We start from the raw sequence: 72,089 nt of genomic DNA, 5'->3' as shown, positions 1-72,089 counted from the left end.
TGGCTACAGGCTGCTGTTGCTGGCTCTGTACCAAAGAGTTATTCCATCGTCATCCGAACCATGAACACTTCTGGACAAAGACCTCTCCTGTTCATCTCCAAATATTAACCTGTTCTTTCTGTTTCTATTTCATTTTTTTTATTCAAGAACTGCCATTCTTGAGTAGAGAAACCAATTCAAAGAAAGGGCTTTCACGAGGTGGTGTCCACGGTGCCATCTAGATCATCTATATATATATTTCGTATCATATATCATATATCAGTTTCATATACTCCTGCACTTAGGCTAGGAGGGCAGCTTGCTCGAGTGGTTTGTTTACCCCCGTTCACCTAAAGCCTGCCTGCCTGCCTGCCTGCCTGCCTGCCTGCCTGCCTGCCTGCCTGCCTGCCTGCCTGCCTGCCTGCCTGCCTGCCTGCCTGCCTGCCTGCCTGCCTGCCTGCCTGCCTGCCTGCCTGCCTGCTTGCGTTCCTTCCTTCCTGCCTGCCTGCCTGCCTGCCTGCCTGCTTTCCTTCCTTCCTTCCTTCCTTCCTTCCTTCCTTCCTTCCTTCCTTCCTTCCTTCCTTCCTTCCTTCCTTCCTTCCTTCCTTCCTTCCTTCCTTCCTTCCTTCCTTCCTTCCTTCCTTCCTTCCTTCCTTCCTTCCTTCCTTCCTTCCTTCCTTCCTTCCTTCCTTCCTTCCTTCCTTCCTTCCTTCCTTCCTTCCTTCCTTCCTTTTCAGAAAACCAGTCTAAAAGAAGCATTTTTTCAAGAAGCACTGCACAGCTTGCGTCTCGCCTTTACCGCTCTAAGAGCGAGAATCAAAACTACCTGCGAATTATACGGGCTTCTTTGCATAGAGCCCGCCAGCACGCCACAACCGTGTGCCCTGGAAAACTGCGCGCGCTGGCCATAATGTAATGGTGCCGCGTCTGGCGACGGATAGCGGACACGCTTTTGTGATGGATGAGCTTCCGCGCCACCGCGCACAAAGGGTGATTCGGACTGCGTGGCCACCCCACCCACATCGAACGCGCCTTCTGTGTGCGTGAGTCTGCACGCGTGAGCATTCGGCAGGACTCCGTTATTATCGGCTTCTGCCGTGACCGCCCTCGACGTATTCTCGCGCGCAACCGCGTCTTGTTGGAAGGCGTCGGCCACAGTAGCGGTACATAGCGACACGGTGTGTGAAGCGTGCGACGTCGTGTCGCCACTCCCTTATTCAAATGAATACGCCGAACTTATCGCGGTTGTCGCTCGGCTGGTTGGCTCATCGATTCATTTCCAACGAAACTGAAGCGTTGAAAGTGTCAGTCGCAGGTCGCACAACAGCAGCAAGTTCTCAGACGACGGAAAAAATAAAAAAAGTTACGTTCAGATGTGATTAAATGCTGATATTAGAAGAGTTGCTGGGCGCTGCACATAAGTTAGACGAGGGTTGATGCCCTCGTTGACGTCAAGTGTGGTTGACGCGGCAACAATTATTTACAATTTTTTTCTTTCATTCTAGCTCTTGCGGTCTTCAGCGGCAAAAGCAGGGCATCTTTTTGAGGCTGCTATAAAAAGGCCCGCTGTCTTACTCGCTTCATTGAAAGCCTACCAACACTTGCATTTAAATATAAGAGAGAGAGAAAGAGAGGGAGAGAAAGAGAAGGATGGAAAGGCAGGGACCTAGTAGGCTACCCTACACGAGGGGAGGGGAACACGATGAAAAAAAAGGGAACAAAGAGCGGCACTTAAATCCGTTTTTCACTTGTCCATCGACCACTATGGCAAGGGGACAGAGGGCGCACACTTACAACTTAAAGCTTACAGTGGGAAACTCAACCCCGAGTCCTTTGAGAACTTCAGAAGCGCCTTCACACTTTCTTTTGTGATGAAGGTTTAGACCAAGGACCCAGAATCTCTTTTTCTGTAAGAGGACGAGAGTCTAAGCGGCGGGGTGTGAAGGCTAGGAAGGCACGCTCTCGCTCAGAAAAAGCTGGGCAGTCACAGAGTAGGCGCACGATCGTTTCATCGCATCCGCACTGCTCACACGCTGGAGAGTCTGCCATTGCGATGAGATGGGGATAGGGCCCTGTGGACGCCACAGGCGGCACAACAGCGTAGTATCACAGCGGTGGAGGCCGAATGGTATTTGAAGTTGAAGTAAGGGTCGAAGTGATGCGAGCGGAGTGTCCAGCCTCCAGGGGTAGACCATGACTGTACAGTCACATTTCGGGCGTGAAATTGAAGGTGCCTTGTTGTGTGAGCTCTTTTTAGATGTATGCGGACAATGTTGGTTGCATCGTGAGCCGATCAAGCAACATTCTCAGCCAAGGCTTTGCAAACAATGCCACGATGGCTTGGTACTCACTGGAAAATGATTTCGTGACCCTCTTCTATTGCCTGGTGGTGCAGATGCCGTACCTTTACTGCAAGATGCTCATGGTCGCTATGGCTCAAGGACGCGAGGCACCTCCTGCACGACGAGGTGACAGCAATAGGAACACCACACCCCACATCCAATGAGAACGGTTCTAAGATTTACAGTTAGGCCAAGCACAACTATAATACATGGCCTCACCTGGCGAATTCTCGATACAGCGTACTATCAAGGCCAAATGGAAGATCTAGCTGGCCAGAGCGCGACCAGAGAAGTTTACGATCATAATATAAAAAGTCGACAGCAAGACCTGAAGCGCTTATTATCAGATGAAGGTGCTCTAACCAGTTATCCTTGTAATAAGACCCCACTAACAAAACGCCTTAAAAGCAAACAAAACATATGTTGCGGCTACCTCAGAAGTACGAGAGGGGAGGGGTGCTAGTAGAGACTGTTTGCAAGTGATAAAAGAAATTTAGAACTATAATAACTTAATGAATGAATGAATGAATGAATGAATGAATGAATGAATGAATGAATGAGCATACTTATTGCACAAAACTAGCCTGCGAGTCGAGACGTGGTTATTTGGTTAGAGAGTATTACGAATGTTGGTGCGAAGTGATCGGCCTCTTCCACATGTCAGAATGCAGACTTTGAGTGCAAACTCCAGGGGATGATGATGTCTGCCACTGCCTATCTGATGAAGTGAGTAGATTCGTTTTAAGGTCAGATGCTGGGGGCTTGTATTTAGCCCTCTCCATGGAAAAAGGTGGATAGAGCTGTGCCAAGCGGGCAACGTTTGGCGAGTTTGCACCTTGAACAGACCGCGGGCGGTGTCAGAAAAAAAAAGGCACAACTAAAGAAGTAAATATCCTGCACCTTTCTCTATTTCTCTTATAGATCAAAGTTGCGCGCTGATTCTTCGTCGACGTAGTCATCTTTGGAGAGGGAATTGAATTCTTGAAGAATGAGTGCCCTGCTGCAGCGACGAAACTTCCCGGAGGAGCATGAAGATTCAGGGTGTAGAATACTGTTATCGTGTATATTGCCAGCCGAATGTGTATGTCCGAAATAATTCAGCTATATATAAAGCAATGAGTTCGTCGTGCCCGAGTACTTGTGGGATCACATGAAGTGCAGGGCAAGGAGTTGCTTAGTCAAAAGTGACAAGGACATCGTTAACGCGCCCTCAACTGCCCTCGTTAATGTTCCCTCAATGATTTAGCCGCTAATGCTAATGTCAACATACGACTTTTTGCAGACGATTGCATCATTTACAAGGAAATCAACACAGTTGATGACCATCAAACCCTTAACAATGCGCTTAAATATATAACGAAATGGTGCACAGACTGGCAGATGACCCTTAACGCTACTAACTCAGCTTGTATAACAATAACAAGGAAGAAGCATAAATCAAAATTTCCATACACCATAAATAACATACCACTCACTACAGTCACGGAACATAAATATCTCGGTCTACTAATAACTGATGACCTCCGGTGGAACGCCCACGTGGACATGATTACATCAACAGCTCTAAAACGACTCTTTTTTATTAGACGGCGTCTGCGACTAGCCCCTGTCCAAACTAAACTATTAGCGTACAACACTTTGGTTAGATCTGTCTTAAAATATGGTAACGTTGTTTGGTTGCCTCATACTAATCAAAATATTGCCAAACTCGAAGCAGTTCAAAGAAAAACTGTCAGATTTATATTTAACAAATACCAAACAACTGACTCACCAACAGAAATAATGAAACGTGAGGGGATACAAATACTCCAAGTACGTAGTAAACTCGCGCGACACAAGATGATGTATCAACTAATTCACCAGCAATTAAAACTTGACGTTACTAAATATATTTCCTTTTCTAAAGCAAGATCGACGTGTCACAAACATTCTAATACAATTAACGAGTACCCTTTCCATACTGACTGCTTCAAATACTCATTTTTTTCCGTTTGCCACTCGTGAATGGAACAGTCTAAACCCTTCAATAACTAGCAGCTCATCTTAGGAAAGTTCAGCGCTGCTATCGAGAGCTCGGTACTTAATTAGCAAATATTTTTGTGTGTGTGTTTTCTGTGTTGCTAATATTGCTTCCTTTTCTGTGTGCCTTTCTAATGTTGACTTTGTTCAGGTATACACAGACTACCAGTATTGTTTCTGGAACTATTGTGATGTAACTTCTGTCATGACGCCTATTGTGAGATTAATTTGCCTTGTTTCGACATGGTTATGATACAGTTCGTTGTATTGTTATTCTGCGTTGTTGTATTTTTGGTTGTATTTCCATAGTGAATTCCAGTGCCTTTGCTTTACCCTTACTATTAGTTGTCTATTTTACGATCTTCACCAAAATGATGTATTGTTTTAACTGTTATTACTAACCCTATATTGCCCTCCTGCAACAATCCCAAATGGAATTAGCAGTATGTATAATTAAAATAAACTCCAAATAGCAATAAAACAACAAAATGTTTACGTATTAAAAACATTATTTCATTGAAAAGTTTAAACATACCTTTAAACGGTTTAAACATTTACCTTCATATGGCTTACACAGAACGCGTAATTTTTGATGCAGCTGTAGCTGAGAAACCAGAGTAACTATGCCTTATATATATATATATATATATATATATATATATATATATATATATATATATATATATATATATATATATATATATATATATATTTATATATATATATATATATATATATATATATATATATATATATATATATATATATATATATATATATATATATATGGCATATATATATGGCATATATGGTTACGGCGCTCGGCTGCTGGCCCGAAAGATGCGGGTTCGATCCCGGTCGCGGCGGTCGAATTTGAATGGAGGCGAAATTCTAGAGGCCCGTGTACTGTGCGATGTCAGTGCACGTTAAAGAACCCATGGTGGTCGAAATTTCCGCAGTCTTTCACTACGGCGTCTCTCATAGCAGCCACCCGAACCAAGCAGCATATGGGATGCCTTTTTTATAATTTGTAGTAAAAACGACAACCTGTATGCTTCTATATTGTAACGAATAGTACACCAAAAGCACTCGGGGACCAAGGAGCTACACAGCCGGTAGAGCGAGCACGAGCAGGAAGAAGATTTTCTTCGTCCTCTGCTTCTATCGCCTGAGTTCCCTTCGTCCTCCTATTCTATCACCTGTGTCATTGCTCCCTCCCCTACAGCATCGCCCCAATGCGGCCATCGTGCGCTAGAGTGACGAGCAGAAAGCGAGCGTGCTAGGGTGAGGCACGAGGATCACAACATAGAACAGGGCACAGCGGTCAGCCTCAAGTTCAATCGGGTGGTCGGTCGTGGTACGGCTTCATACGAACGACGTGCACAACGTCGGTAAGCTTGCGTCTGTGGGATGAGCTGGCTTGGGTGGCGGGTTGAACTTCGTAGGTGACGTCGCTAATGCGGTGGAGGACACGGTATGGGCCGAAGTATCGACGGAGTAATTTTTCAGACAGCCCGCGGTGACGAACGGGCGTCCAAATCCACACATAGTCGCCTGGCTCGTAGGCAACGAAGCGCCGTCCCTGGTTGTAGCGGCCAGCGTCTAGTTGCTGTTGACGGTGAATGCGCTGCCTTGCCAGTTGCCGCGCTTCTTCCGCACGCTGCACAAAAGTGGCGATGTCGAGGTCAGGGTCACTCTCGCAGTGGGGGTCAACAGGCAGCATAGCATCCAGCGTAGTAGTAACTCGACGGCCGAAGACAAGCTGAAAGGGAGTGAGCCGCGTTGTCTCCTGCAGTGCCGTATTGTAAGCGAATGTAGCGTATGGCAGAATTTGGTCCCAGGTTTTATGCTCTATATCCACGTACATGGAAAGCATGTCGGCCAGAGTTCTGTTGAGCCGTTCCACCAAGCCATTGGTCTGCGGGTGGTACGCCGTCGCACGTCTATGGCTGGTGTGCGTCAGTTTCAGCACAGCCTGGGTTAGGCGGGCTGCGAAAGCTGCCCCACGGTCAGTAATAATGACCGCAGGGGTGCCATGACGCAGGACGATGCTGTGGACAAAAACCTCGGCTACTTCGGCAGCAGTTCCGCTCTCAAGCGACGTGGTCTCAGCATAACGTGTCAAGTAGTCCGTCGCAACAGCGATCCACCGTTTTCCAGTGGATGACTTCGGGAAGGGGCCAAGGAGATCCATTCCAACTTGTTGAAAAGGGATCTTCGGTGGCGCTATTGGCTGAAGAAATCCGGCTGGTTTCATGGGTGGAGACTTCCGGCGTTGGCAGTCGCGGCAGGTTCGCACGTAGGTCTGCACTGATGGAAGTAATTTGGGCCAATAGTACTTCTCCCGCATCCTTGACAGCGTGCGACTGACTACCAAGTGGCCGGCGGACGGCTCGTCGTGACAAGCGCTCAAGATGTCAGGTCGTAACTGGGTGGGCACCACGAGTAAAAATGTTTCGGTGGACTTTCCAAAGTTGCGCTTGTAGAAAACGCCATTTCGCATGGTGAAGGATTGCAGGCCACGACGAAAAACACGCGGAACCCGACCACTGTGACCTTCCAGGTGCTCGATGAGTGGCGCTAGCTCCGGGTGCGTTCGTTGAAGCTGAGCCACATGGGATGGGCTAAGAGCACAAATGAAAGGAAGATCTTCGGTGATTTCTTGCGGAGCGTGGTCCACGGGCGCGCGTGATAAGCAATCCGCATCTTGGTGCTGCCGGCCCGACTTGTAAACGACAGTCACGTCGTACTCTTGCAAACGGAGGCTCCACCTAGCCAACCGGCCGGACGGATCTTTAAGGCTTGCCAGTCAGCATAACGAGTGATGGTCGCTGACAACACGGAAGGGTCGTCCGTACAGGTATGGACGAAACTTGCTGATGGCCCAGATCACCGCAAGGCATTCTTTCTCTGTCGTCGAATAGTTCGCCTCCGATCGCGAAAGTGTTCGGCTCGCGTAAGCGATAACGCGTTCCACGCCGTCCTGCCACTGGATAAGTACCGCCCCAAGGCCAACATTGCTGGCATCGGTGTGTATGTCGGTGGCGGCGTCTTCATCGAAATGGGCGAGTATCGGGGGGCTGTGTAGACGGTTGCGGAGCTCCTGAAAAGCTTCTTCTTGGTCGCTTCCCCACAGAAAGGGTATTTCGTCTCTAGTCAGTGCTGTCAACAGGTCAGCTATTCTGGAGAAATCGGGCACAAAGCGTCGGTAGTAAGAACAGAGGCCCAGAAAACGTCGAAGTGCCTTCTTGTCGGTTGGGCGCGGAAAACTGGAGACGGCAGCAGTCTTGTCGGGGTCCGGGAGAACGCCTTGTGCGCTGACAACATGGCCAAGGAAGCGAAGTTCCTTGAAACCAAAATGACATTTCTCGGGCTTGATCGTTAGTTGCGCGCATTTCAGGGCTCGAAGCACGATGCGCAGCCGGTCCAAGTGTTGATCGAAGGTAGGCGAGAAAATGACGACGTCGTCCAAGTACACCAAGCAAGACTGCCACTTCAGACGGGATAAAACGGTGTCCATCATACGCTGGAACGTGGCCGGCGCCGAGCAAAGACCAAACGGGAGCACCTTGAACTCGTATAAACCGTCTGGAGTCACGAAAGCCGTCTTCTCTCGGTCTCTCTGGTCCACCTCTATCTGCCAGTATCCGCTTTTGAGATCTAATGAGGAGAACCTGGCGTCACGTAATCGGTCGAGGGCATCGTTAATCCTGGGAAGCGGATAAACGTCCTTTTTGGTCACGTTGTTTAGTTTCCGGTAATCAACACAGAATCTCAAGGTGCCGTCTTTCTTTTTGACGAGGACCACGGGCGACGCCCATGGGCTTGTTGACGGCTGAATAACATCGTCTGCAAGCATTTCATCGACTTGCGTTTTAATGGCTTCGCGTTCCTTAGGAGAAACACGGTATGGGCGCTGGCATACAGGCGGCGTGGCCTCGTCTGTGATGATGCGATGCTTGGCGACAGGTGTACGACCGACCCTGGAGCTGGTGGCGAAGCAATCTGCAAAATCTGCTGGAAGAGCAGACAGAAGATTCTTCTGCTCAGGTGCCAAGTCCGGGTTGATTTTCACGGTCTGCAGGGCGTGGCATGGTGCGGCCTCGTCTTGAGGGCTGACCCCGACGGCGCATAAATCAGGCAACACAGTAACTTCGTGAAGTAAGGCAACAGCCGTGTCCCGGGCGAGGTGCTGAACCTCGTTGGCGCAGTTCGTGAGTAGGACACTAGTGCAACCGTTATGCAACTGGACGAGGCCTCGAGCGACGGCTATTCCCTTCGCGAGCAGCAGCGGGAGGTGGCTATCCGCGATACCCTCGTAATCGTGGAACAAGTCATGTCTCACGAGAACCAGGACGCTAGACCGTGGTGGCACCATCACGTCATCGTCGACTATACGCAGAGCGTTGATTCCCGGATCTCTGTCGGTATGCGCCACGGCCTGTTTCGTCGAGAACGTGATCCGGGCTTCGTTCAGATCAATGACAGCGCCGTTCGTCTGCAGAAAGTCGAGGCCCAGGATCAAGTCCCTCGAACACTCGGACAGTACCACGAATTCACAGACGTACAGAAAACCACGGATGCCGACCCTTACAGTACACTTGCCAGCATGGGTAATCAGGTGACTCCCAGCAGTACGAATGCTCGGCCCAGACCATCGCGTCAAAACTTTCTTTAATTCTTGGGCGAGGGCACGGCTCATTACGGAGTAATCGGCACCGGTGTCGAGCAAGGCCGAGACGTCGACTCCACCAATTGTTACGTACAAATCGGAGGTAGCGTGTCGGATGCTGTCGCTACCTGCCCCCAGCGAAATGGCGTATCGGCGTGATGGTGGCGGAGGATCTTCACATTTCCCTACAGCAGCGGCCTTGCCTCCGGAGGCCGCCGGCATTAGTTTTCCCGGCGTGGGCTGGGCGAACGGCGTCTGGAATAGCTTTGCGCTCCGCGGGGACTTGGAGAACGGTAGCGCATTGAGGACGGTGATCGAGACCCGCGGCGACCGGATGTGACGAGATTCTGCCGCTCCAATAGGTGAGAGGCTATCTCAAGTGGCCTTTCGCCATTGCGAGGGCAGGGGTCGTCCGGGGCGAAACCCCGCAGGCCCACGCGGCGGTACGGGCACGCCCTATAGAGGTGACCCGCCTCGCCACAATGATAACAGAGGGGCCGACGGTCTGGGGCCCGCCACACTTGACTCTTACGCGTCCGCTCGTAGGCTGGCAGAGCGGGGACACGAGGGGGACCCGGTGGCCGCACTGATGGAGCCGCGGCATTGATGGTGTAGCCCGACGTCGGAGCTTGACGGAGTACAGACGCGTACGTGGGTCTTGCGTCAAGCTGGAGGGGTACCTCAGATGCTTGTTGTTGGGCTGCGAGGCGCACCTCGTCGCGGACGACGTCAGTCAGCGACGCGAAGGATGGCATGTTAGAAGGCGTCCGAAGGGCTTGGAGTTCCTCCCGGACGACGGAACAGATGAGTTCACGTAAGTCGTCCGGGGCGCTTCCGAGATGCATAGAACAGGTGTCTGGCCCGAAGGCGTTGACGTCACGATTGTATTGGCGGGCTCGTTGCTGTAGAGTCTTCTCCATGGTGGCCGCTTCGCTGAGAAACTCGGCCACAGTGCGCGGTGGGCTGCGCACGAGTCCCGCGAATAGCTCCTGCTTGACACCACGCATTAAATGGCGAAGCTTCTTGTCTTCCGACATAGAGGGGTCCGCGCGCTTGAAAAGGCGGGTCATGTCCTCAAAGAACATGCGGACACTCTCGTTCGGGCGCTGGTTGCGCGAGTGTAGCGCAGCTTCAGCTCGCTCCCGGCGGTCGGCGTTTGGAAAAGTGGCGAGCAGGTTGCGGCAGAAGGCCTCCCAGGATGGAAACGAAGCCTCATGGTTTTCAAACCATGTCCGCGCCGACTCTTCGAGAGCGAAATACACGTTGTGGAGCTTCCGCTCATCGCTCCACCCGTTGTAACGGGCGACACGCTCGAATGTCTCTCGAGCCAGTCCTCGGCGTCCTCGAACACGTCGCCATGAAAAGACGGGGGTGTTCGTGGCTGCTGGCACAGGATGTGAGCTGGGAGCCTACTCTCAGTTGACATGGCAGCTGGCTCCTCCGACGTCCGAGGCTGTGTCGTCCTGGTGGCTGCCGGAAGGGGTCCGAACTCTGGGGACTCTCCTCGCAGGCGGCGGCCGCGGCGCTGGTGGACCGGGGTGAGATCCGTGATCACAGGTGGGCTGCGCGGGTCTGGAAGCGTACCCAGCACCTCCACCAGATTTGTAACGAATAGTACACCAAAAGCACTCGGGGACCAAGGAGCTACACAGCCGGTAGAGCGAGCACGAGCAGGAAGAAGATTTTCTTCGTCCTCTGCTTCTATCGCCTGAGTTCCCTTCGTCCTCCTCTTCTATCACCTGTGTCTATATATATATATATATATATATATATATATATATATATATATATATATATATATATATATATATATATATATATATATATATGTATACAGCTTTGTCCGTAACGTTTCGAGACTGATTTATTTTCTTCTATAGAAATGAGTCCCCAAAACAAACGTTGCGTATGTGTAGCGTCATCTTTCGGGCTAACCTGAGCTATTTATATTAATTGCTGTGGCAGCCGATAGATGGCACTCATCATCATGCAGGATTTTTAACGTGGAAATTGTCAAAGAAAATATCTATGATAATTGTAAGGGAAGCTTTTTGTTGTTTGAGGCCAGGACGGGAGTTTTGTGGACTAAGGCGTAGAGTCAGGTACCACGAGATAGACACGTTGTGCGTTGCGTGCGGAGAGGAGGAGGAAACGCCTGACGATACTTTTCTGTAAAAAGCTTCACCCCACAGTGGAAAGCTGCGCGACTAATTTATCCAAGGCATTGGGTTTAAGGACTGTGAAGGGAAAATAGATTTTAAGCGCGTAGAAGTAACCAAGTGAAGGTTAGCTGATTGGTGGCTAAAATCAAGAGAAGAGTAAAAATTCATAAGTCATGGCTAGGTGGCTGGAGCCACCGCCCGATTTAAAGGGTACAGCCTTATCCATCCATCCATCCATCCATCCATCCATCCATCCATCCATCCATCCATCCACCCATCCATCCATCCATCCATCCATCCATCCATCCATCCATCCATCCATCCGTCCATCCGTCCATCCATCCATCCATCCATCCATCCATCCATCCATCCATCCATCCATCCATCCATCCATCCATCCATCCATCCATCCATCTATCCATCCATCCGTCCGTCCGTCCGTCCGTCCGTCCGTCCGTCCGTCCGTCCATCCATCCATCCATCCATCCATCCATCCATCCATCCATCCATCCATCCATCCATCCATCAGCCTGACTACACCCACTGCAGGGCAAAAACCTCTCCCATGTCTCTCCAATTAACCCTGTCATTGCCACTTGCGTCCACCCTATGCCTACAACTTGTTAATCTCATATCCGCCCACCTAACCTTCTGCCGCCTCCTGCTACGCTTGCCTTATCATGGAATCCCCTCCGTTACCCAGTTTCTCACTAAATCAAATTTTCTCATCGATATTTCACATCATGCCTCCCAAACATTGGAAGGATTTGCTTAGAATTTCTCTGTCATACCGAACTTGCTCTAGCTTTTATGCGCCAAACCTCTCGCTTAATCTCACAGATGAATTTGTCCTTGGATCTGTATAGTGCCACCGAATGAGTAGCGATTGGTGCAGTGCGTTGGAGGTTCTACTCAGTACGGAAAAGTATATTCTCCAATTGCTTTACGCCCACACTTGGGAAGTACTTGAATATTGAATTCTATATATTATTGGCGTTATCTTCAGAGCAAGAACGCTAACAAATCCCAAAATGATTTTCGTAAAGGGCTGTCCACATATGTGGAGCTTGTAACTAATCTCCACACTGCAGTCTTAGCGCTTGAATAATTGTCGCACGATTTTTTATTTCCAGATGGGAGCAATGCGCTGACCCGGTTCCTTAAAGTAAATTCTTTAAGGAACAAAATTTTCGTCTTCCGCTATTTGCAAAATACTTGGTGACCATAATTTTTTACTTCTCAAATTCTTGCAAAACTGTTGATATGGGTATTTGCTCTTCACAATAATGATGATAAAGGTGAGCAAAAACAGCTTGGCCAAAGCGCACGATTCTTAAAAGCGCTTTTACCCACTTGCAGCACTTAAATGAAGGCGAAAGACAAAAGGCACACGAGCACTATTAGTTGTCAGACCATGTTATTAACTACAGATGGTCGAAACTGATCTACAGTCGTCTACCACACGAAGATTCGGGACATGTAAAGTAGCAAATATCTTGGAACGGTTCGCATACTGTCCCATCTGGAGATGATTAAACAATATGAGGCAATAGGTTGGTCAAAAATATATGCCAGAATATGCGGCCAAACATGAAAAACAACGGTATTTTACCGTGTGACCCTAAAACGACATAAAAGTTACTTTCTTATTTCACTTGCGCCACACTATTGGTAAAGTAAGGAGCTGCGGGCGTGCAGGCGTTACTAGCGGTAAATGTATATCTTAGTTCTTCCTTGTTATTCCAAATATCGCGTCATCATTATCTGCGCACATGCGTATCGTAGCTTAGATTTTTTGCTGAACTCACAGCAATTTCTCCTGAAGCAAAACCGCTTGTCCAGAATGCCAATATTTAGCATAAATTGGAGCATGAAACTATTGTACGATACATTTTCTTTCAAAAGGCAAAGAAACGCAATGAAATTCTCTAAATACGTAAAGTCTGTTTTGGTATATTTACGGCGTGTATTGGACTCTACTGGCCAGCTCCGCTGCTACAGAGCAGCGCCGGATAATCACCGACGCCGTGCAGCGGATAGCCCTCCAAAGGCTGTCCTTCGCTCTTTAAGGGCATCCCCCTAAGGGCTGCCTCGTGCCATATAAGGGTGGAGGGGGGGCGAGTTTGCCTGTTTTGCATTGCTTGGCAATGAATGCTTTCAGCACCAGTGATTTACTCTACTGAATTATCGGCGGCAGTTGCATTCAGAACACGCAGAATAATTACGAGATGAACTGTTTATGTTTATGATACATATGCGCTGCTACCCGGCAAAAACACGGCTTCCTGTTTACGATTCCGGCCTCGATTAATTAGAGCGGCGGCCAGTCGCTTCAAGAGAATGAGCAGAGCATGTCCGTTTTCGACTTAACTGAGTACAGATTACTCCCGGCTCTGTTTACCCGCTGCTAATCGCTTGGCTGCACTTGGCGACGGGCTCCCTGTTTTGATCAGTGTTTTGCCCCGCAGCCCCGCTTGTTGTCATCTCTCTCTGACGTTGCTCCTCAGGCGCCTTCCTTCTCCGGCAGCACAGCCTCAAGACATGCCTCCTCGCAAGGAAAGCCGTCGAACTGACACGCGGTGTGACAAAAAGAAAAGTCGCCGGAAGAGAAAGAAAGAAGAAAAATAAAAGAGACGAAGGAAGAAACCGCAAGGGGAACCGAAAACACTATGACGCGTGTAGCTTGAGATTCGCTCGCTTCCATCACTCTCTTTTCCTCCCCCTCGCAAGCTGTTCGCTTCTCTTTGCCAGAGGGAGGAGCGCGAGGGGAACGGCGCCGCCACGCGAAGGCACACACGCGGTCGGAGGGTCGCTGCCGGTCGCGTGGGTCGCATGGCAACGAAGCCGCGTCGCGGTCGCCTCTCGCACCGACGGCGTGTGCGAGAGGCACGCCCGTTCATTGCGCGATGGGAGATCGTTCTGGACAGTCGCCGCGCGTGCTAACTTCCTCCCGCCTCTCCAGTACTTGAGCACGGGGTCTGCAGCGCGACTAATCTCTTAGTGGTCATCGCACTTCGGGAAAGCGAGCTGTTTATAAACCACTGCGACCGCGCAAGTCTCCCCAAGATGGTGAAGAAGGCTTCTGGATCTCGAAGCTGAACATCACTCCATCACGCCGAAGCCACCGACCCAAGTCGCAAGTCACAGCTCCCGGTTGCTCATTTTCTGCAAGCTAAGGATGTTCACTCTTATATTGTGGAGCAAGGCAAGGTCCAGGTGCGGCGACAGTCTGTATAAGAATGATTGAAAACCCCAAAAGGAAGACTGGGAGACGGCACTCAGAATCGCCTTAGTATTTAGGTTGTATGGAAATGCGTGCCAGTACCCGTAGAATAATTACATCGGAGGTGTTCGCCGCTGTCCGGTAGGCGGCAGTGATGGACCTCAAAAGACGCTCAAGAGTGCCGTGAAGACAGGAGCCCGGGAATTGCAGATGAGCGGGACCTTTTGAACTCTGAGGGAATGGAAGTTCAATGATCAGCCTGAAAAGGGCTCGCCCGCGGTCACTGTTGCTGTCCTCAACTTCCTCAGTTGCAGCCCTCAGTTGCAAATTCGTCGTGTCGACAGGGTTTTCAAGTGTGGTCATGCAATAACAACGTATTTAAACTTGCTGATGTGAAAGGTCTCTATTATGATTGCACGCTTTCCAAACTCTAGCATTTCGGGCAGTCATATATAGCGTGCGATGCGTCGATGTCTACTGAATGCAGTATGTAGAGCGACCACTGAAAGCGAAATCCACATATAAAGTTCATCCAGCAGAAAGAAATACGGACAAAAAAACCGTTTCTCACAAAGCACTCGAGAAGAGCTGGCGTCTGCGCATCTTTCTATTGTGCTTGTTAAGGCACAAAAGCGAGCAACGGAAAACCGCGATGGCAGGCATTAATGTTTAGACAGCCTTCCACTGGCTAGAAGTCGAGCATCTTACAGAAGCCAAGCAACATCATCCCATCGCAGGGCAGGGGCTTCGCAGCCAGCCGATGGGACCATCCTCCGTTTAGCGGCGGTTTACTGCGTCTGCATCTTGTCTCCGTTTCTTTTTGCCCGGAGGTATAGGGGACGAACAGAGAGCGGTCCTTCGTTGACGACAGCGCCGGAAAAGGAACAGGAAAGCGAGTGATTAGTCAGCCGCGCCGTCGTCGTTGCTAAGCCGGCGATGTCCACGGCTCAGAACCTCCGGGACGCAGAACTACTCACGACGTTTGTCGGCCTCTTGTCTCTGATCCAGCTGCAGCTGCTGCCTGAGACCCCCGTCACAAAAGGTGAGTGCACCGGGTGGCAGGAGGTGTGTCGTAAATCAATGGGGAGTTTGTGCATTCGCTGGTCGTTGTGCATAATGAACGGTTAGAGGTTAAAGGTAGGTTTTTTGTAGTGGAATACTGGTTTGAAGAATCCTAAATTCACTTTTAGGATGTACAGCCTTTGGCAAAAGTATACAGTCTAAGTCGTCTGCTTCTGAGCCCTGCAGCGTGGCTCCTCTTGCATACTCAGGAACACTAATCTCGCGTAGGCGGGAGTAACTTAAGTCCTCGATCCTCCCAAGGTTAGGACTGTCTAATGTGCTTAAGAGCCCAGCTACATGGCTTGTATTTTGTATTTGTGTATTTTTAATAAAGACTGTACATATTATAAGGCAGACATAGAGCTTCTTGTTCAGCAGATATTGTATAAGCTTGAACGACATCTCCTTGCCAGCTCTAGAAAAGATTGTAGGTACCTGAGCTAAATGAATAGGAATGGCGGGGAGTACATTTAGCAGGTAGTTTCGTGAAATGAATCACAGCATACGAATACCTCTCAATACACGTACCTTGCAAGTACGCATTTACAGGCCAGTAGCATGGAGCCTAACGGAAACACTTTACACTACAATTCGAACCCCATAGCCAACTATGTAAAGGACAATGATAGGATTTACTTCAGGACACAGTAACAGAGAAGAGTGGGCCAAGGAAACAATGGGAGCAGCAATATGTTAGGTGAAAGCAAAAACAATAAATATACATTTAATGCAGACAAAAGACAATCAATCTCCCTTGGTCTCATGAAATTGATCCGAAGAGAAAGCAAGCGTGGCAGTAAACAGCAGAGTTGAGAGAGATGATGAGATTAAGAAGTGTGCTGGGGTGAGGGGCCACAGCTGACGCTGAGGTTAACTGCAGACCAACTAGAAAGACCTTGCAGATGAACTAGGAAGGCTTAGGTTCCGACTCCAGACGCAGATGCTGTGATGGTGAACAGTACGAAACTGTATAAGTTGCTCAGGACTATTTGAAACAGTTGCGACATCAGACGAAGCATAAGGTAGCTATTGTTTTTATCAAGGGAATGTTTTTTTTTGGCCCTCTTTTTACAGAAGATAAAGCCATAAATAGACGCAGACTGCAGCCTATGTTGAAATCTATGCGATGCAGAAGGCATGAGGTTAGTTAAGATTGAAAAACAAAGCAGGACAGATATATTTAAAACAAGCGCACCTTAAGAGGAATAACTACTAAACGAAATACGTTGTACGTGATCAAGGTCTGAGTTGCCATTAGCCAGCATTATCGTGCTGGTTACAATGACATTAGCATTTTACAAAAGATGATAAGACGCAATGGCATTGTCCTACTGCCTGCCGCTAGTCATGCTGGCTATAAATTGAGCAATTATGCAATTGGACAGGGGCAAAACATGTTAGCGTGGTCAGCCAGCTTTAATGTTGCTCGTCACTGAGTAAAAAGTGAAAAATATTATTTACGTGAACGCCTTCGTGAGCTGCTATATACTATGCGCATTGTGGGAAACACTTCAACGCTACCCTAAGCACTCTTAGAAACGCACAACTTGTTTTTGCCCCATTTGGTATTAAACAAAAATGCTTGCGTAGAGGCACTTCAGTCGAGGCACTGGATGTTTTGTTGCGTTTATTCATTCTTTCAGGACCCCAGCTTGCATATGGCAGCATAGAAGAAGTTGTTTGAAAGCGAACAGAAGTAGGTTCTGTTGTATTTTAGCCATTTAATGCCCTCTTGCATCTACATCACAGTAGCGGCTTTCCTGCTCTTGGTTTCCGCAACTACAGAAAGAATGAAGCAGAGAAAGCACACTTTTGCGGACAAGTAACTCTCCGAGATTTTCGGGAAAATCTCCGAGATTTTTCCTATGCAGTTTTCGGTTAAAAAAACGAAAATGGAACAAACCATAATGGACGCAGTAAGCGACAGTGGTTCCTGCAAGCTGTTTAGTAGTGCTGGTTTTATGTTGAATTATGTAGAAATTTCAGTGATTGCGATAAAAGTCAAAGTCCTGCGTAAAATATCGAGTGCAAAGGAGATAATGGATATGCGAACGGGGTAACCCAAACTCGAGCACCAGAAGAATTCTACAATAAAATAAGAAGTTGAGTGCTCAGTTATCACTGCGAATGTAGGATGGCGTCTTCGTGAAAATGATAACTATACCCTTCTCGTGTGCTCGTCGTTAGTTAATATTCAAAAGCCTTGATCCCGTTAATATATTTCTGCTTGCATTTCGTTCATTCTGGGAAATCAGTGAATTATTGTGGCTTCTACAGCTCCACTATAATACTAATGTAGTAATTATACCTCGGCCAGGATACTTTAAACAATGTTCTGTTTGAAATAATAACAGCTTCTACCGCTTCTGTATTAAGCCATAATTATCTCTTACTTAAGGGCAGCAGTAACTCCTTTCAACAGAAAATGATATTCAGTTCGAGGAAGTCATTTCAAAGAGGTGGAAGTCTATATTGCGTATAGGAGAGTCACTCTCAAAACTGGTCGCGCCATGCTGCTAGTCAGATATAGGCGATGCAATTGGTATGGTGTGCAAAAGTTGCGTGTTGAGCAATTACTTGCAGTCGCTACTGGAAGGTCTGGTTTGGTTCACGGCAGTTTAACATCCCAAAACGACTCAGGCTATGAGGCACGCCGTAGTGAACGTCTTCAGAAATTTCGACCACCTGGGGTTGTTTAACGTGCACTGACATCGCACAGCATACGGGCCTCTACAATTTCGCCTCCATAGAAATTCGACCGCTGCGGCCGGGATCGAACCCTAGCCTTTCGGGTCAGAAGCCTAGAAATTAAAACGATTAACGATATACCTGGTTTTCGTACAGAAATATCGGCTCGTTTAGTTACCAATTTACAGCAGCTTGCTACGCTTTCACTGAGGAGCTACAACCTTGCTATGTAGCGTTTGCTATTGCGGTCTGACTTACGTTCAACCAGTGTCGACCACTGGCAGCCGTCAGAGTTGAACCCTCATAGTGTAGCTCACTGAGGAAGCGACTGGAAGCCACCCTGCCTTCTCATCGAGCGTTTCCTTGACCCGGTTGCCCGTCGTCGAGCGCCGCTGTCGCCTCCAGTTTCTGTTCTTGTTGCGTAGTTTGCGTTGGCGCATCAGCCGCCGTCTGCTATAATTTGACGCATCCGTCTGGCATCCACTTTGTCGGCCACTGCTGTTCGCACGGGGTCGCGTCTTCGTTTTGCGACCGTTGGCATGAGCGCCAGCTACTCAGCACAAAGTGGCAGTGGCCTGTTTTAGTACTAGTCTACATTATAGACTGCCCGTTGAGCTTCAACGAACTGCTTGATGAGTAAGGCGCCCCACTTTCAACGGACGTGACAACCACGAAGGGATCTTAAACAGCATCTTGCGTAGGAGTCATCTGGTTATTTTACTGAAAAATTGTCAGATTATATCATGCAAGTCTATTTTACCAAAAAGGCCGCATTTAAAAAAAAAGTAGAAATTATCATTGCAAACCCAGCAATTCTGGACAGAAGCATTTTTAAGCCTGAAACCGTTCGTGAACGCATTTTTAAATAACTTATGATTTCACTATAACAATCAATATATCCGCAGATCCTCACGATGGCAGTGTTGTATTTTTTTTTCTATTCACGTTTTTGAAGCGTTCCCCATTGGTTTTTCTAAGGCAATCTGAACTGTTCGATGCGATCGATGGAGACACTTTAAACGGAATATTTTGCTACATATAGGAATAATGTACCATTAATTTCGATATATCTATAACAGTGTCTTCCAAGTTTGCAATTTTAAAAATGTTCGCCCGGGAAAGCTGGACTTGAATAAATATGAGCGCACTCATACAACTTCTAAGCATCGACGCTTTTATTGCTTATTTCGCATACTTGCCGTAAACGGATAATTTGGGTTCACTGTACACTCCAAGAAAGTACGCGAAGTATTTTCGTTTAGGAACCGGAGAAGGCTGCTACTCTTATCGTTGTAGATCAGCCACTTGCAGAAACCCTCCTCCCTTGTCGCCGTTGGTTCCACTTGCTGTCGACATTTTCGGCTACTTCGCGAAGCCGGAATAAGTTTCATGTGCAAGCTGTTTATTTGGTTACATGGCCAGGTTACATGTGGTTGTGCTATTGTTTGAATTCTACGAAGAGTCTGTAGAAACAGCAGAATAGTGTCATTATTTCGCAGATTTATAGCGTATAATTTTGTTATCCCGTATGCCAGCAAGAATTGAAAAAGCAGACAATTATGACGAGTGCATCAATACCAGAATTTCGCATATTTGATGCACGGTTTTACGGGAAGAAACTTTGTTTATTGCGGCATGGTTAGTCTTATTGATTATGGTGCTCGACTGCTCACCCGAAAGACGCGGGCTCAATTTCGGCCACCGCGATCGAGTTTCGATGGAGGCGAAATGCTAGAGGCCCGTGTGCTGTGCGATGTCAGTGCACGTTAAAAAACCCAAGGTGGTCGAAATTTCCGGAGCCCTTCACTACGGCGTCCCTCATAGCCGGAGTCGCTTTGAGACCTTAAACCCTCATAAACCATAATTTCTCTATAGGGAACGAATAAAGACAAGCAGGCGTGAGGAAGCGGCAGACAGTTTTGAAAAACAAGTCTTTAAAAGCACACAGCTTTACATGACAGGGTGAAAAAAAAAATTGCAGGAATGGAGCGCGCTGTGTATGGTTGTGGAATAAGAACAGAGTGCGCAGACGTCGCTCTGTAGACACTACGAAGCGAAAACTGTTAAGCGCTTATATTTTGGTGTAGACATCAAAGCACCAGAATTGGCCATGACTCCGTTATTACAAACCATAATCCAGGACAACAAAAAAAGAAAAGAAAAGAAAACGCGCAACAGAACAGCCGCTAACAATTTCCAAGCCGAAAGTTCAAGCGCAGCAATGAGGCACTAAACCGTACCAGAGTAGTTTTGTTTAAGGGTATGTTATAATGCACACCGAGCGTCGCTGGTATCAAGAGCGTGAACCATATGCTTGTGTACGGGCAGATCTCAGTGCCGCTTCCAACGAATAATTTATGATTGAAATTTATACCTAGTCTTGTTATTTGTAACGGACAGGGGCGCACTGTTGTGAAACTTCTATGCTGGTCTTATTTATTATATCAAACTTAAACGCTCCGGTGCTTTAGTGTATGTAATCATGCAAAAATTATAAATCCGGGTCAGCGCCTGACAGCGAAAGGCTCGGGCGCGAAGTAGAGCGTCTCACATATGCATCCAGGCTAGACCCGAACTGCCGTGACGTGGGATCATGTGCGCACGGCTCAGCGCTTTCATCATTCTAACGCTACAGCGCTATAGCGGGCGTTCAGAAGAAAAGCCGTGCGCGTTGTCGCACAAAGCTACGATTGGTCGAGCTGTGTAATGGTTTAGTTTAATTAATGGGGTTTAACGTCCCGAAGCGACTCAGGCTATGAGGGACGCCGTAGTGAAAGGCTCCAGAAATTTCACCACCTGGGGCTCTTTAACGTGCACTGACATCGCACAGTACACGGGCCTCTAGAATTTCGCCTCCGTCGAAATTCGACCGCCGCGGCCGGGGTCGAACCCGCGTCTTTCCGAGCTGTGTAATTAAAGTTATTAAAAGTTATTTTAAGTTTCCATACCATTACTAAAACGTCGTTATGACAAGTAAGAGTGTAATGTAAATTAATTACGTTGAAAAGAAAATTGTGATAATTAGAATCAAACCCATGCACTCAGTATGCGAGTGGGACATGCTATCGCTAAGCCATTGAGGTACTTCCGTTCCACTTGGTTAAAGGAAGACCTTGTGTATCTCCTGGTGTATCGCGTGGCATAATTATCCTGCTGATGTATGCTAATGAGTGCGTGCAGTTATAAAGGCGTACTAATTAAGAAAGTAGCAAATATTCATTAACGCTGTCGCGTCATACCCTTAAGATGGAGCTTAACAGTACCCTTAATTTTTTTTTCTTCGTCCGACAGCGCTATTAGGCGCCGGCCAAGGAAGGCGCTACAATCGTAAGAGAGCTTATGAAGCTGTGTGCTTCACCTTCTGTCTAAAAAAAAGGACCGTGAGGGCTTTGCGACGTGTATGCCAAAGCATGCAATTATTTATTTTGAATAGCTCCAATCTGCGATGAGATTTTCCTAAACCACTGCAGCACATTGGGGATCTTCTGCTTGCTGCAGACTATTCATCGGTAAGTGCAAGAGGTTTTGTATCCTCTTGGTCATTGGGTGTGCTGATAGATATTTCGTTCAGGAATTAACCTTGACACCATAATGATCTTGTAATACGTAGCGTGGTATTTTTTTTCCTTTGAATGGCAGGATCTCTACGAGTCAATAGTGCACGAGGACGCGTACATCACCTGCATGATGTTGACAAAAGCAGATGCGGTATATCCTAAGCATCCAAAACGGGGACCCATCAGTCAAGTTTTATGGTAGCTGTGTCAGTTGCTTCCTTTCTGCACAGGCTTGCCACGGTAATTACCTTATATTTATACTCGAACGAAACTCAAGAATGCAGCGGCGAATCTCGCTTAAAGGAGGCCCCTCCCGCCAATGACGGGGACCGTTTCACGCCGTCGTGGTGAATGGCCTGGCGTGTAATGGGAAGCAGCTAGCTATGCCTCCGTGAATAGGAAATAACAGGGACGTCATGACAACAGTCGATGCCATTCGCTGTAGGGTCTTCTTTGCCGTTGCCTTCTTGAGTATTCGACTATAGTAGTAAAACATGTGGACGTGCTCATCCACAATACTCGCATTCCGCCTTGTCAAGGTATTGGTGCAGCTAAGGCCAACCACGGGTACAAAGAAAGAAATACTGCAAGACTTTTTTTCCTCCGTCCGTGCGAGGGAGCTCTAAGAACCGCTGCATCAGCGTACTGCTTTTCATGAGACCACCACTTCAACGTTCCGCATGGATCAAATCAGCCCGGAGTCTTCTCGAGGCCGCCTGCTCCATTTCCTTGCTGGCTACGCTTATGGCCGAAGAAAGGCTCAGGAACAAACTCTTTGGAACAGAGGACTCGAAGTGGTTTCCTTGGCAGATATTAAACTGACTACATCTACTACAGATGCTACCACCCTAGAAAAAGTGCCGGCAGCATACGCCAGCGTGCAATAAACACCGGGAAATCAGCGTCGTACAGCAGCCCCTGCAAATCTACTTTTCACCATCATGGGCGTTCAACAGAAGTATACCACAGTTCTGTGGAAGCGAAATGAAGAATAAACAAGAAAAATGAGGCATATAAATAATGCTTTATTAATGCTCTCAAATTGATAATAAGTAGCATTACATTGAATAACGGGTTTAGAATTTCCTTAGTTATGTTCGGGTGCTTTGCCCTGCGGCCACTTTGTCGCCTTGGAGAACTGAAGTCATGAGACAACCACGTTCCAACAAAACGAAGCATCAAACTATAGGGCGAGAACCGGTCGGAGGTTGCGTGAAGTGGGCTCCACGTGCGTGGTTGACGTGTTGGGCGTCGTCATCTACGTGCTAAAGTTTTTTACAGTTAACACGACCACAGATAGCAGACTGAGAGCAATGCAAGCGCGGAATCGCGCTCTATGAAGCGGGAAAAAAATAGCGTACATAGTTGTAGCGTTAATGGTATCAGAATTCCCTCAGATTTGTTACCTGGAATGTAGAGTGGGTGAGGGAAAATATGCGGGTTAATGACGCCCTAGTCGAAATCAAGCGGAAGAAATCGGCTTGGGAAGGGCATATAATGCGAAGGCAAGATAACCGCTGGTCCTTAACGGTAACGGAGAGGATTCCAAGAGAAGGGAAGCGTAGCAGGGCCCGGCAAAAAATTAGGCGGGCGTTTGAGATTAAGAAGTTTGCAGGCAAAGGGTGGATGCAGCTGGCAAAGGACAGGGTTAATTGAGGAGACATGGGAGAGGCCTTTGCCCTGCAGTGGGTGTAGTTAGGCTGATGATGATGATGATGATGATGATGTGTAGCTTCTCAGACACTTAATGATAGACTGTACAGAACTGTCGGCACTTTTTGTTTGTAAGTACTTTGAAAGAAAGACGTGGGTTTGACCCCGGCCGCCGCTTTCGCATTTCGATGGAGGCGAGATGCTAGTGGCCCCTGTACTGTGTGCTGTCAGTGTACGTTAAAGAATTCCAGGTGGTCGAAATTACTAGAACCCTCCACTGCGGCATCCCTCATAGCCAGGAGTCTGTTTAGGACGTTAAACCCCCTAAACCAAACCAAACCAAACCAAGCCACACCTTTTTGTTCAGGGAATTCCACGCTCCACTCACTTACGCGGCCAACTGGCACCGTGACGTCACGAGTTGATTACTTCTATGTTTATATCGCGGCCTTTTCGCGTCCGCCCCATTGAATGCACCCCGAGCCACCCCTCATGCGGCAGTTTGCATTGCCAGGCGACAAAAACGCGGACTTCGTTCCTTTGTGACTATTGTATCGGGCAAAACTGCGTTCAGTCACGCGCGACCGTTTCCGGGAGGAATTCGGCGTGTCGCCCATTCGCTCCAACCTGCCGGCACCCATCCGCAATGTACCCTGCTGCACCACATCGGAATGACCCAAGCGCATGTGCCTGTGCCCCTCTAGCTATTCATCGACAGCGTCCATGCGGACTGGCATGGCATACGTGTCCCGAAAGTCTACGCAGCCTGCAGGTGACGACGAACACGGCAGCGGCCGACGGCCACACAGGGGCACCGGCTGTTTCCGCTGAGTCTCAAGAACCGGTCGCGCAGAATGACGACCACGCTTGTTCTTATTCTGCCCAGCGACTCGACGGTCAAGGGGGGTGGATAGGTAGTGATCGGTGCAGCCGCAAACCCAACTAGCGTGACTAACTGCCGTCGTTAGAAGCGAGCGACGTTACGTCGAAGGGCTGCTTATTGGTAGGTAGGGGGAACAACACCAAGTCTCTGCGGACGTCGACGTTATATGTGGCGGTTTTATACAGGCGCTTTCTTAAACAAAGGTCTTAATGTCCTGAAAATGCCATGCAATTTATGTTGTTATTGAGCGGTTTTGTTGTTTCTGTTTGCCAACTTTAAGGGGGCGCGGGGCTGGTCAAGATGCATAACACGCAGCTCTTTGATGCTATCCTCACCGCATGCCGTTTGTAGCTCTGATGTACAATTGGGGAGAAATAAACTGAAACAGAACTGGCGCGTTCCACAGTCCTCCAGAGGAAACGACGTCGCTGATAGCATCGGCGTAGTACACCGTAACGATAAATTCTCTCGCTCACCCGCTTACATATGATAATTGTATGTACGCAGAGTAGAGTAGTCGAACGCCCGTTCTTAAGTCTTGCTTTGTGTTCAAGCGAGGAGAGTGGCACGGAACTCATTATCAAGAATTCAGGAGAGGTCTTGGCCAGCGCCCCTTAGCCTTGTGGCCTATGGCGCTTGATTGGAAAAAGTCGCAAAAAAAAGCAACAAGAACAAGTATCAAATTTGAACTTTACATGAGCTTAACGTTTAAGGTGGTCTTCTATACACATCAAGGGCAGCTTCGTCGCGACACCTCGTCGAAAACATGTTCCAAAATCCTTCAGAATATAAACGCTCTAGTATATGGAAAAGGGCCAATGTTTACGAGATATAGGAATAAAAACACAATTTTTGATGAATCTTCGGTATCAATACTTTTTCTCATGCGGCTGAAAACAGAACTTTGCTACAGCGTTAGTTTACCCGGTGCAGTGGCTCAGTGGTCAGGGCGCTCGGCTACTGATCCGGAGTTACCGGGTACGAACCCGACCGCGGCAGCTGCGTTTTTATGGAGGAAAAACGCTAAGGCGCCCGTGTGCTGTGCGATATCAGTGCACGTTAAAGATCCCCAGGTGGTCGAAATTATTCCGGAGCCCTCCACTACGACAGGCACCTCTGTCTTCCTTTCTTCTTTCACTCCCTCCTTTACCCATTTCCTTACGGCGCGGTTCAGGTGTCCGCCGATATGTGAGACAGACACTGCGCCATTTCCTTTCCTTAAAAACCAATTTTCATTTTTTCACAGCGTTCCACTGTTCACGGTCCTGTGTATCCTTGCGTTCCAGGTTTATATGGCAATGAGTCCACGCGAACCCTCTTATCCGCATCGTACCTGAGTGGCCTACCAATCTGTACCGCACGGATCTTAGCCGGCGCGAAATGTGTGTGTTCATTCAAAATGCAGCGGTTAGTGTGCTGTCATGCGCTATCTGGTGGCAAAACATGTGAACTAATCCGCTGCTTCAAAATTCCGGTAACGTTTGCGCCTACCAGTGATAGCTTTCGTAGGTTACGAAGCTGAGGCGGGGAAAAGCAGTGTACGCGAATCATTTTCAATTCGCCTCTCGTAAGGGCTATAATTTAGGCGAGTGATTCCAAGCGTGTTTAAAAGCTAGTTGCAAATAGGAACGAGTACATGAAGCTGCATGAAGGACAGGGCACATATTCAAGTCCCGCCCGCAGCAAGCGTCACCCGGTGACGACGTAGGAGGTCGGGTTTGCCATGTACGTAAGCTCGCTCTTCCTCTGTTGCCGCTGGGGTAGTGCCGCAAGCTTTCGAAGTGCACCGATGAACTCGGCTTAGTATGCCGTCCGATTCGGCCACACAAAGGATGGCGCAGTACACTATACGTAACCAGCGTAACTACTGGCAACCACAGAGGGTATCAGTGTCGCGTTGAAATATCATTGTGAAACAGGGCTCTCCTTGACCGGGCCAACTGACTACGTGAGAGTAGTGTCGAAACAGTTCTTTCGCAGCTTGGACAGTGAGAGAACACAGCGCACGTTCAACCTTCTGACTCGCTTTGTGGACTCTCAGAAGCCCCGTTTAAAACATCTAAAGCGCTGTATTTGGTCCGGCAATGTGGTGTGAGAGTTTGCAGCTTCATGAAGAGGAAATAGGTTCAGTCACTGAAGATTAGTTGATAGAAATCGCATAGGTAATTTTTGCACCAACGTTACCGGGGTTAATAGTCGCCACGCTATTGAGCGACTCCACAATGATGCACTGACGCACACCGAATAACCGCGGGTGGATGCTTTAGAGGCAATCAGCGGTGATTTATGTCCGCGTGCCATATCGTAGCTGACAATATTCTTCTAGTTATTGTGAAATGTCGGCACCCTCTCCCCTGTTTTTTTTTTTTTTGCCGTAGGTCTAGAGGCGCGCGTAATCTTGGTACCAGGCTGTACGGCTAACGTTGGAATGTATGGGACGTCGCTGGCTTTGAAAGAAGGCCCAAAACTGCTCCGCTGTGCAGTGCTACCTCTGCTTTTGGTTCTTTTCCTAGGCAGACATTCTGGCGTGGTAGTTCTAGTTAGCCGGGAGAGGCGGGCTAGTTGGTGACTATTAGTAGAATGCATCTTGAAACCGCGCAAAAAAGACAAGGGACGAGTACGAGAAGGAACCCGGCTCGTGTGTCAGCAAAACCTCGGTAAACCTGTCTGATAAAGAGTATTCATATCTAGATTGCTTGATGTCCCGTACACGCCTGCGCACAAGTGTTACGTGATGATCGTTTGTCATGTTACCACGTGATTACGATTATTGTATAAATGTGACGCACAGTTGTAATAAACCAGTTGAAGTTCCGAGCTCTGTCCTGTTGGTTTCTTCTTCGCCCTTTGTCTTTTTTGCGCGGTTTCAAGATGCATTCAGACAAGACACAAGGTTTCAGCGAGGAAATTGTGAAGCGTGACGTTCGCTCATATAATGAGTTACCGTACCAGGGCATTTAATTAGGCCCCTCGAATGAGAGCCAATGAAAAAACGCCAGGAATTTGAAGCATGGGCAGTTGTTCTGAAGATCCCGCGCCTAGTCGTGCTCACTTCGATTCCATTCTAAGGCGCGCACAAATGGTAATAGCGGCTAGAAAAGCAGCGATTTGTTGCCACAATCCTGCATCTTTGAGACTCCCGCCGAAAGAATGGAAATAGCTTCTAAGTGAAAGTGATCCTTTTCTCGTGGTCATATAAATTTTCTTGCGGCGTTCTGTGTTGTCAAATATTTGTCAAAAACAAGCGTTGAAAAATGTTTTGCCCAAGGGTATTCCATTCTTGATGAAGCGATGAAATGGAATCACGCTTTATTAGATGTAAATTTGGATACGCGCTCTCTCATGCCAGGAACGGAACATTTATTAACGTAGCTCCAACAGCGGAGACACACTTCGGAAGGCGCCTTGGTCGCTCTATATCATCACAGAAGAATCAAAGAACCTGTTGAAACTAGTGGCGTACTTTATTGTTGCGGTATTTGAATAACGCGAAGGCCGCGCCCTTGCGACGTTACGTCGGTTCAGTGAATATACAGAAGTTCGATGACGTGAGTTCTAGCTTTTGCGGACAAGCGCGTCACGCATACGCCACGAAGGGTTTTTTTTAGCATGGTATTTATTACAATCCTTTATATGCAGGAAAGAGCTATATATATTATTTACTTAACTAGCCAATAGCCAAGCAAGTTAAACGGGCCCCGAAACATAATCAGTGCATTGCTTTCCCTTTTGGTTGCATAGAATCAGTTATAGTGATGCTATTGGCAACCAGGTAAAACATCCTATATCATGTGTTTGTGTAGGTCTTGCAGACACTATAGCCCTTGTTGCCAAAGTGAATTCTAGATCTGAGAAAATTATTGAAAGCAGTATGCCCTGCACTAAAAGACTTCTCAGAATTCATCTGTGTGCCTCATCGTGCACTAGAGAACTGCCATCACTGAAACGTAGTTTCGATTCTTCGAAACTATAGGAACTTATCTATAGACTTTGATTCGAGTTACCTGAAGCATCAGGCCGTCAATCAACCCCTCAATATGGTAGAGAGAAGAGGTCTGCTTCTGCTTTGTTAAGCGACTGCTAACAATTCCTTTAATCAGTTTTGATCTGTTGGCTTTCGAATAATGGAATGTTTAAAAAAAGAATGGCAGAGACGTTTTGCCTAAATTTCATAAACGTGCGAAAGCAGATTTGTATGAACAATAACGACGATCATAAAGACTTTAGAGAGAATGTGATGAAGACGACGATGTGCAATGCATAGCTAGTTGTGCCATATTACTTGAGGAGAAGAAGAAGAAGCTAGAGTGTGTGCTGCAGTTTAACACGAGGCGTATTTTCTTCGACGATAGCCTAGTGCTTTCGTGCCGTATCCAGTAAAGCTGATCTGTTAGCGTCGCCGCGGGTTTCAATCCCAGTCGCGAATATTTTATTTACTTTCATTTGCTTCTTTACCTGAGCACAAACCAAAAAAAAAGTCAAGATCGTCGCACACTCGCACATATCCCAAGATCTTGCTCGGAGTTTACACATCGGAATAGGCCTTTCGTAGTGATTTAAATTGCAGCGCATCTATTTGTGTCATGACGTCATTCCGTACTTCTATTTATTTTGCTCATAGATGGGGTTGGCAATGTTTACATTTCATTTATTACTTACTTTTCTGCTCCCCTTCTGCTTCCCTGTCTATTTGCACACGCGTCCAACAATCCCTGTAGCTCCGGGCCACGCAAAGAGAGGTGGCAGTGTGCACGCTGCGTGCGGCTTTGTCCGGTAATAAAAGGAACAGAACGCCGGCGGCCGTGACACGATCGAGGACACAGAAAAAGCGTGGCACAATAGAAGACGACAAGGAAGAAATAAATAGAAAAAAGAGAGGTGTAGGAAAACCAAACTCAATTCGCGCGATTGCACCGTGCTGCGTTGGCGGAATACGAAATGCGCCCCGGTGGGTTGTCTGACTGCGCGCCCTGCAGATTGAGCGCCTAATAGATTTCGGGGGACAATGAATAGCCACGCCTGAAAACAAAGCAAATAGACGAAATCAGGCAAGATGTATGGAATAATCAGCAGCGCTTTGGCTGTTGACTCGTATTTGTATTGACCTATTCACGCAGTGGCGGTTATGAAAGATAGCTCTTCTCAAAGAATTTTTTTGCGCTTAAAGAACGCTGTGCTTCAAAGCGAACAAGTTCACTACAGTAAAATTAGTGGGCACGTTCAGAGGAATGAATGGGAGTGAAATGGATCCCAACGTTAATTAGAAAGTCTAGAAGCATTAAAAAGAAAGAGTCCCGCCAAGAACCAGCAGTATTTTTTAATAATTTGACAGCATGAAATCAGCAAATTGATTGCTTGAGTAATTTATATTTTTCAATTGAAACAGAAAAAAAATCACCGTGAAAACTTACAGTGACACCGACAATTTCTTTCATTTCTGTTCAATAAATCTTTTGGTCACAACGTGTAAGCTGATCAACTGGCTACAATATTCCTCTTGTGATTGTCGCACTGGTAGTCGCGTAGTGGTGTGACGTTGCAAAACACACAATGCATCCACATGAAGAGGTAACAGTGTTTTCCTGATAGTTACCCAGACCTGGCTGAAATAGTTTTTAATTGCATGAAAGATTATTGCTTGCTAAAAATAACGTCGCTGGTGGTCGTAAATATCTTTCCCGGGGCAGGGACATGACGTAGGTTTTTTAAAGCGGAGCTGTTTGTGGCACACTTCACGAGTGAGCGGTGTCGTTGGCGTAACGTTACGTGACCGCAGACCGATCACGTGGCTCCTAAAATGCTTCTGATTCGTTCTCAGAATCATGAAGTCACCGCTGTATAACTATTTCGATGCTTGTGCAAGGTTCTCAGAAACATAACAACATCACTCACGTGATCACTCAAGGCGCCCCTGATGAACTGCTAGAATTCGTTACTTCTTCACGATGGGCATATAAGACGGCTTTGGCACTTTTCCTCATGCTACTCGCTGGTGACATCAGCGTCGATATCTAAGAGAAAAAGAACTTTGGCGCTGACGCCGCAGTGAACATAGACTTTTAACAATGGTGACGTTGGCAAATGTATTCACTGCCTCGAACGTGAATGAATTTCACAAACAGCTTGGCTGTAATAATGCACTACCGAGTATCGCAATTGTGCTGTGAGTTTGGGAGACAGAAAGTGAAGGGTCTTTTTTTTGTTCGTTTCAATCACCGCATGGGCAAGAGCGTCACATCGTCGCCGCGGCGTCATGCATCCAAAATGCTGTGTTTATTCTCTCCGACAGCAGAAATTTTCATCACTGCCGGCGCCTTAATGTTCGAGATGAGCCTTGAAGCACTAATTCATGTCACTCTAAATGCTTCATTCGCGCGCTCAATACCATTCATTGCTTAAGCCTTTCGAAGAACGACAGACAAGGCAATTTTTCAATAGCTTTTTTCCGCCGTCTAAAAGAGGCGTGCACATTTTCCCATTCTCACTCCTTCTCTTACCTTGGTCTTTGTTGAAAGAAAGTAGACCAATCGTTGCTACACACCTAACTCTTTCTTTATAGGAAGCCCACACCGAGGTCCTAGATACGAGGGCCTGCTTGGACCGCAGGACCAGATGCTGAGATTTCGCACCCCCCACCCCCCCTCGAGAAACATCGAGCGTAGCTAAAAAGATTTAAAAAGTTTAGGCCAGTAGAGTGTGTAATGGGAAGCAAAATGATAGGGCAACCAATAGTGACAGAAGAAGAGCAATCAGGATTGAAGAGAAAGCTCGACTTAATACCATTCCAGAAAAAACGAAGTTTTAAAAACGGCGGAGATCTATGAGATGGGCTGGAGGACGAAGAGGTAGCGGCGTCCTAACGTAATGTGGGATGGTGTTCGCTGAGAAAGGGTGTCCGTAGCTGATGCTACTGAATGGTATTAGAGAGGCTTACGTGCTGCATTTCACGTGATGCAGCTGACGATGACGATCATGACGATGAGGAGAGCGCAGTCTTTGACTTCCGCCTTGCTCCCCTCCCAGGAACACATAGTGTAATTTCTGAGTCGTTCCCTCTGGCGAGAACCCCTCACATACCCATGGCGGTAAAGGCTCACAACAATGGCGCGCTTTTACTGGGTTTTTAGAACAGTCCTCTTTCCCTCCAAAACGTTCCTGGTCTCGGTTTTCGTCTGTTGATAAAGTCTCCATCCCCATGAAGTACAGTCTGGAAGAAGTACCCTCCATTATGTTCCCGGCAGTCAACCCACCGGCCAAAAATTCATCTCCCCCTCCCACCACAGAAGCACCCACCGAACAGAATCCTACGCAGCAATGGAACGAAAAACTGACGGCGAAATCACATTAAAAGACCCAAAGAGGGCGCAGTCAATCTTAAAGCGAAATATGCAACCATTATTTCTAGCAAAGTTTTTTCGCACTGCATTTTATGATCGCCCGCTAGTTTCTTTTCCTTGTTTGCAGCTCTCCAGCAGAGTTAGAAGTGGAGAAAGCACACGTTAATGCATCGGAGGAAATTAAACAGACCGGTCAAAGTGGCTTTAGAAATACTGTTGAAAAGAACCCCCGTCATGCTATATGCATTCCACGAACTAAATTGTATTGCTTTCTAATACGAAAAAGAGCAACGGGAATGTTTTCAGATACATTTCTCCGACACGGTGTGGTTATCGTGCAGAAAACTAGTACCGCTCTTCCCGGCTGGCCCTTGTCAAGGGCAGGCAGTGGTGAGACCTTCACGGACATGTGTAACGTTCTTGGACAAAAGTTTTGAGAGAGAGCGAGAGAGAGAGGAGAGGAAGAGAGAGAGAGGGAGAGAGAGAGGGGTTGTTTATTGACGGGAAAGGCAGCGAGGTACTGGCACAGAAATATTGATGGCATTGGTCCATTCTTCCGATATGTAGCAAAATCATTGTTTTATAGTGTTTCCATCGTTAGCATCGAGCAGTTAAGACTCCCATTGAAAACTAATGGGAGCAGTTCTGGCGATAGCAAAAGCGTTAATAGTAAAAAATTTCAAGCCCCCAGATGAGAGATCTATATAGATTGTTATACTAGCGAAATCTTGCAATATATGAAACAACTGCGCTCATATCCTATCACACGTTCAATAAAGTTTTTGTCTAGAATTGTCGGGTATGGGAGATATGGACGCCATATGCTGTAACAAATATCCCCCGTATGACGTCAGCGATCAGCGTGCACGGTGTGCTTGCTGATTTTCAGTGGCTCTTCCCTCAGGTCGGCGTGCAGTGTCACGTGATACGTGGTCAGGCCGCTGGCTCACGCAGTATTACGTGACAGGGTGGTCGTAAGGCCGCTTGCACTCGCACACGATTGCCGCAAAAAAAAAAGAAACTGCAATGGGAAGTCCGGCCCCATGGTCAAGATTATACGATGGTATCCATAGCGTTTTTCGTACGTACATTTCAGCATCCACACATAGTGAAAAAAATTACGCGTCAGACAGATGCTTTCAAATCCTCCTCCTTTCGTTATTCTTGGTTGAATGGAGTTCAATGCCCGCATGAACTCCTTTGTTGTCGGATAAAGAATTCGGGTAGCCTGACCACTGAGCATAAATACAGGGAAAGCGCCGCATTTTCCGCATTGTACTTCGCTGACGCTGTCTGTATAGAAACAGAAATTTTCCGTGTGGCGATGTCTGTACCAGCGGACTATATATGAAATATTTTTTCAAGATCTTTTGTCAGAGCCGAATAAAGCCTTGCGTTGCTATGAAAGTAAAAAAAAAACGGGTCTCGAGTGCCCCTCCCTGCGACATTTTGCCGAGCTAACCACATAACGAAATGAGCTCCAATACGCGTCACCTTTGTATTGAAATCAAATTCTGTTGGTGGTACTTAACAGTGGCTGCTTTTTAGTGTTTGGTTACGTGAGCATACGTGCGTAACCTGGATGAATGCCATCAGGAGTGGCGAAGTAACGCCATAAGGACGTCTTATTCTGTCTTGAAGAATGGTTGGGATGGCTGCGAGAAGACGAAGGTCCTTATCAGCAGCATTCAAGCTTAATGTGGTCGAGCGTGCCATAACACTAAATACGGACCAAGCAGCGGAAAAACAATTTGAAATCGATGAAAAAAGTGCGCGAATGGGAGCTGCTCGCTTGAAACATCTGAAGGAAATATGCGCTGCTTCTCTGTAAAATGTGCGAGTAATCCAAAAAACTCAATTTCAGCTGTAATTTCTCTCTGCGCACAAAACACCAGACGCGGACTATGTAAGCAAAAATGTTTTATTTTAAGGCGAAATTTTCCCGTGCGGATTAACACAGGGTGGGACTATAGTCAAGGAAAATGCGGTGCATAAGGGAAGAACGGGCAACTTAACAAGACCTTCTAGTGTGCATATGGCATAATTGCTGTGAGGTGTGCGAAATAAGGAGCGAAAAGAATCGCTAGCTCTCGAGCCGACTCCGATTATGCCCTCAACATAACGTCCCAGATATATCGTTCGTACTCTTTACGTTATTACGTTGGACCACCGGCCATGGCTATTGGCACCTCGCCACGTGTTCAGAAACAGGGTCGAGGTTAGGGCACGAGAAAAACAACTCGCTATAGGAAAGGCATCGCTGCCCACTATAGCACTCTACAGTCTATATAAGGGTTAAGGACCCGGCGACCAAAACGGACGTCAGGCCCTCCGGGTTATTATGCCGAGGGGCTTGCGATAATGGGATTGGAGCAGCCTGCAGTCCTTATTGCTGTTAGATGGTGGTAATGGTAGACAGGGTCGTTTTTGAAAGACGATCAGGCCGCATGACATTATGCTGAAGCGGCAGATTTGCGACCGGGGTGATTCGAGTCTGTTTGCTCGGAGGTTAGCGATTTTCGGAAGCGCACACACTCTGCCTTGCTTCAAGTGTTGGCAAGGCCGATTCGTCGGTCGCACTACGACGTACGTTACCAGAAGGAGCGCACAGAGAATGAAAATTACGCTTTGGCTGTTGCTGAGTGCCCAGTGGTGCCGACGCAATGATGCTTTTGCGTATCGCTGTTAGCTAATCAGCACTGCCCAATTTAGATATTCTGAGAACTAAGCTTATCATCTGCCTTTCTCGGCATGACGTGAATTTATTCGCTATTAGTAATTCATTGCAGTGGCGGATACAGCAACCACCGACTGTTGCAGATGTGAGGAAGCCATCACGCATATTATCTCTATCTGCGCTTCAGGCTCCCACGGCTGTCCCCGCGGACGAGTTTGAGCCGCCGGGGCATCGGCCGTTGGCTCAAATTGGGATACTTGAAGGATGCCCTTAACGTTCGATGACGCTACTGTTACTGTGTCAAGAGGCCTCTTGAAAGCCTAGCGTCTCTTATGGACTGCTCAGGCCGAGCCACATTGCCCACGGTGAGCTGAGCCCGATGATGATAACACCTGGCGACGTCCGCGAGGTTTACTCGCTAGACCGAACTAATGCACTGCTATAGATGGTTTCCGAGGCCTACTGTTCGCCGGTGTAGTAGTAGTAGAACTTGGGTTTAACACAATTTTTAAGAAAGGCGTTCGGGATGCAAGTATCGGGTAAAATAGTGTTTCACCAGGAAACACAGAGCTCTAATATAAACGACCATTCTAAGTGTTACTCCGCGCTACAGGCGGTCAAATAAATTTGTATCGCTCCGAGAGCCGCCTGAATATAGGCGTAGTTGTAGTTGTCAGGCTTGGTCAAGTGTTCAAGTGTGCGGAGTCGCCGGGCGAGAACACAGGAGTCATATGAGATCAATCTGGTTTCAGAAATAGACAAGCCCTGATCTTTAGTGTCATTTGGGTTTCTATATGGCATCGTTGGTTGCTGCGTCAGCGACAAATCTGCTTCGTCAGAATGCTGTCACGTGGACTCACTATCGTGTATACAACAGCAGCTTTCGTCGCTACCACATGAAAATATTAAGCAGTTTAAATGGATCCTATTACCGTGCACCAAGCAGCATAACAACCTGAAAGGCCTGAGGTCCGTTTGGCTCGTCGGGTTGCTCCACTGCGCTGCTATAACGGGTAGCTACACCGTTGTCATATCGAGTTGTTTTTATCACACCCTCACCTTGACCCTATTTCTGGACACGTGTCGACTGAAACGCAGGCTTGGCGGCGCTCACTGTGAAACAGAATAAAATATAAGATGTGCGCTACGTTGGTGCTTACGGTGTATTAAAAGGGCTCTAAAGGGTAAGAAGAGACTTGTCACAGAACACGCTTATTGGTCATGCTGTCCTGGTATACGTGGTTTCGTGCAACCACGAACCTGAGGAAACGAGGATCCTAACCCGTCGGAACAAAGGAAGCCAATTGTGGTTTGGGCGGCGCGGAATCGCGAAGGTGCAGTCGGTGGGAAATGAGTGACGCATTGAGTATTGTATGCGCTTCAGGGCCTTTACTTCGGCGGCGCGAATCGCGACTTACGTCTCAGAGCCAGTCACCGATGAGCCGCTCGTCCCCCGTTCCAAAACAGTCGCCTCGACCCAACGTATGTCACGGCTGCTCACCAGGCATTTCAACGTTGCAATATTGACACCTAGTTAACTTGCGCTTTTCTAATGCGCATGTAGTTTGTGTACCCTAATAATTGTATAAGTTAGAGTGTTGTGATGTTCCCCCTTTCAAGCTAAAAAGCTAAAAATTCTCTATCTTTTTGTTCCTTGCCTTGTTTCATTAACCTCGTCTGTAATTACATGCCCTGCTGTTTTCTTAAACCAAATCTGTCTTCTAATCTCTTCGTATAGCTCACGGGGTGACGTGCCTCATAAATTAATATTGTTTATAGCAAGCGCTTAGATAAGCGGGATCAGCGTAATGCGCCTTTTGCTCTTCCACGCCTTGCTTCTAGAAGCCGCTAGTCGAGCACTGTCTGTCAAGGCTACAGACCAGCTCATTCCTTCAGCGAGCAGTGGTCATGCCGCGACTGACTGGCTGTCTCGCAATTAGCTCATGAACGCTGCCTCATGTATACTTTATATTGCCTGAGGCGACATGCGATGTGTCCTCAAATGTGCATTTCAATGAACCCATTCGGTTTCCAACCTAGTAGCAAGTGTATAGTCCACGTCACCCTTGTGTAGAGCGTTCGGGCGGTGCACTTCCCTGCAAACTAATCAGGATATTGTCGTGGCCGTTAGGTTCCACGCGCATGATTTGCACGGAAGTAGTGCCAAATAGAACCGCAAACATAATATACCGCGCAATTTTCCCAGAAGTCAGGGTCTGCTGTACAATTTCATTTTTGTTTCCAGGTATGCACTGCTAGAGCGCATGGACTATGCATTGTAGTTTTACATTGAAAAAATTGAGGAGCAAGAAAATGACTTTAAACTTCCTTACAGCCTAGGAAAGATGCAGTCACCTGATCTACTGCTCTCACCGTTGCATCACGTAGCATTGGCCAGTAAAAATTCGCATTATGTTCTCTATCTTGCAGTATACAGCGGCAAGTTGCGGCTGGTCATTAATAAAATTTGGACTTAGGAAGTTTAAGGCACACCCTTGGTTTGAGATTTTCGCCTTGCCTTCTCAACCTTCTTTTAAATGTACTTATAAGGGAGTTAAGCATTTGTCGGGTACAGAAGTGCACCTTAAAATCAACTCCCAATGTCGACGCTCTACAACAATTAAGTGCATAATTTGTTGTCAGTGTCTCAGGTATCAAACGCCGTCTGGAATTAAATTTATAGTTCTCACGGCGCTCCTAAAATGCGTCGTCTTTATTGCAGCTTAGTTTGTGACGATTTTATCGTTGAGGTGGTTTATGAGGCTTAAAGTCCCAAATCAGCTCAGGCTATGAGGGACGCGGAAGTGGAGGGCTCCGGATAATTTGGACCACCTAGGGTTGTTTAACATGCACTGACATCGCACGGTACAATGGTGGTTCAACAGCGCAAACGTACACAGACCAAGTAAGAGACGAGACACACAAACTAGCTCTCTTACCAGTTCCTTACTTGGTCTGTGTGTGTTTGCGCTGTTGAACCACCACTGTGAACCAACACCAACTAGCCCAATCTGCAGTTCTTCTATCGCACAATACACGGGAGTCTAGAATACCGCCTCCATCGAAATGCGATCGCCACGGCCGGGGTCGAACCCGCGTCTTTTGGATCAGGAGCAGAGCACCATAGCCACTGAGCCACCGCTGTCGCTTGGATTTTTATCTCGCTAGCACTCAGCCCCCATTTACCGATTTCGCCACTGTTTGGCTGGTGAGTTGCCTCTAGCCTGTTCGAAACGGCGGGGCGGAACAGGGCAGTATTCTTCCTTCTTTTTCTCGCCTTTTCTAACATATGTCTGTCTGGCCGGTGGGCAGCACTGTTATCTAGGTGGCCAATAAACCATCAAAACTGCCCATATGATTGTGAGCAAACTGTCCATCGTGGCACGTGGCGGTTCAATCAATGATTGGCCGTGAGAGGTTGCACGGGATGACCAAACTGGGTCCCACAAGTCGACAGCACCTGCCGCCGCAGGGCAGTGGCTCATTTCTTAACAGCTGTATTCTTCGTACAAGAGCCCTCTTATTATGCTCCCTTCCCCCGGCACGCATATAGCAGCGGACTTCCTGATCTGCTGTCCCAAACTGGTCCTCCATTCCCCATCCAAAGAAATAATGTAATAGATTAAAGCCCGTTCGGATAAGTACTGGACTGTTTGACTAGGCTGAAGTTGCTGCGACCAAGTATTTTGAAACCCCTTCATTGCAGTTGCAGTGCGCGATAATATAAGATACTATAGTGACGTGAAAGTAGACGTAGAGGTAGTATCAGGAGATGCTAATAAGAACAACAATGAAGCATGTTTGCAGCGTTTGTTGCGGCTAGAAACATACAAATGTACTGGTGTACGTCATAATATTGGATTCGCGGTCGTGCCTGAGTACGTTAAGATACCGTGGGTGATATCCGCTAATTAACAAAATAAAAGTTTGCACGGCCTGAAGCAAAATGAGTCGAAATACATTGCGAAGGGATTTAAGTGTTGCGAGTACTATATATATGCACCGCACCATAAACCACTGATTTGACATCGAAAGTTATTTATTGTTCTTTGCTCCAAACCATACATTTATTGCGTGGGCACTTCACAAAGAGAAACCAGGGATTCATGTGGAAAATCATGTATGACCGTAATGTGTTTCACTAATGAAACACCTTTCTCTACTTTCTGCTTCTGCAGGCCCTTCCTGATGGTACGTCTAGCGGCCAGGGATGACCATTCCCTGCAAATTCTCACGGAAGCTGCTACTCTGCGTCACAACCTGCATCGCCGCTTACATTGTCTTCCTGTGGTACCTACACGCCTCTCACGTCAGCCGCCACTGGGATATTGCGGGACTTGCAGAAAGCAGTTACGATTTTTCACTGGCGGAACCCACAAGAAGTGAAAGCTCGCTGGTTAAAAACAAGCCTGGAGTCCCAACTCAACTAAATTCATCGCTGAAATCTTTGCCTGTGGAAGACGCTGTAGATAATTACACTTTCCGCTACATCCTCAACAAGCCTACTCTGTGTTCCGGCACCAGAGGGATTACGACCGTTCTTATTGTGGTTATCACCAGTTCTATTAACTTTGCCCAGCGAAACGCTATCCGCAGTACCTGGGGTCAAGCCGCCCGCCGGCGTGGGTACAAGCTCGTCTTTCTCGTGGGAACGCCCAAGCTCAAGCCGTACCAGAGCAACATCGTATACGAGGACACTCAATACGGGGACATCCTGCAGGCTGACTTCGTCGACTCTTACCGCAACCTGACTCTCAAGTCCATAACTATGGTCCGTTGGGCGAGTCTCTACTGTCCCAACGCCAGCCTTCTGCTCAAGATCGACGACGACATGCTTTTAAACGTGTGGGATCTCGCGTCTCGTGTGCAAACTTTGAGTGGGGTCAAGCGGACGCTGTGGGGCTTGCTGGCCCAGAAGTGGACGCCGCAGAGGAACCCCCGGAGCAAGTGGTACGTGTCCACCAGGGCGTACCGGAACGCATCCTACCCGGACTTCCTGGCTGGTCCCGCGTACCTCCTGTCCGGGGATAGCGTCCCATTGCTGGCTCGCGGCAGCTCTGGGGTGCCGTACCTCTACCTTGAAGACGTGTTTCTCACAGGCATAGTAGCCGAGAAGATGGGCGTGAGAAGGGTTCACGACGAAGGATTCCTGAACTACAGGAAACTCTTCACTCCTTGCACCAGGCCGAGAATTCTGACGAGCCACGGATATACGCCGCTTTACTTGAAGCACACTTGGAGGGCGTTGTTTGCAACTGCAGAGACACGCAATTGTGACGATGGAGAGCTTGTCAACAGGGGTGCAGGGAACGCTGCGGCGATGAAGTTGAACAAAGCTGTACGAGCAGCAGCTGGAGGTGACGTGCGCGCTTACGGAGACGTCCGGCGGAGATGGTAGCTGCAAAAATACTTCGAAATTCTCAGTTGCAGTTTTTGTCGTGCGCACAGAACTTGCTTCCCACAGTATTTTATCATTAAAATACGTAAATACCCGGTATCTTAGGAGCCTTAGAGGAAGCATGTCTTGTTAGGTTTTATGGCACATAAGTGGCTGAGCCTGCCATGCTCAACGTAAAGGAAGCTAATCAGAATTAGAAATGAAATGTGCATATGAACTGCACCGACATCATAGCTAAGTGCTACTACAGAATACAGCCGATAAGAGAAAAATCGAAGGGAAGCAACTGTCATTGTTGTTAATTACTGCTTGTTCACCCTGGGTAAGTGATAAAATCACTTCACGACTACGCCTTCTGGGTTCTGAAGAGCAGATTCCTATTGAGTTACGGATGGGCGTTGGAAAACGTGGCACTCCAGCGTTTAAAACCTGGATGCTATGACGTGCTACGCGAATCAAGAACTCAGGACGAAGGTCCTTTCGTAGAGCCTTCTCATCTAAAAGAAATTGTGTAGCGAGAAGACCTGTAAAGGTAAGAGCACTAATCACTGGGTGTTGTGTAGTTCACTAAATCTATTTTGTGTGAGAATGAGCTCAAAACACATTCAGATTGCTGATGACATTGTCCTACTAACTAATATAACAGAACTGCAGCGCTTGCAGTGCATGATTGTGTGCCTGGCACAAAAAATTTTGTGGTAAGCCTGAGAATTATACAAGCAAAACTATTTTTGCATCACTGCATTTCCACTAGGGGGCTGACTGGCGCATCACGCGCCCTATCGTGAAGTTACCGGAACTAATTGACCCTGTCGCGGAAGCCAGCCTTTGGCAGTGCATAAAATAAAACAGCGGCATGGTCTTTCAGTTTAAGATTTCATTTTTCACTTTTCAATTAATATGTCAGCCTTTTTCGTCTTTTATATCCCAGTGCCCACTTGTGGCGCCATCAATTACATGAGCAGACTAGCGAATTCATCGCAAAGGGACGTTTCAGAAGTACCCTTTGCAGCCCAATTAAACGACACTAGCAGACGACAGCATCTACACACCACTCGACCAAGCCCTCTCTTCTCTTTCGTCTCCTTGCACAAGTGTCGAGAGTGCTTGGTTTTATTGTGATGCATGGTCCCGTGCTCTGCGTCCAACTAAGGGTGATAATAATGCCAGCGGGTACCACCTGATAAGGCACCGACGGTGTTGTGGTTCACATGAGCGCCAGCAAAATGCACTGTACTGCTTTTCAAATGCAGGGTATAACAGAGGTTTCGTAATGTACAAAATAAAATGCTATGCCTGAATTGGGCTTTTATTCAATGCTTGGAGCAGTTAAATAAGAACAGCGCTCGTACTCCTTTCCTTTTTCTCGTCAGCAGTTTTTGTTCGGGCTGCGAACATCTAAAAAAGTTCACACCGCAGCGTTCATCCTTCTGCTCAGTCGTTTCATTTGAGCTGTGCACCTTTAAATATGCTATTCATCACTCAGAAATTTTTTTTGCATGCTTCTTGTAAGTGCCGTTGTACAAACGTGGCTGTACTAAGGAGTTATAATGTAAGCACATCTGGCAGGTAAATGGTGTCGTAAAGTAATCTTCTCAAACCATCGAAGCGACAAAACATCGCCTGCCTGGAAGTCGTAACTACCGCAATCGAGCGGACGTTAGACTGTCGACTGTTTCCGCCATGTTCCCCGTTGCTTTGCTCCGCTAAAACTCGCTTATGCGATGGCTTTATCCTCATCGCTGTTCTACTATTGCACCTTTATACTCAGAAGGCCAGAACCAGAACAGAATGTAGTGTATTATGCACAGCTCTCCATTTTTTTAATAATATTGTGTCGCTTGCCCGGAGCAGCGGCGCCAGAGCGAACCAGACCGTAAAAAAAAAAAAAATCGGCTCCCGTTCAACTTGGCTGGGGTTAGTTGGAACGAAAGTTCGGTCGCGCCGTGTGCTGGAAAATCTCCGCACATTGCGTGTTGGGGGTTTCAATGAGTGCCGCATGATGGCGCTACGACTGCACACTATGCACGAAGGAATATTCACCTGAAACGTACATCGCTTCTCGCTTGATTGGGATATCTGTAGTTTACATACTCATAGTTAAATTGCTCATGCACGCCTGAGTACATATCTGGAAGATACGTATCTTAAACGCGCCTTAATTCACTTCCAGGAGTCATGGCGGAGTTCAATAAAGAATAAAAAAGACAGTTGTGGCGGAATGTAAGCGTCCCCGTCTCGCATGCCAGAGCCCTGGTTCCATTTCCACCTGCACTACAATTTTCTTATGATTGTTTCTTAATTCAAGCCGCTTCAAACTCTTATCTGTGCCGTAAACTGACCTTCAAGGTTTGTGCGCAAGAAGTGAACCTATCGCTCCAAAAGGGCAAGGGTTAAAGCATGCTCGAAATAGTGCGGCAGGGGCAAATATGCTGCTATGCTGTGATGCCTGATGCGAACAACTCCTGCAACTCAATGCTACCGCACAGCGGAAAGCCAAGCTGTTACGCACGCGTGGTTTCAGCCGGCCACCCTATGAAGTGCGGAGTTAGCTTCAAACAAGCGGGCAGTTTTGACAAATAGGGAACAAAACCCCGAGGAAAAAGTTGCAGTTGTAACGAACAAAACTTATACTACGCTCGCGGCTGTGTTCTGTCCGATGTCACTGCACATAAACAACTATAGTTGGTCCACATTAATCCGCAGTCCTCCATAAGAGCATGTCTCGTAGCCCATGCGTCTCTTCGAGATGTTAGCGGTTGCAAATTTTAAAGTTTTGAATTTACTACGCTCGAGCTCTGCTGCGTAACTCGCGTAAACGCTGGTTCTAGAAATCTCCTTCTTCGCCCATTCCTTTATTCCTTCAACTACGGTATGCGATCCAGGTGTTCACACAAGGTAAGTCTGCTTCCGCGCCTTTATTTATACCAACCAATAACCGCAATACAGAGGTACAGAGCATATGACAAGAGTTTCAAGGATTTGACCGCGTTCTACAATCGCGTGCGCCAGCCGATGGCAATGAAGTCGGCCATAGGCGATAGGCGCAAGTTGCGAACTTTCAAATTCTCTTATCATGGAAGCCTTGGCTTTCTGCTTGTGGCGCTGCTGCAAAAGGTAAAGCCCCGCTAGAGAGCGAGCTGGATCGACAGGCGCGGGAACAAAAGACGAGCTCGAATTTGTGCAGCCACAATGAGCCATAAAAAGGGCATTGTTCCTTTTTTCTTAGGTGCTCCAACGTGCAGTGCGTAGTGACATTTCGTTGTCTTTAGTTTTGTTACTATAGCGCATAGCGGTAGGGCTAAGTGCGCGAGCCTCATAGCAAAGGAACAAGATGCATGAAGCGCAAAAAGAAAATCGTGAGGCATGCACGTGTACATACATCGCACGAAGGGCTTTGCGGTTGTGGTTGCCCCTTGTCCGTGTTCGAACTCTTTTTTGCGTTTCATTCACAACATTCGAGAATAACAAGCTCATCCTATCATTTTCGTCTAATTGATCTTGCTGAAATCCAAGCTGCATCTGCGACAGCTTCTCACGTTTGCAAGCGCTCCTCGCCTAGCCCATCAGCACGCCCAAAGAGCAGCACCTCGCCAGCGAGCCGCAGCTTCACCACCGCGGTGCATCCGAACCAGCTTCATGGAGGCCCATTGAAACGGCGCCCGTTCACGAAACGAGGAATATTTTTTTATCCTATATACTGTAATGCAGGAAGGAAAGAACTCTAAGTGCTATAACTGTGAAAGTACCACCGCTGTTTGTTCTTCGCAGCGGCGCAGTTTAATGGCAAGCCGCGATCACGCGGTCAGGCGCCGGAATAGATGACCCGCTCGTGCGTCTGGCTGACTCGGCGCAGCGCTTCCGCGGTGGTTGGACGGCGTGTTTGATGAAACAGTTTTAAAGCGATAGCGTTGAGTAATTTGTGTCGACGAAAAGCTCGGGTTGCAGTCGGCGTCTTTGACCGTCGGCGAAAATTCCACGAAAAATCTCAAGAGCAACCTATGTGGAAGGTGGCCCAATTCAGTCACGTAAACCATTGGCGCAATCAGAACGTGCTCAGCGGATTGTGAACGAACTGTCCACCGCGGCAGGTGGCAGTTAAATAATGATTGGTCACTCGGGAAGAGCAACCTGGTCCTCACAAGGCCCACCGCTGGGAGCACCTGCCATTGCAGGGCACTGGCGCATCGCTTAACCGCTGAACCACTGCGTCAGGAAGGGTATGAAGACTCCCAGGGATGTATGAATGTGAAGTTGAGGATGACCAATTCCGCATATATGGGCGTTAACTCTGGAACTTTATCGCGCCATACACTTAAGGCGGAGCTTAAGACTTTCCTCCCTTTTTTCAGTATCGCTTTGTGCCGAAATCGGCCACATCATGGCATCTCGGGGTCGCCGAGGGTTCCGATGTCTTGCGCCTGCGTGTGCAGCGTGCGCAGCAATAGGAGGTAATTCGATGAAGCGTTCTTTGAAATCTGGAGCGAAAACTCAGACAGCAAACTAGAATATGATTGGGTGGATCGCTTGCGGGAGAGACTTGTCCCCATAAAGGACATTCGGCCGTGCGAGACCTTATCGGTCGTGTGACCTTATCGCTCACGTCCCAAGCCATTATTTTCGTTTATCCAGCATTCTACTTATTAGGTGTCACTACATTAAACCTTTTCGGTGTCCTTTTAACGTTGTAGTATTAAAGATCCCGTTGTGCGGAAACAATCAACGTCGCGGTCGTCGTCGGCGTCGGCGCTGGGAGCGAAAAATAGAGTGGGGTAGGATGGCTCAGTTGGCCACCCTGTCTACCCGCGGGGTGGCCACTCTGTGGATAACCTGGGGTAGAAGATTCTGCTCGGTCACGCGTAACCCGCCATTGTTGAAAGGTGGCCCGAAAAGTAAGCTATGTGGGCCACCTAGGTCAGGTGACCCTGTGGTGTCATCACAACCTGTGCAACGAATTGTGAGCAAACTGCGTCAATAAAACATGATGCCAGGCTAGCTGGTCATTCATACTCAGAACGAAGACAACGCAAAAAAAGGTCGCTACTATAAACTGGTTTATTTTGTCAGCTAGTCACATTCATATAGGTGGTCACATTACATGTCACACATGTGCGGCGCCAGAAATCTTTGACAGACTGGATATTAAGAGATATAAATGATTTTATCGCCTCTTTGATTGTGAAAGGTGGCTATTATCAAAAACACGGTGACAACAAAGAAAGAAAGGCAATTGCTGAGAAAATAAAGTAGTTGATAGCAGCGTTCTTTGTGCCATGCCGTCCTCTCTTCTCGCGGTAGTTTTTTTTTTTGTGCGGTCTTCGTTCCAACTGTGAGCACACTTTCTACCGTGGCAGGTGGCAATTTGATGATTGCTCGCGACAGGTTGCTCTGGAAGAGAAACATGTGCAGCACAAGCTTTATCTATGGCAGCACCTGCCATCGCAGACTGGAAGCGCATGCGTTAACCGCTGAGACATTGCGCAAGGAACGGTATGGGGACTCCCAGGAACCTATAATGTATATTTTGAGAATGCCCAGTTTCGCATGTATAGGCGTTAACTCATTAACGCTAACGTGTCAAACCCTCAGGTGGAGCTTATGTGCCCTCTCCAATTTTCTTGTGACGGCTATACTTTCGGGGACGTTCTGTAGCGAGCTTTTTTCTCGGCGGATTATTCACATTTCTTCCGGAGGCTCGTGACTACACCTCCACTTTCCTAATACCTGTTGCTAGTGTGAATTCCATTCCTTGAATCAGTATGCTCGGCCAGTATTAGTGCATTCTAAGAAAGGCATGTATTGAAACTCCTGCAGATTTTGGTGTAATTAGTATATGGCAGAGTATTTTTTGCCGATATGCAAATGCGCTGCGCACATTTGCATATTGGATTCCACATTTGCTAACCTTGTTATTCCTTACCAATGGCAGGTTTACTTTGCTCCCAACCAATTCCTAAAACTACGCACTGGAAGGGAAAAAAAATTAGCTGCGGTTTAACTACTGCAGAATCAGGTTAGAGAGCGAAAGCTGTGATGTATCGGTCGAGTAGACGCGGCTTGGCGCCTGTAACATTGAATGCGTTACGGACACTGAATAGGCAGCGCGCCCATCTTGCCACCCTGGCAGGTGGCAGTTGAATTAATGGCTGATCGCGAAAGTCTGGTCACCCGACGAACGCTGCGGCCTATTCTGCCTCCCTGTACCAGCGAATTGAAAGGTCAAAGGTTAAGTGGTGCCACACCATGATGAACCATATTGCCACGAATATTTGCAGTGTTTATTCATTTTTCAAATCTGCCGCCACACCACCTTATCGCTTTCTTTGCGGCGCAAGACGCGACTAGATTTATCTCGATTGATCGCAGCCAGGCAGAGCTGGTTCTATACTCCGTTTCATACTTAGCTGTCTACGCAGCCAAGGCTACGGTGCCTGTTTGCGATCCTCGTCCGCATCATAATATAGTGCGTCAAAAATAAAAATAGAAATGAATTGACAAGCAAAGTGAACAGTAGTTGATTTTATAGTAGACCGATGGAAGTGTTTTATTTTGCAAATAGATTGATTTTTCTTTTATGTTTTCCAGAACCGAGAGACGCAGATTTTTCGTTTTCTCAGGCGCCGGCTGTATCAGGTTTTCGCAGCTGAGCCGGCAGGTCTGTTTGTGAAAATGGCGTCGCTGTCACCTGCTCGCTTGTTTTCTTCCCCCGCTTCGACTTCGAAAACATCTCCTGTTCGCCTCTTTTTCAAGGTGAAGTCTCCAAAGTTTTCTAAAGACTGCAAGGCGGTGATAGTTAATGTCTACGCAAGCATAAGGAAGCTCCACCCCGAGAAGACTGTGCGTGACGTTCTCGCAATTGTGGGCGAGATGACCGGAGTGAGCCCTCGGACAGTTGTGAGGTTTAAGAAAGAAGGTCTTTCTGGCGGAGTAAAATCACCGCAAAAAAGACCGAAAAGGATGGCAATATCAAGCTCCCGCAGTGTGAAGTACGACAGCTTTACGGTCAACGCCATCCGGCTCAAGTTGCATCGTATGTATGCCGAAAGACAAATACCGACTTTGGACAGTATCCTGCATGAAGTAAACGGAGATGACGATTTGCCGGATATGAGCAAAGCCACCTTGTGGAGGTTGCTGAAAGAGATGGGCTTCAAGTTCGAAAAAAGGAAACGAACTCTCGCACTCATCGAGCGATCCGACATAGTAGCCTGGCGGCGCCGGTATCTCAGAGCTATCAAAGCATTCCGGAGCCAAGGGAGGTAAGCGCTTCGTTTTTAATGATCGTTGAGAGAGCGACTTTTACATTATTTGCCTACCTTCATCGCACCTAGCTGTGTACGTCATGCACTCATTTTGTGAAATCATTAATACTGTTTTTAAAATAAAATAAAAGACGAATCAAATAGCGATGACACTGAATCGCGGATGTTGCAAAGAAGAATTAGTTTCTCGCTCTTTGTTCTATTCTCCGGGTCCGTGCACCTTGGTGCCGATTATTCGAAAGCATTACATATATAATTTGTGTTTTCAGTAGGCACTATTCAGTTCGAATGACGAATTGAAGAATATTCTAATAGCCATTCAAAAGTTTGTAATAATTGCATACGCGACATTTTATATTTCTATGATGAATACATTGATAACAACAAAAACTCGAGCGATATTTGTTCTGCCCCCCCGCCCCGTGCAGGTGCACCATAAAAACTCAATCGGTATTTTTATCTGCCTCCCCGTGCAGGTGCATCGTATACCTCGATGAGGCTTGGGTCAATGCTGGCCACACCAGGCAACATGTGTGGAAGGACAGCACTGTCAAGTCATCGCAAGATGCCTTTCTTAGGGGCCTGACTACAGGTCTGCCAGCGCCATCGGGGAAAGGAGGCCGCCTGATCCTCGTTCATGCAGGCAGTAGCCTCACAGGCTTTGTGAGCGGTGCTGCCGACTTCTTCAGAGCCAAGAAGGGCGCTTCAGCTGATTACCACTCCGAGATGGACGGCAAGTACTTCGAGGAGTGGTTTTCAAGCAAACTGCTGCCAAACATTCCTAACAGCAGCATTATTGTTATGGATAATGCCCCTTACCTTAGTGTTGCGCTCGAAAAGCCACCAACGACATCAACTCGGAAGATTGAAATCCAGGCATGGCTCACAAGGAAGGGTATATCCTGGTCAACAGACATGGTACGAGCTGAGTTGCTCGATTTGTGCAAAAGAACGACGAGCGGACACACTGTGCATGCGATCGACACACTTGCCGCAAAACATGGCCACGAAGTGTTGCGTCTGCCTCCGTACCATTGCGAGTTTAATCCGATTGAGCAGGTGTGGAGCATGGTGAAAGGATTCGTAGCAAAAAGAAACAAAGCTTTCACATTGGCTGAAGTTGAGGAGCTTCTGCCTCAGGCTTTGGCACATGTGTCAAAGGAAGACTGGCAAATTTTTTGTGCACATGCTGAGCGCATTGAGGATGAAGCCTGGGAAAGGGATATAATTTTCGATGATGAAGTTGACCCAGTAGTTTTCGCCATTGGCAGTTCAAGCAGCTCGTCTGAAGAGTCCAGCTCTGAATTGAGTGGCATTGAGGAGCTGGAATAATACTGTTTTCTTTGCAGAGTTTTTGCATTTATTGTTTGTTGGTTGGTTTATGGGGTTTAACGTCCCAAAGCGACTCAGGCTATGAGAAACGGCGTAGTGGAGGCCTCCGGAAATTTCGACCACCTGGGGTTCTTTAACGTGCATTGAAATCTCGCACAGCACACGGGCGCCTTGCTTTTCGCCTCGATCGAAATGCGGCCGCTGCGGCCGGGATACGATCTCGCATCCTTGGGTACAGCAGTCGAGCGCCATAACCAGTGCGCCACTGCAGCGCGTTTTCCATTTAATGTGAACAACATTACTTGCCTCCTTTGAGGATTTCTCTATCCGGGTGTTGCTACGGCATCTAGATAACGCTTGGATGCTGGTCACACTATCATCGAAAGTCATTGTGAAATAGTTTCTGCCCGAATTTTCAGGTGTCAGCTGAAACACGAAGACAGGTTTCCTTGTCGAAACGTTGGCTCGGCTTGCGAACTGAGGCTGCCGCTCAACCTTTGTTCAGTGCTCTCTCATACTGTGCAGCCTTCTTCTTCCTATCTTTCTACCATGCATGTGTTCAATGTCACTGCTTTGCATTAAGCAAAAGTGCCCGTGTCAAAGAACTACGGAAATATTTAACGTCCAGATGACTGTTTGTCCTTTCTTCCTCTCTACTTTATGAGGTTCTCACTGTGCAACATTGCTTTGTTGGTCATTTTTTATATAATATTACTCATGTCTGGTGTGTTTTATGCCGTGTTATGCGTTGTTTTCAATTGGGTGTCTCCTCTACTGTGTGAATACCGGGACTAGGTTTTACTGCAATAGCACGGCTCCAGACGTATGAAACGTGAGCAAGAAAATTGCGTGCCAGTTATCATCGTGTTTGAAATTTTTCTTACTTGTTACTCACTTGTTCCTGCTTTATTGTGCTGCAGTTGCTTTTTATTTTATTTGTGACATTGTGATAGTTTGATCGTATTATTGAGTTCGAATGTCATAAAGCAACAGAGACTATGGAGACACTAGCACCGTAGCCGCTGAGCCACTTGTGATAGTAAGATGCCATATATGTTGTATGTAGCATCAGCAACTGCCATCGTTCCTAGTCATGTGTTCAAAGTCTTCATAATTATGATCATTTTCTGCCTTGTGCATATCGTGCTTTGTGCGTTGTTTCATTGCTGTCTCAACTCGCATTCTGATTTATCTATTATGTATAAATATTCCGAGGTTTTTAAGTGCCTTGTGGCCTCCTCTCTCTAAGACCACATGACCCATATGACTTCATTCTCTGGAACTGGCGTCACAGAAAATTCTCCACAAAAGATTTATTTAGTGCTGCCTGTATGATTAGCCTTATCATATTGTGTAGCTCACTATAATTTGTGCTCCTATATATGCTGTTTGTCCCAAGTTGTTGGCGACATTGCTCTGCTGGTCTTCGACTGTGTATGCCAAAGTTTGGCAGTTTTCATGCTTGTTCCCTGCTGAAGTTATATAGTATTTATCCCATGCTCCAGCTCTGAAATTTTGGCCTACTACAAAACTGCGAGAGCAAATGGCACACAAGATACTGAGAGGGTGCCGTTTAATAAAAAAATGAACAATTGGTATTTGTGGACTTGTGGCATTTGGGGACATACGCTTCAATGGTTCACCTGACATCTAGCCTTTTTTTTGGGGGCGGGGGGGGGGTTAAAAATTGATTTCCTCAAGCATGTAAATGATCAAAAAAGTCTTGGACAAGAGAATTTTGGCGCACTGTTCTCTTTACAATACAGGCCGTACAAACATGGTCGGCCATTCACACGGCATGCATAGCAAATATCGACATATAACATTCTATAATCTGCAACACCAGTTTTCAAACCCTGGTATGTTTGGGCAGCAGTAAAAAAACTACAGTAACTCACGATTGAGCACAAACGGTAATCTCCAGTAACAAACATGATTTCTATCATTGCGGATATGTACAAATATTAAAAACATGCGAGGTGATGTTAATTATACCAGCCACCACGTTCATTCACTCTGTACTTACACATCCTTTGTGTAGAAAGCCGAATTTTCGCCGTTGATATTGTTACCGCGAGAAGGCGGCGAGCTACCGTGGTTTGTGAGGAGGACGAACAGCGAGCTTTGGGACGTTGGACCCCATGAATTATAAATCCAAAACAACATCGCCAATCTATACCGCGTAGCCTCCAGACGACGCTGCCTCGAATAATTGAAGCCACACTGAATTCTATCACCCCACAATTAATGATTCATTGTGTGCAGCATGCGAAAAAATCCGTGAACACCGAAAAACAGCGCCTCTCAGCACGTCCGTTGCCAACTCTCACTTCACTTTCGTTTCCCTGCGGAAAAAGTTAACAGCACGCTTCTTATTAAAGAAGTCATTTCATTTTGATAACAAAAAAGGCCACCTATATATGGCTCGCATTTAGACTTTCTATCTAGAGATTCGCCGAAAAAAGATAAAAAAAGAACAAACCTATGCTGAGGATCGAACCTGGGCCCCCTCACAAAATGAACAAACATGCCCGCGCTTCGTACCACTCAGCCACGACGCGAGGCGGAGTGACACATTTTGTTAGTTTTTTTTTGACGGACTATATCCGTACCTTTGGCTGTGTAGACAGCTATGTATGAAACGGAGTATACGTTGTTCCGGAATGTTCTAGTAACTTTGCACGCTCTATCTCGAAAGTTCGCTATCAGCTTTAAATTGAGCACGGCCGACAGCGGCGGGCATTCTGTTCAACAACCGCCGAGCACGCTTGTCGCTTCGCCGCCGCCGAGTGATTCAGTCCATTTTGGGTGCAAGTCAGCACAATAAACAGTTTTCTTTTAGAAGACCCTTTCGTCCGTCTTCATCGCTGCTTCGACTGCCGTCCCCACTACGTGACATCTGGTGGAGGTGCGGGGTTAACTTCCATGCTCCGGACGCCCCCTTCAAGTCGTGAAGCCAGCCTTTAGCACTTCGCACCCGAGGACGAGCCAGCAGCTAGCTCAGCGAGCCAGCCGACGTCTCCAGGGAGAGGAGCCTGAGTTCGGGAAACTGCCGGACCGCACCAGACAGCGAAAAGGCGCTGCTACGAGCACCGCAACCTCCCCGAAGATGTCGACACCGATCATTCTACAGCAGCCGTGGGTGCCGCCAACTTTCAATGGATCCCTAGGCGAAGACCCTGCAGAATGGTTGGACCAATTTGAGCGCGTGGCGTCATTCAACAAGTGGGATGATGCGGCAAAATTTGGACAAGTGTTCTTCTCATTGGATGGCTCCGCACGCACGTGGTACGAAAACTACGAGTCGTCCCTTACGACATGGGAGCTATTCAAGAGAGAACTATTGAAAGTATTCCCCAGTGTCGTGAGGAAAGAAAGAGGCGAACGACTCCTCGAGTCCAGGATCCAGCTTCCGAATGAGCCCGTCCGCGGTAACGTCGAGGAGATGAAGCGCCTATTTCGCCGCGCCGACCCCGGGATGACCGAGGAAAAGAAAGTTCAGTTTTTAATGCGCGGCGTAAAAGAACAACTCTTTGGCAGCCTCGTCCGCCAGCCGCCAAAAACAGTCGAGGAATTCACGCAAGAAGCCAGCACAATTGAGAAGACCCTCGACGTCCGAGCTCGGCAGTACAACCGCCCTTCCTCTGCCTGTGCAATCCGTTCGGACACGCCGGCCACCACTAGCGACAGCTTGCGGGAAGTTATCCGCGAAAGCATCCGAGAGGAGCTACGCCGATTACTGCCATCCTCCCCACAGCCACAAGCAGTGACTCTGATGGACGTGGTACGGGAAGAAGTGCAACAGGCACTTGGCACCCCGACGGCCACAGAACCCCAGGCCATGACCTACGCCGCTGCAGTAAGGACTGCTCAGTATGGTATGGCCTATAGCCACACTTGACCTCTGGCTCACTTGAAGGTCATCCGGCAACGCATGGCGAAATCGGATTTACCTAGCGTAGTGAAGCTTTCGATTCAAAAAGCTACAATAGAATGCTGTTATTCATTTTCGTTTCTACGCCACCTGAAAACGTACGAACATCGCCTCTTAATCGGGGACCGCCTACTCCATTAGCTGCCGTTATTCCGGCAGCTTTGTTGTTAAATGGCCGAAACAGTAAACATATTATGGTCTCTCAAACACGTTTCGACTATACAATGGAAGTCTGTCTGCGGTGCCGCTATGTCTTCGTTTCTTTTCTGGGCCAAAACACTAAGAGAACTACTCCCTGAAAGAGATTGAAGTCCAACCAATTCTGGACTCCATCCCTCGCAGGCAGCCGCAAGCTGACCTTATAGACGAGGCATCTGGCTGCGCAGTCCGAGCGCGATGGCCCTATGACGATAGAGTTGTGCAAGTACTTACCACAAAAGGAAGGAACGGGAGGGGGGGGGGGGGGGAGGGGGATGATGAAGAGCCAGCCTAACAAAAACATGCTTTCTACATTTCACCTTTCTAAGCGACTCCATTCACTAAAAGAGGAAAGAAACGGCGCAAATACAGGACGATAAAGGTGAATGACATCGTCGTGTGTTCGGGCTGTTCCTTTCTATCATGTCGAAACAACTAGCCCGCAGCAGTAGCCTCTTGTATTAAAGATCCATTGGCGAGCCTATTAAAATGGCGTGCCTTGCAAGTATTAAGCAACGTCGTTTGCGCTGTTCTTATTGAAGCAAAAAGGGTATGGAGCGTGAGAACCAGCCTACTTTTTGCGTTGCGATAGCACGCGGGGGAGTCGAGAAAGTGAAATGTTATGTAGCTGTTCCTACGGCGCTTTGAAGGCTTTCGTAAATCATCCCCTAAAGCATTTCTCCGTTTTCGTGTACTAACGCTTTCATTCACTATTTTCTGTACAAAGGCGATCGATACGCTGCTAGCGGAGAAGACACCGCGCGCAGTATCGGCGTTTGCCGCGTCTAGCAGACGACGCGTTCCCCGCGCTGCACCATTCCTGGCGGCAACAGCTCAATTTATCCCGCGCGCCGCCTGCAAATTCGGTGCTTTCAGAGTAGCAGTGAGTTTAAACCATGGCGGCAAAAAAACACTAGGAGGACGATTAAATGGGCTCAATAAAGTTGCGGTATGCATGGCATGTTAAAGCACGCCACTTCAGGAATATTATCCAGGCAGAATTTTTCTTAATGCGCTTTGTAAAAGCTAAGTTATCTTTAGTCAAAATTTGAATTTCAGAGTGTCCACGGCTATTCTCTCATCACTTATCGCGCGCTGTAAGGTCGGAGCTTCTCCGCAGGCCCCCATCGCCGAGGGGGAGGGGAGAGCTTGCTGACCCGCCCGAGCTATGCAGCTTATTGGCTGCGGTCATGTTCGCTGCCTGACGTCAGAAAGAATCCAACCAACAGCCGGCTTTCAACTTTTAAACGCAGGTGTCAGCGACAGAGGAGGGTGCGAGCATGAAAAACTCGCAGGGGATGGCTCTCCAACTTTTGCACGTGATTGTTGGTCCTCTGATGCGTGTAGAAGTGTATTATTTGGCTCGGGTTTTCATGGCAACTCAATGCAGTGATTGAGCGAGTTGATGTGCTCTCTTCGGAAGGTGTTTCAGAGTCCCTTTAAGCTTCGCCTTAACAGCTGACGCGGTAGCCGCTTCTCCTCCTTCTTTTTCTATCTTTACTCGTTTCCTTTCTCATTTCTTACAAATTACTAGTGCGCAATCACATAACTGATCACGGCCATTGATCCCTAAAAAAATTCGGATAACATTACCAAATACCAGTCACCAATGAAAATTATCGATTAGTAATTACCAATCACTATCTAGGCTACACAGCACGACACACTACGCCACTACAACTGATACACATACACACTATTTGTTTCAGTACGATAAATCGCCATAATTCCTTGAAGTTATTGGTGAGCGCTACCAAAATACGAAAAGGAACGAACACACAAGACAAAGCGCTTTCTAACAACTGTTTATTCTCGGAACAAACATGACTATATACACATATTAACGTGAAATCATACACAGAAGAGGGAAGAGCGCACGGCGCTGACAAGAGCGATATGAATGGAAAAAAAAAATGTAAAAAAAATAAAAACGATCAACACGTGCCTTTACAACAGCCGAAGATTACTATTCGTGACGTGGTTTGATTCAGTTCTCCCTAACATCAACGAAGGAGAGCTGACGCAGTGCTTATCTGGAGCAACATGCAAAGCGAAAGCTTCGATAATGTCGCGTTCCCGCCTGTTTCTGGCCCGACCTATTACCTTGTTTTTTAGCTTTGGGGTGCATTTGCAGTGTGCGCAATGTGGTGCCAGATTTCCGGATTTTGCTACTTGCTCGCATAATCTTTCGTGCTCTCTGATCCTCTTGTTCAGGCATCTACTCGCTTGCCCTACGTAGGTTCGTTGAGAGCTAAGTGGAATAACACTGCGCTTTCATTCCACGCAATTTTTGACGCCTAATTAGCATGTTGATATTTTGGTTGATTGTTCTTTAAGTTGCTATAATATCAGCACACCTCCCAAACTAACGTTACTTAGTCACTGACGTACCACAACGCGTTCACTATGTGCACGTCTAACATGCTTGAACCAAAGACCCTTCGTAGGCATGTGTTAGCTCAGCAATCGTGATTTCCTCGCAGTAAAGAAAAATAAAAACATCGCGGCCTATTTGTGCCGTACCCGTAGAGTAACTCCGTTCGATTGCCAATGCCAGCTGTTTGCTTTTATTAAATTACTTCTGTATTCTAATTGTCCTGTAGTATGTGATTTTTTCGACTGACGCAGGGCGACAGTTTCAGCAGAAATAGCTCCTTACACTTTCGCATAAAACTCTATGGCGTGCATACAGGGAGCAGCATTCTAGAAAAGGCTGAAAAAGAAGATGTTTCAGGAATTACGCTATCTAAAGACGCATGGACTATCTATGCACTCCACTGTCAGCCACGGGGAGGTAATTAGCATCTTACACAAAATTTGCGCTATTTCTATTCCGTTCGGCCAGCGGAGAAGCCGCTCTCGTTTTTGAGAATGCGGCTGGCCCTTTGTTCACGCTCCCTCTTCGACAGAGGAAGCGTGCGTGAACAAAGACACAACTGCACAAATGCGCATAAGCGCACACCCGTATGCCCAGTGGTGGAGAGGGGTTCAAGGTGTCGCTCTTTGAAGACCAGGAACGTGGGGATAGCTTTTCCGTCCACCATATTATAAAAGAAAAAAAAGAAAGGAACCGTCCCAATATGTGCGTGCGCGGCTAACCCCCACTCCAGCAATCTCCGCGACCGGTAGCCCTTACCAACACTGGGTTGAGGTTCCTAGTTTGGTACCCCAGTGGTGGTGGCCGCCGCCCGGGCGCGCATGACCAAGGGTTGTTGGGCCTGCAAGTCGTGGCAACCGAGTAGAGTCGCCTCCCAGACCTCCCAGGTTGCGTTGGGGATGGGGGAAATAGCCGGAAAAATGAGGCTTGAAGTTGCAGTCCAGGGCACGGGCCCGTACGTAGAAGGAATGCATCATGGTCTTGATTTATTATTCCTGGTTGCACTTAGAGTGTAGTAACAAGAAAATATTACGCAACGCTTATTTGCTTATTTTTGGTGTTGCTGTAGTTACTTTTTTCTTTTTGGCGATAGGGAGAAGGGTCGACATCCCGAAACGTCGTAAATCAAAGAATCCCAGCGCAAAACCCTCTCCGAAAATTTCTAAATTTCTTTCTTCAGGCGGAATGAGGGAAAGCTTTACTGCGTCATTAGACGGAGCTTAATCAGCGTCATTGACAGCGCAGTTTCCAAGTAACTTCGGATGTGCATGCCTGGTCCCGTTGAAAGATGCTAGAGAAGAAGTTAAATTGGGGAGGGGGGAGACTTTTCACTGACTCAATGGCAGCAACGCGTTTAAGCCGCGAAATCCAGCAACAAACTGAGCTACTGCGGTGTTGTGAAGCGTTGTAATACCTGACACGCGGCTCATTTGGACGAGTGCGTTTTCCAATTAAAGTACAGAGCACCACTGGCTTGGGCTGTTTCAGGTATGGACGAGCGCACGCCGTCACATGTATCAAGAGGCGCACCGGGTCTGGTCAGCCTTCCCATTACTGCTTGTAACTATGCATTTGAAGCCTCATAGAAACCGCTGGAGAAGATAAGTCACTCTATTGTTCGACGGGCAGCCGTTTGTTTCGAGATGGTCTCCAGTTGTGTCTTCACCTCCCCAAAAGACATGGGAAGAGATATTGGTTCAAGATTAATTCGAGCCCCTTAATACAAACTACGCAATAAACAGGCGCTTTTACTTTTCATGTTCATGGAAACGCATCCGCTGTGAAGCCATAAATTAAGTCCCGAAATCGCGTTCATTGAAAGCAAAATAATTCTCACTGCTACGGCTGCGAAGAAGTTTTAATATTCAGGCATCGCGGGCCTTAAGAAATCCCTTATTGAACATATAGCGGTACAACAAAGAATTCAAGCAGTACACTTTTTTTAAACGAGATTTATTGCCTCACGGCATCAATGGGCAAAGATGTGATGAAGGATGAAGGAATGATGAAAGTAATGGAAGCAGGCTAGCTGATTTTAAGAAGTCCAGTAGTGAGTGATGGTGCTGTCCCTGCGGCCAGGCAATATATGATGCAGGGTTGCTCGGTGAAAGACCCGCTCTCTTGAGGCGCCGGATCCTTGTAGGCTTGAGAGCTAGGCAGTCCCACAGTAGGTGATGAACGTGGGCTTCAATGTCCTCGCGTTTAGATATCGGACACGCAGGCCGAGGAAACAAATCTCGGTACTGAGGCCACTTCCGAGTGATGGCTAGTGTGAGGGCAACCCCGACCTGGATCCTCCTAAGCGCAACCTCCTCTGCACGGGTAAGACCACGAGGGAGGGTTACCGCACACGTTGGGATGAGAGCACGTGCGCGGCGCCGGAGGTGTTCCTTTCTTGATGAATGGAGGGTAAAATTGTCCAAATGAAAGAACCGAGACAGTGATGAGTTTGGATTCGCAAGGCAGGTCGCTAAATCTGCCCGGCTTTGATAGGTCAGCAGATCTCGTGGGACCCCCTAAATACGCAGTGACTGCGGGATGCGTGGTGCATATCGTTGGTCAGCGGCTAACACGTCGTAGCAACCGGGCAACTTGAAGGGCGTCAGTGCGGATGACAACGCGGGCCGCAGGGAGCATAGTTATGCCGGCCACGGAGCAGAGTGCGTCTTGAACTGCAACGAGCTCAGCACAAATGGATGAAGGGGGTTCCGTAAGCTGAAACCAAGAGGTTTGATTGAGGACAGGTCTGCACGGACAGTAGATAGCTGTTGTTGCTTCGCAGGCTTGTATGCTTGCGTCTAAGTAGACAACAATGGATCCTTTAGGCAGGCAAGCATCTTGTTCCTCAAATTTCTGGCGAAGCAACGATGCCGCATTAGCAGATGTTGGTCGGCGATTATCTGTTGGCTTGTTGTCGCTGAGCTGTACAAACTTCCATGGCGGAAGAACTGGCGTTGGCGGCTGAAGAATGGAGTGTGACGTTGCATAAGCCCTCAGTGTGTGCGTGGAGTGCGATATGTTTACGTTCATGGGGTGTAAGGTCCCAAAGAGACTCAGGTTATAAGGGTGGCGTGGTGGAGGGTTCCGGAATAATTTCGATTACCTGGGGATCTTCAACGTGTACTGACATCGCACAGCACACGGGTGCCTTTTGCGTTTTGCTTCCATCGAAACACGGCCGCCTCGGTTGTGTTGCTACCCGTGTACTCCAGCTCAGTAGACGAGCGCCTGAACCACTGAGCCACCACATCGGTTTTTAAATGATTCGAAAAACATATTTTCGGTAACCTTATGTTAATAATTGGAGAAAACGCTTTTGAAGATGCAACGTAAACGACAGGGCATGCCAACTTTACTCTCGTTGGAGTTAAAGCATAATAGAAATTATAGCGAAGGAAGGAATTTACCGTAGACTGGCACTGCTGGGCAATGGCTTCATGATGGTGACAAAGATTTGTTCTGCAAGAGAAAAGGAAACGCAGATTGGGTAGGTTAGGTTATTTTTTTTTCACTGGCTGTAAAAACACAAGAAAGACACAGTTTCCTTGCACTGAAATATATTGCAGTTCTCTTGAAGGTTAGTGCGTATTTAATGATGGACTCTTGTCCGTTCAATGTGGGCTGCTGCCTAATTCTTTCGAGTACGCTGAATTCTTTTCAATAGGCAGTATTAGTCGGGTTCTGTATAAACTCGGTTTGTGGTATTGTATTGTATTTATTGTAAACAAAACAAAGGGGCTCTACGCCTCCGGATTTAAATGTCAACGTGCGTACATAAAAACAATATCCCAGAAGTTGTTCTGAGAAACACCCAGCTCCAGTTCAGTCATTCCTGCTGACACAATTTCAATTATGTAATTGATTTTCGCCGTACAACATCTTGAAACATTATGGTTATGACTGCAAGTGATACAATTATCTCAGTGCCGCCGGGTACACACCGGTGATAGAATGGGTGCAAGCTTTCCCCTGAATGGTGCTCTGCTTCGCTATGATGAAATGCTTGGGAAATGGGTCTTTGACCCCACCTTGAATACAGGAAAAAACCTTGCGCCATGGCGCTCTTTTGCCACAGATGACCTTGCGCCATAACATTCATAATTATCATCATCATAAGTTTTAGACTCAAGGACGTCAATAATGTGCCTGAGCTCACTTTTTGCATGGCGATGCAATTTTCCCGCACACAAATCCAACTGCTGAGGCAATTGTCTTGTACGCAAACAAATGCTACCATCACATGCTTTTCATGAAACGACCGATTTCTCAGCTTCTTCGATTTGTTAAGGAGAACCTCTGCTTTTATTGTTAGTGCTTCAACCCTTATTGATTTTCTACACACATCGGTGATTGCGTATTTGTCTGTTCACAGAAGTGCCTTCGCATGCCACTGCCCACTTGCTGTACAGGGGGTGGGGACCTTGCGAAGCGATTACCGCTTTTATCCCCATGCCCTCCCACGCTGTATGGTAATGAAAAAATTATTATTATTATTATTATTATTATTATTATTATTATTATTATTATTATTATTATTATTATTATTATTATTATTATTATTATTATTATTATTATTATTATTATTATTATTATTATTAAGCGGACGGTACTATTGTAAAACAGAACAAAATGTTTCTGTCTAGACCCGGTCGGTATTTTTTCAGTATTTTCGGGCCGCAACTATCTGTAACTACGTATAATTTTTGTAATGAAACAAAGCTTTCTCGTAACAACAAGCACCTTCTGTATTAATGGGCAGTAGTCTGTCATCGAAACAGAACTTCCTCTGTTGTGACAAAAGGCGATTATTCATTATTAGAGCAAATTTTATTTATGTCAGGAGGAAAGACCTTCTCGGTAGTATTTTGGGAGAAACTAGGCAGTCCTTCCTCTCCTACTGAAGGTATTCATTGGTCTTGAATCTACTTAGAACTCGAATTTCCATGGCGTTAGGCGCCATTGCAGATAAATATGCATAGCCGCGCGAAGAATGTTTAAAAAAATTTCGCTATTGCATACAGAAAGCTCGCTTGTTTTTTAGTCTACAGTTTTTGGTGAAGCGGCAACACCGACAAATGTCTACAACAGTAAGGTTGTAAATTTATGCATAACTGCAGCACGGCAATGCGTAGTAAGAACTATAGAGAAGAATATTAAGGTGAGGATTCCGGATTATCCGCCGGTGCCGCCTATTGCAGTCAATTTTTGTCTCCTGCTTGTTACTTGCCTAGACATGCAATAAGCGAATTGCACTGGTTTTTGCGCCGCTCTGCAGCATCCTTAGAAAGAGAGCAACTGCATTAAACTATAGCGTTAAAACTAGAGCACCTGCCAGCTGAAACGCAGGAACCAAACTTCCTTTCATCTCTGCCCAGTGAATGAAGCCTGACACTTATAGAGGGCTCAGATATGAATTATGACAGTGGTCTATGTATAGCAGAAAGCGGAACTGAAAAATAATGATGATTAGTGCGAACTAATTCTTGTGTGAACTTCTCATTTTGAAGGGGCTTGCATTCATTGCTGTGATGAGGAATGGTAGCAAAAAATTTGGTTTCACTCTCACATCATATTTTGATGTGGCGAAAATTAGGAAGAATTTTACTTCTACGTATCATTTTTTCTACCATCTTCAAAGTTATCTGTAAATGTTATGAAATTTCACGCATGAGAGGTATAGGCTGCAATGTGTAATGAATTTGGAGACGCTCTGAATATTGTTAAATGATCATGATCTTGCAAAATTCAAACGTTGGCCGCGATCCTGTCATTTATTCAAAACTGTCGCCCCTCTAAAGCCGTGAATTTTATTTTGATGTGACGCTGATATTGAATAACTTGCAATTGGTGCTCATAATTCGTAATTAGTGTTAAAGATATAATTTCTAATCAAAACATTTATGACTTCCGATCTGTATGCTATCGTTAGGAAGTTCCTGACGTTATTATTTTTCTCTGTATTCAAAGTATGGGAAATTCATAACATGGGAAGAAGACAACAATGCCATGCATACGAATTTTCCACACAAGTAAAGATGGTGCGCTAAAAATTTGAGCATTTACCTTCACTTTCATTTTACTTGTCTACAAGGTTGGTTCTTCATTAAATAAGCACCTTTAAAATTTTGAACCTGCTAATGACAATATCAGAAATGCCCCCCCCCCCCTCCCCCTTCTTGCTTCGTACTTACTGCGCCTTTGCAGTTTGAACCACGTAAGAAAACAAGAAATCATTTAACACAGGGCAAATCGCAACTTGCTCAAATGATCAAGATCTGTGCATGCTTAACCCGGCTGGTTAACCTTAAGCAATCTATTCAGGCATACCTTGAACAATTTATCAGCTGAGGGTTTCAGCGTGATGAGTAAGCAAACTCACTTTATAGTGTTAAATATCCCGCTCATTCCAGGCAGTCCTATGCATGTGCAGCTACTCGAAAGATCACAAACCACTAACACCTTTAGACCAGATTATTTCTCACCAATTTAATTTTTTGGAACTAGCTCGCCTAAACCAGCTGAACGCTGACTTCTCTGATCTTGTTATCTCCATTTCTGTCGCACTGAAAGTTGGAGTTAATTTATCAAAATCCCCCATGCCACACTTCTCAGGATATCAAATGCTTCCTCTAACTACGCAATGCTATGCAGTCGTTAATAAAGAGTATGTTCATAAATAGCAGAGTGGTGCTCATTCGAGGACAAAATTAAGTGTCCTACTTAGTCCGCCGAGTGAACAGCACTTGTCATCCGAGCTTTGTGCAAGGCAGCAACGTTGCTCCACCAAATTTTTCAACCTCGCCGCCTCATATGACAGTGGAAGTTGAGGTTATAACTAACACTAGTCTGGTAGCAAGTATTTACTGCAGAAAACTATTCAAAAACCAACCACTCGTCAGAAGCTTTACTTACATTGCTACATTGCTTTTGCTACCGTCGTCAAGAGGATAACAGCGCATACTCACTGCGGGGATTGGCCAAGACACAGGCGGCGACCATTGCTACGTTGTTCTCATGGTCACCTAGCAGCGCCGAGATGACTCCTTTTTTGCCCGCACGAGTGGTTGTGCCCGCACGAGCTGCTGATAATGATGATGATAGCGATAGTTGATATAGCGATGATGATGTTATTTAGTGAAAGCGATGATGATGATTATAGCGACAGTTATAGTCGGTGATAGTGATGATCATGATGATCTTTTACCCACTGTTCCCGCTCCGAGTCTTCTTTACACATGTCGTTTCTTCTTTCCAGAGCTCGCGGCGTTTCCTTAACTTGAGCTGAACCCTTTCTGTTAGCCTCCACGTTCCTGCCCCATAGGTGAGCACCGGTAAGATAGAGCTGGTATAAACTTTTCTCTTCAGGGGTGTTGGTAAACTGCCATTCATGATCCAAAAGAACCTGCTATATGCGCTCCACCCCATTCTTATTCTTATAGTTATTTTCCTCTCACGATCCGGTCCGCTCAAGCATCTCGCTACAATATATGAACTGCTGGTCGCTTGTGAGACTGTTAACGTTACTTTCGTTTTCTGCATGTTTAGTTTCTAGACCCAATGTTTTGCTCTGCCTGTCTAACTCATTGACCATGCTTTGGAGTTCATCTCTTGAGTGACTTAGCAAGGCAATATCACACATCAGTTCGCAGTGACCACAAACATGAAGTTGATGTGCCGTTTTGTCGCAAACAATATATATAATTATTCCTTTATACAAAGAACAGCCACTGAATGAGAAAGCCCTCCTGCCTCCAGTCTCCATCTGTGCCAGCGCTAACTTCAGGGCCACCGTAAAAGATGTCATGTAATTTCATTTATCGTTCAGTAATGCAAAATCATACGATCAGTGGGGCTCTACAGCTCTTTTTCAAACTTCTAAGACTTTATTTCTTCCTTACGAAAAAAAGAAAGGTGAGGCATAAGGCGTGTAGCGCCTGACGAGGCCTCAGCTTCCTTGTACAGTTTGCAGTACAGTGCAGAGGTAAAAAAGATTGAACATGTACAAAGCAAACAAAATTCAACGTTTTACAGAACAAAGCAAAGAGAAGGGGGTTACACATTGCATGAAACGTGGTAAGAGCGGAGCAACAAACATGACATGAAACCAGGCTTCGCTTGCCCACAGAAAACAAATAGGTGAAATACACAACACTTTTAAATTGTATTAATACTGTTAAAGCACAAAAAGGGGCAGTAATTATTAAGTAAGGTAAGATTGTGTCAGAACGTCAGTGCACAAAAGTTTAAGGATTTAACATGTCATTTTGCATTATGCAGCGCTTGGTTATTGCATTAAAATATTTGAGAGAAGCACTAAAATTAAGATCATCCGAAAAATTATTTAGGGCGGTAGGTGCTTGATAGATAATTTGCTGTTTCCCGTAGCTGGTACTCGTTCTGGAGACTACTTTTCTATGTGCTCGGAGGCTATACTGTGATGAGGAATTGTCTGGAATGGTATTATACATGCGGGGTTTGTAGATGTGTTGGAACAAACGATAAAAATATACCTGATCTGCTTTAAGCAAACTGTGTTTGATAAAGAGTGGTGCTGTAGCCAAATATTGAGGATGACCATGATATCCTTCGATTGCTCGTAATGCCTTCTTTTGTACAAGTATCAGTTTATCGCAATTGATTTTAGTCGTAGTGCCCCAGACGTGACAACAATAAGAAAATGTGTAATAAAAAAGTTCATAGTACATATATAACTTCAACCATTTAGGTAGGAGATGGGAGATTCTATAAACGCAACCAACTGTTTTACATACATCAGATATAAGATTTGTAACGTGAATATTCGAAGAAAGAGTTTCGGAAAGCCAGACACCAAGGAATTTGAGACTGCTGACTCTATCAATTATTCTGTTCCTGTAATGAATATTGACTGCATAGCGTTCAACAACGTTTATGGGCCTAAATATAATGTAGGTAGTTTTCTTCAGGTATAGGGTCAGAATATTTGCCTGCAACCAGATATGTAATCTAGTTAGGTAAATGTTGGTCATACTTTCCAGGGCAGCAACTGAAGCGGCAGGGAAAAAAAGGTTCGTGTCGTCTGCGTACATTACAAGATCAGGAGAATTTAATATTTGGGATATATTATTAATGTAAAATAAGAATAATAAACGTCCTAAGAGGAACCTTGCGGAACACCTTTTAGCCATTTAAACCGCGCGCTCTTTCTTCCAGTCATATACGTGCTTGCGGGTGCAGTGTAACTGCGCATGGTGTGGCACCTGATTGCTGCGGTGACGTCTTGATAAGGGCAGCGAAAGCATAGAGGGTGGTTATGCTTTCGCTAGCGGCCATGAACCTTGTTGCTGAAAAACTATGAAAAGAAGGAACCATGAAACAGCCTTTGTGAAAAGCTTAGAGCCCAGGGAGTTTCCTTCTAAGCCATGTAGCCCGGCTCCTGCAGCATCCGTGAAGTCATACCCATCGGAGGGGACAGGACCAGAAGCCTTACCTTGAAGAGATTTTGATCACTGAAGGTGCATTACAAGCCACAGGGTGTGGCTCAGAAGCAAAACCCCTGGGCTCAAAACTTCCGAGACAGTTGCACACAGACGGCGGGGCGGCAGCTTATCTGGATAGAAGACAGAAGATGAAGGTTGGATGTCCGAAGACAGAATAGCTGTTTGGCGCACATGGCTGCTCGCGGAGCAGCTAGGTTCCATGTAGCGCATCGAGTCCTGATCTGTGCCGCTTTGTCTTATTCGCATCTCAGTGTGATTTTGTTCGGCCGACCTCAAGTGTTAGCGCCAGTTTTGGCGTATCCATAGCACTGCGCTCTCGAGAGCCTTGATATCATGGTCGGGTCCGCCTCCATACGGTCCATGTTCTCTCCTTGGGAGGCGTTGGTCTGGTCCGGAAGAAGCGGTGTTCGTTATGGTTACTTTGGGTGTTACTCGTTGGGCGACACCATGGCTCTCGGATCCTGTTCCTTGGAAGGCGAGGACTTCCAATCATTTCATCACTTCTCTCTTCAGTGTCTTCTAGCCTTGAAAGCTTGTCTACTAAATAAATAAGTATGGCACTGTAGGTGCTGCGCCATGTCCCCAGCGGATGCTGCATTTGCTCTAAAAATTCTGCGCGCATTAGTTGTTAAGTTTCAGTTTTGTGCCGAAAAAAAATGCATTGGATTTGCTCGCGCTGCACGTCTGTAGAGAACACTTTTTTCCGTTCAAAACTAAAATTTTATCGGCTAGTCTTTGTCTACGAACTCGTCATTTACATTAAGGAGCAGCTTGTGAGTAGTAAATCATCGTTTTGGGTGAGCTGGGTAGCAAATATGAAATATTTACCCTCTATTTGCCCTGTTAAATTAACTGTTAAATTCCGTAACGTCCATCGCAGATAAGAGTTATTTATCATCAAAGGTTTTCTATTGCAGCCATCCTACTTTTATGAATTTTTTATTATGATTACTTAAACACCCGGGGGTAAAATGCCAAATCTTTAAAACTTATGCACTGCACTATATTATTATGTTGTGACTGTCAGTTATTTCTTACTTAAGGCATACTTATTATGTTGGCATGTTCGCCCTCCGTCAGCGTGAACAATGCCCTTTCATTTACCCTTCTCCAATTTAAGAGCGACGCTTTGACCTTTGAAGCACATATTATGGGACACTAAGCAGATAAAGAGACTATTAAATAAGCTCCCATCTTGCTGTTTCTTGTTAGAATAAGGAAGCAGCGATGCCTGCGCAGGCGTCCCCTATCGTATTAGGCGTAAAGTGCGAGATAGTCTTAACTCCAGTTCACGGCAATATTGCGCCAACGTTCTTCCAATGTCACGCCGAAGTTGGCGTCGCAACAAACTCCAAACGTGGTCGAGTATTTTCATGCGCAAGCATTAATTGTCCCATTACGAGGAAAGCCGGCGGCGTGTGTGTGTGTGTGTGTGTACTCGCAGATGATGCACAAAATCCCAGAGATGGCAAGAAAAATAGGGTGACGTCATCAAGCCGCCGCAAGGCGAACTCAGCAAGCCGAGCACCACCACTTCTGACAATCCTATACGTGCCGTTCGTCGATATATACTCGCCACTGGCCGACCTCCATGTGGCGCCAGTTTCCCGACATTCGTATCAAAATTGTGACACTATTCTTTGTAGTACAGCGTTCCGGGTGGTGTAATACGATCCTCGTTTCATACAGCTTGCGGCAGGGATTCGAAACGACGACATATGTAACTTCAGTTCTAAGCCTTTCCAGACTTTTGAACCGTAACTGCGATGCAACCATTCGTCGCACACCGTCCCGAGTGCCGTCATACGCGCCTGTGTATGTGAGGGTGGTTTCATTGCGTCGCACCAGAACCGCAAACCGCAACCCAATGTCTACGTCTTGCATCTACGACATCCAAACATGGCCAACCTCATCGCCGTGCAGCGAGAGTGTCATAACGTTTGCGGTCTGGCGCGCAACGAAGAGGCAAACACATAAACTCGTAGAAAAGAACTTTAATGCATAGAAAAACATTACACATAAACAACGAAAACTGGGACAGTAATGCTTTCGCGTTCCCACACGTAAGCAGTCTCCAGACTCTATGCCGATTTTTTTTTCTCCGACGGCGTTTTGTACAAGACAAAAACATGCCGCCTATTGGTTGCTGACACTAGATTTCATAATTGAATGCAATGCAAAAAAAAAAACAGGGTGGCGCTTTCCTTTGCCTGTTTCACAAATGGCGTTGTGAGCATTTCTTTTACAGACAACCTGCGTCCCAAGCTGAGGCGCACGCGAACACATGTCGACAGAAGCACAACGCTGAAATATCCGGCGAACGCCAGCAACCGTGCGCGATGAAGCAGTTACGATGGTTGAGTGCAACCCAGACACTGTATTACTTTGAATCACATCCACGCCGGCAGGCATCGTCGCTTCCGAGCGATGCGGACACGGAATCAGCGTCACAGCCGTAATGCTACGCGTTGATGCTGTTAACCCGTTCTTCACCGCTAAACTTCAGTACATTAGTAGAGTCACACAGCGCTTTTCTGCTCACTGCGTGCCGGTCACATATTGCGCACCAAGCTGTATACCATTTGTAAGAAACGTTTCTCACAGTTCGACTCAGGCTCGGTGTAGTATTCACCGTGTTTAAACAACGACGTTGGCCTCAGCTTCCTGAGGTCGTGAGCTTAAAGCACTTCATGCCTAAAAGCTGAAACCTGACTGCAGGTCAAGTACGCATCCGTCTGGTTATAAGGTCAATACTGCGGTGTTTTACGCGACAGCGTACAGAGCTCGTTCAATGGAGAAGCCGTCTGCGTAATCAGCACCGTGAGTCGGAAATAATCGGGGGCTGGGTAAAAAAAAAGCCATATCATGGTAATTTGTGGTTCTAGTGATTGATGATTCAGTGGCATGTGATAGAACTGAGAATGAGAATTAAATGAATGAGAATGAAAATGAATGAGAATGAGAATGAAAAGATGGGGTTCAAACGTATCAGAATGCTCAGAATGAAAAGTGAATGTTTGATTATGATAATTAAAAAACTTTAGAGTGTGGAACTGATCCATGAATTCAAACAACTGAAAAATGAAAATGCGTTCAATGGTGTCAAACTGCTCAGAACGGAAAGCCTAACCCACTACAATATCGCGTCATACACTTAAGGTGGAGCTTAAGTGTCAACAAGAATATTTTGCCCTAGCGTTACGCACACAGTATCCTACATATAAGGAAAGGCGCTGCTGCAGCAGCAGCTCACTGCGCGACTCAAGTGCTTTACAGGAACGTGACGAGGACTGCTGTGTACAAGGCAAGCTCTGCTTTCAAGAGGCAAATAAATAGATAAAGATCATTTTAACGTGGTTTCCACACTTCTGCCGTGGGAAAACGACGCTGACCACTACCCATGACCACTATACTTGACCGCTAGCCCCTGTTCGTACTGCACCGTTCATCGGGGCCGCTACAGAGCTCCAGGCATCTCTGCTCACAAACTAGCCATCGTCACAATTGTGCGCCCCTGCGCTCGCCACCAAAATTTCCCACGCGTTACTCAATTCATCCGGCGTGTAACCGTGGCTTGTCAGAATCGTTGGCTTCTCACAGGGCGTAAAGGACCTCCAATAGTTTAAGATTCCTTCGTCACGCACCCTTCTCACGCCCACCTTCTCGGCCACAATGCCGGTGAGGAACACGTCTTCCAGGTGCAGAAAGGGCACACTGCAGCTGCCGCGTGCCAGCAGAGAAACACTGTCCCCGGACACGAGGTACGCGGGTCCGCCAAGGAAGTCGGGGTACGATGTGTTCGGGTATTCACTTCCGGACACGTACCACTTGCTGCGGGGGTCCCTGTGCGGCATCGGCTTCTTGTACAACAAACCCCACATGGTCCGTTTCAAGCCTTGTAACTCTCGCGCCCGAGACACGAGACCCCATACGTTCAGCAGCATGTCGTCGTCGATCTTGAGCACGAGGCTGGCGTTAGGACAGTAGGCCGTCGCCCAGCGAACCATGGTTATCGACTTCAGGGTCAGCTTGCGGTAGGAATCCACGAAGTCGGCCTGAAGGATGTCCCCGTAGTGGGAGTCCTCGGAGACGATGTCGCACTGGAGCGCCTTCAACTGCGGTCTGGCCAGGAGAAAGACAACCTTGTAGCCCCTCTGGCGGGCGGGTTGTCCCCACGTGCGGCGGATGGCGTTCCGCTGCGCGAAGTTAGTGGAACTGGTCATAACCACAATTAGAACGAATGTTCTCTGTCGGGGACCAGAGCACAAAGTAGGCTTGTTGAGGATGTAACGGAAAGCGTAAGGATCTCCTGCGTCCTCCGCACTCAAATGTTCGGAAGAAAAATTTACTGCAGCGGCTTCTGAACTGTCTTTAGTTGAAAAGTTTTCACTTCCTTTGGGTGCGGATGCAAAAACATTGTAGATCGCATCTCTCAGGCTAATATCGGAGAAACTACTGACGCTGTAAGCAGGAAAGTACCATAGAAACACGACGTAGGCGGAACAGCTGATTGTAGCACACAGAAGCAGCATTCGTTGTAACGTGCGCGGGAGAATCATCTGCGGTCGCTAATTTCTCCGCCAGGACGGACCTGCGAACATAAGGTTTAGTTTTTACAATCTAGTTTGGGGTATTTTTTTAGCTGATAAAGATTCACTTCAGGCAACAGTGGTTCAATAAGAGAGTGCGCTAGAGGCAGCTTGCTCCCTTTTTTTTACTCCTTTCTAATTAAAGTGTAAAGGTTAGCTACTACTCGGCGGTGCATCATTTGCAGATGGCTCTCTGGGCATTTCGAGAGTCGTGAAGCTGTCTCAGTCTTTCTACTATGCAGTAAATATGCAATAAACGAAACGAAAACAGATAATCTCACTGGTACTCTCGCTGAAATTTCACAACACTAAATATTTTTGTTGCCTAATGCAAGGAAGTAAAACGGGCTATTTTAACACTGACTCTACTAAAGGTCAGCCTTTGGAATTTCACTCAGAACTCTCTATACTTTAGTTGACATTGTGTGTACTTTGAAATGCACATTTTGATTGCATCTGGCGCAGGAATGCTATATTTTTGTAAACAAAAGAATTTAATAATAAATCTTGAATGTTTATCAAGAAAATGCATTATGACTGGCGTTATTATGATTAATTTTTAATAGAAAACCTTAGATAGTAAATATTTTCAAAGTACTATTTTACTCAGCTCTCTAAAGGCTTAACAACGCAGAGAAAAAAAACAGAACGTGCAACTATAGTATAAACACCATTATGGTTTTCGCATAAAATAAACAATAGTGGTTCAAATCCACGTTGTGAAGGTGGTTGGACAGCGAAGCTGTAAAACGACACCCAATACCCATTGTGACGTCATTTGAAAATTCACAGACGTGGCTCTACAAAGAGTGAAATCACAGACAAGTGAAATGCACTTGAGTTATATGCTGTATGCTTGGTGGCTTGGTTGGATGCTTGTGGTTACAGGTGCCGTATTTGGCTGCCCTCGATTTCAAAGAAGGTATGCTGTTTGCACTCAATTTTTTGCCGGCGTTTTTTGCGTACCACAACGACACGAAAACACAGCCGTAACCTTAATCTGGAAACACGCGGGGAGAAAGAACATGCTTAGCATTGTTTGCAGGCACCGTTACCATACATTATGCAGTTTGCACTTCACATGAGGGCTTCGAATGACGTCAACCCCTTTCGAAGCAGCTGCAAACCTAATGTTTACCGGAATGCGTCGGACAGTGTTCCCAGTTTGATATACAATTTCTACACTTTGTTTTTGTCTTTTTGCTTTTTAATTGTATTTATAATTTTTATTTATTATTTTGAAAATTTCGTTCATATTACGACTGCTTTATGATCAGTTTGATATACGATTACTATGCTGTTGGGTACTTTTCCTCTCGTAGTATCATTCAATTTTTAGCCTGGCGTGCTTAGCTGACGTCGATGACGATACGAAAATTTCCTTGGATGGTAGAGGTATACAGTTTCGCTGTAAAATAATAAAATACGTTCGAAATATACAGCTAGCATCAACTTTAAGCCCTTGAGCTCTGTATAGCTCATCAAGCATGCGTTGAAAGTCCTACCGCGGGTCACTTAATGAAAAGCCACTTTCATCAGCAAGTTCCGTAAGTGTAACCCATCAACTGTTCTCTTATGGTCTTCCCAGTCAATCTTTGTAATACGGCCTTCAAGATATAGTACAAAAGATACTGCACTCTTGCCTGACCGCTTTTATGATTGTATTCATTCACTCTTTCTCTTGTGGACTTGTCGCCATGCAGTCTCTGCTGGTATTTTCTGCCACCTCCGTGTTTCATTCCTCAAAACACTGGTTACGCATTGTTAAACGATGTGCAGAAGGCTGATATATTTAAAATATTTTGTCGTATTGTATGAAAGCAATGTATCAAGACATCATATTCGGTGCATTTCACTGCAACTGGTCTATGCGACGAATGTTGCGTGTGATAGAGCGTTTATTTGCTCGCGGCGAGCATATCCTTTCACTGCGTACATTTGAATGTTTTTAAGGCGATTAACAGTTAACTAAATAAATACCTCGAATGTAATAGAATGCAAGCTAACCAATAAATAAGCTTTTAAATAATCGTTTTTCCAGAATTAAGGCCAGTCTTAGGTGTTTCGGTTAACACGGGAATGTTTCCGTTATGCACCGGAGCTATTCCTCATTTCTACCGATAACCTCTTTTGAAAAAGCACATTGAAAAACACGGGGGAGATTAAGTTCAATTCGACTCTTCTTTTGCAGCTGCAATAGCGACAATTACGCCCGACCTAATGTGTTATAAAAAGACAGTAATCATTAATAGTACATTTCGAACAGGTTCGCTGTAATTAGACACCGTTAAATATGCATGTGGCTAAGGAAAGTTGGATATAGGAAAGCTAAATAATAGAATTGTGCGCAAGGGCACGCCTGAAGGAAGTACTAAGCAGGTGCGTTCTTCGCTGGTTCATTATATTTCTTGGCCGCTGTGCTCAGAGGTACGGCCACTGTCTGCCCTTGATAACTGTGCTTTCCGTGTAATGTGGATTGGGTTCGAGCGGCGGTAACATATATCGACACAACTGAAAAACTCACCAAAGATAAACCGTCTTTGGGTTCGAGCAGACTTACTCCAAGCACAGATGATGCGTGCGCTGCGTGCCAAAAAAATTTCTCCTGCAGAGGCTCTGTACTGACATGAATTAATCATCAGCATTGCTTGTTTTATTCTTTCGCATCACTGTGGGGCGCTTAGATCGCAGCCTCTCTTCGGCGCTAAAAATGCCATTCTTCTGAGACGAACTTTGGTAATTTAAATGAACAAAAAAAAAGAGAATGCATTAAAGCATTGTCGCCCTCACTGAAGATGTGTTGAAATTCTGCAAAAATAGCCGTCGAAAGCTCAGGGAGCCGAGCTACATGCAGCGCCGGCGTGTATGTGAGGAGCGAGGCCTATAAGTGGCGCCTCCAACTGTAACGCTTTATTCCGACTGTGTCGTTGAGCAGCTGTTGCTCTTGAGCGGTGACACCCTGACCCCTGCTAGGCGTACACACCGCGAGCCCAGCGGCACCCTACACCAGGCGTCGGACAGATACGGCACTGACGTGTCACTTTGGCTTAAAAAGAAAGTTTCATTGAATAATTTGAGACACCCAGTATACAGCCATTCCCATTCATTTCCTATCATAAATGTGTACCTTGGGTTGCATGCGATAGAGTGCGGGGACTATTTATTAAGAACAAAGATCATGCCGAGGTCCTCTATATCAAAATTTCGCTTGCTCGTAGATTTTCTTTGATGTTACAGTGAATATAGAAACGCACAGTTTGATATCA

At 46.7% G+C, this 72,089-nt stretch overlaps 3 protein-coding genes across 3 annotated transcripts; 2 read left to right on the top strand and 1 right to left on the bottom strand.

Moving 5' to 3' along the window:
• Positions 1-13,973: 13,973 nt before the first annotated feature.
• LOC144110312 (beta-1,3-galactosyltransferase 5-like) lies at positions 13,974-41,028 on the top strand. Its single transcript, XM_077643164.1, has 2 exons — positions 13,974-15,439; positions 38,433-41,028. Exon 2 carries the CDS (start codon positions 38,465-38,467, stop codon positions 39,650-39,652), a length of 1,188 nt encoding a protein of 395 aa, XP_077499290.1. The 5' UTR covers positions 13,974-15,439; positions 38,433-38,464; the 3' UTR covers positions 39,653-41,028.
• A 5,767-nt stretch (positions 41,029-46,795) lies between these two features.
• Positions 46,796-48,246, top strand: LOC144109807 (uncharacterized). Its single transcript, XM_077642595.1, has 2 exons — positions 46,796-46,911; positions 47,391-48,246. The coding sequence occupies exons 1-2, from the start codon at positions 46,796-46,798 to the stop codon at positions 48,244-48,246; spliced, it is 972 nt and encodes a 323-aa protein (XP_077498721.1).
• Positions 48,247-67,666: 19,420 nt separating this feature from the next.
• LOC144110549 (beta-1,3-galactosyltransferase 5-like) lies at positions 67,667-68,810 on the bottom strand. The gene has a single exon (XM_077643563.1). The coding sequence runs from the start codon at positions 68,791-68,793 to the stop codon at positions 67,723-67,725; it is 1,071 nt and encodes a 356-aa protein (XP_077499689.1). The 5' UTR covers positions 68,794-68,810; the 3' UTR covers positions 67,667-67,722.
• Between the last annotated feature and the right edge of the window lie 3,279 nt (positions 68,811-72,089).

This window comes from Amblyomma americanum, chromosome 11 (genome assembly GCF_052857255.1).
Source record: "Amblyomma americanum isolate KBUSLIRL-KWMA chromosome 11, ASM5285725v1, whole genome shotgun sequence".
Classification (NCBI taxonomy): Eukaryota; Metazoa; Arthropoda; class Arachnida; order Ixodida; family Ixodidae; genus Amblyomma; species Amblyomma americanum.
Note: the sequence above shows the minus strand (reverse complement) of the source record. Positions and strands in the feature narration are given on the sequence as shown.

What these genes read in the sequence shown, in the direction of transcription:
- LOC144110549 (XM_077643563.1), bottom strand. Translation starts at nt 68,793, where the DNA reads ATGATTCTCCCGCGCACGTTACAACGAATGCTGCTTCTGTGTGCTACA.
- LOC144109807 (XM_077642595.1), top strand. Translation starts at nt 46,796, where the DNA reads ATGGGCTTCAAGTTCGAAAAAAGGAAACGAACTCTCGCACTCATCGAG. An exon ending in GCATTCCGGAGCCAAGGGAG is followed by an intron (nt 46,912 to 47,390) that starts GTAAGCGCTTCG and finishes CTCCCCGTGCAG; the next exon opens with GTGCATCGTATACCTCGATG.
- LOC144110312 (XM_077643164.1), top strand. Translation starts at nt 38,465, where the DNA reads ATGACCATTCCCTGCAAATTCTCACGGAAGCTGCTACTCTGCGTCACA.